A 72,089-nucleotide genomic window follows, 5' to 3' on the forward strand; every position below is an offset into this window, starting at 1 on the left:
TTCGTGGTATAAGCTAGAATTGATGGCGGCATTCACGAGAATCCGGAAAGTCTAAACCTTGTCTGTGGTATTCCGAGTAGGATTCAAGGATTGAATGACTGTGACGAGCTTCAAACTCCTGAAGGCTGGGCGTTAGTGACGAACGCAAAGGAATCAAGGGATTCTATTCCAACCGGATCGAGAACCAACCGGTGATTAGCCGTGCTGTGACAGAGCGCGTGAGCGTAGTTTTCACTGGAAGGATGGAAGGTAGCCATTGACAACGGTGATCCACCAACACACAGCTTGCCATAGGAGGACGTGCGTGCGTGAACAAGAAGACAGAGGAAGCAGAGATTCAGAAGACAAAGCATCTCCAAAACTCCAACATATTCTTCATTACTGCATAACAAGTAACCTTTAATCCATGCTCTCTTGTTTATTTGCAATTCAACTGATAAACATAATTGACTTCCTGACTAAGATTTACAAGATAACCATAGATTGCTTCAAACCAACAATCTCCGTGGGATTTGACCCTTACTCACGTGAGGTATTACTTGGACGACCCAGTGCACTTGCTGGTCAGTGGTACGAGTTGTGAAAAGTGTGATTCACAATTCGTGCACCAGTGACCCAGACCCAACCCGAAATATATACTGGGCCTATTTATTAGACCCGAATCCGGCCTTAGACCCGATGAAACTTATACACTTTCGGGCCACGATTATTCCGGGTAAAAACCGGGTGAAAACTGGGCCGTTAACATTACATTACCTTAATACCTTCTTATAAGCTAGCATGTGAAAATATCCAAATTTCCAAGACTCCAACCATTATTTGACATGGTAAAATTCACTTAGAAAAATATAACAAGAACCAACTCTTCTCTAAAATTAAAGCATAACCATAATCAATACTAATATTGTCTAATAACACCAAATATTTAAATCAATATAGATAACACAATATTATGTATTAATCTAAAATCTTATGCATTTTAAACATAAAACATTAACTTATAGTCTTATAATAACTAATAACACAAAATATTAAACTTTACAATATTTAAATTCCACATAAGAATAGCCATCATCCATCACTAATAACACAAAATATTAATTGTGTATGACGACCGGGCCACCAGGCCGACTTCGGGTGACCCGAGCCATGGCCCGGACCCGACCCGAAATAATGACCGGGTCTATTTTTGAGACCCTTACCTGGCCATAGACCCAGTGAAATCACACCAAAATAGCCCTTAAAGTGTTCAGGGCCAGGCCGAGTCTTCGGGTCGGGTCGGGCCATGCACACCCCTAATTTCATCATCCTCTATCAACATCAACAAACCTCATCATTCATTAACATTCACAAGCATCCAAATCCAATTATCACTACTCAATAGTATCATTATTGAACTTCAATCTCAATAATCAACAACAATATCACAATTCATTAAAATCATCACAAACACCAATAATTAAAATCCACTATCAACAATTCAAACCTATCCTATAGTCCACTAGCCTAAGTGTCCAGAAATATTACATATTACATAGAAAAAACTAAAGCCATACCTTGGTCGATTCCCAATATGTGCAAAACACCAAATTATGCCCAAATCAGGCTTTCAACCACAATCCAATGCTTCCAAATATCCAAACTAACTCCAACAAGCACCAATGCTCAAACTAACATCATATATTTCATAAAAATCAAAACCTAAAATTCACAATATAATTTACAAGGGTTCTTGAGAAACCTTACCTTATCCACTAAAATTTGGGATAGAACCCAACAATTCCTCACTAATGGTTAGTACCTAAACAACCAAAACACAAAAATCCACTCAAAACTCAAGCCTTAAATTTCGAATTTCTTAGGATAGAAGAAAGAAGAGGAAATTTCGAATTCTTACCTACACAAGTTAGATAAAACTAACAGGCTCAGCAAGAGCTTCGTGTAGCCGCTGACGACACACGAATCGGAGCACCGTAGCTCGAGTTATGGCCACCGGAAGTTAGTGGTGAATAGTGTTTTCTCTCTTCTCCTCTCTCTCACTTGCAGCTGCTATAGTTGTGTTTTAGGGTGTGTTATGAACTGAATGGGTTTATTTGAGTGTATTTATATGTTGGACTTGGGCACGACTTGGGTCCAGTCTAATCCATTAGCATTTTTGGCCCGTTTGGCCCAACTTTGGGCCAAACCTTTAAAATTAGTGTCCAGTTTACAACTTTAATTAATTTTCTAAGTTTTTCTACAATTTTTATCACTCTTGCACAGTACCAGACATATAAGCTGGTACTACCGGTTAATTTATCGGTTCGCATTTTTACGTAATTTTCTGAAGAAGATTACATTTTCCAACTCAGAAAAATCTACTGAGTCCAAAAATCATATTTAAATTTTCTAATTAACATTATATATTTTTGGATCCTATTTTGGGCGATTAATTTAATTAATTAAGAGGTTAATTAGTCACGGTTCTTATATTCTCCCCACCAAATAAGAAATTTTGTCCCCAAAATTTAGTGATTGCCTGATAATAGCTCTGGATAATTCTTCCGCATCTCAGACTCCAATTCCCAAGTATGCTCTTCCACTTCTGCTCTCTTCCAAGCAACTTTGACCAATTGAACTTCCTTTCCTCGCAGTTTCTTCACACTATTGTCGTCAATCTGCACCGGTGTTACTTGAAATGTTAAGTTCGCCTTTAGCTCAACCGACTCTGGCTCTAACACATGAGCTGCATCCGACGTATACTTACAGAGTTGTGACACGTGGAATACGTCACGTAAGTTGGACAAACGCAACAGTAAAGCTACTTGATATGCCACCAGCCCGATTTGCCTCAAAACCTCAAATGGTCCTATATACCTTGGATTCAACTTCTTCGTCTTAATCGCTCTTCCAATCCCAGTTGCAGGAGTAACCTTCGGAAATACATGCTCACCCACTTCAAACTCTAATGGTTTCCTCCTCTGATTCGCATAACTTTTTTGTCGGCTCTGTGCAGTTAAAATCCTAGCTCGAATCTTTTTAATATTCTCAGTAGTCTCGGCTACCAAATCAGGCCCCAACACACTTGATTCACCGGCTTCATATCAACACAGTGGAGAGAGGCATTTCCGTCCATACAAAGCCTCATACGGAGCCATCGCAATGCTCGCATGAAAACTGTTGTTGTACGCAAACTCCACCAATGGTATGTAACGGTCCCAACTCCCCAATTGATCCAAAACACACACCCTTAGCATATCTTCCAACGTCTGAATAGTCCGTTCTGACTGTCCATCTGTTTGTTGATGATATGCCATGCTGAGACACAGTCTCGTACCAAAAGCTCTTTGAAAAGATCCCCAAAACCTTGATGTGAATCAGGGATCACGGTCCGACACTATGCTCGATGGCTCTCCGTGCAACCTTACAATCTCCTTGATGTATAACCTCGCCAATTCCTCCATTGAATAGTTCACTCGAATAGGTAGAAAGTGAGCATATTAGGTTAAGCGATCCACGATCACCCAAGCCGCATCAAATCCCGACCTAGTCCTTGGTAAACCAGTCACAAAATCCATTGTAATTCCTTCCCACTTCCACTGAGGAATCTCAAGCGGCTTTAACATTCCCAACGGTCTCTGTTGTTCTATCTTCACCTTCTGACACGTCAGACACTTAGATACAACTGTAGCTACATCAACCTTCATCCCAAGCTACCAGAACATATTGTTTAGATCATAGTACATCTTTGTACTTCATGGATGGATAGAAAACCCGCTGTTATGAGCTTCCGACAATAACTCTTGTCTTAGACTTCTGACATTCGGCACACAAATTCTCCCTTTATACCTCCACAACCCTTCCTCATCCTTAGTAAACTCTCCATGCCTCTTCTTACCAATCAATTGGAACATCTTCTGAAGTTCTTGCTCATCTTGCTGAGCCCTCTGAATTTCTGACTTAAACGTACTCGAAACGCACAATTGGTTCAAACAGGCTTATCCGTCAACTTCACCAATATCCAACTTGAGTTCTGCAAACTTATCTACTAAATCCTCTTCTTTGATCCTCATCCAAGCAACAGTCAAAAACTTCCTACTCAAAGCGTCTGCTACCACATTAGCCTTCCCAGGGTGATGGCTCAATTCAAAATCATAATCTTTCAACAGCTTCATCCACCTCCTCTAACGCATATTGAGCTCTTTCTGATCAAAGATATAGTTAAGACTCTTGTGATCATAAAAGGCTATAAACCTCACCCCGTACAAATAATGCCTCCATATCTTCAACGCAAACACAATAGCCACCAATTCCAAGTCATGAGTTGGATGATTAACCTCATGTGGTTTCAGTTGACGCGATCTGTAAGCCACTATGTTTCGGTGTTGCATCAACACGCAATCCAAACCCTTCAACGAAGCATCACAGTATACTTCAAACGGATCATGCAATTCAAGTAGAATTAAAACTGGCGCTGAAGTCAACTTTTGCTTCAAAGTCTGAAAACTTTCCTCACACTCGGATATCCACATCCTTCCTTGTTAACTTGGTCATCGGTAGCGCAATTTGTGAGAACTCGTGAATGAACTTTCTATAATATCCAGCTAACCCCAAAAAGCTTCTGACCTCAGTCACTGTCGTCAGTCTTTCCTATTCCATCACCGCCTCTACTTTCGAAGGATCTACGGCTATTCCACCTTTACTTACCACGTGACCTAAGAACTTCACTTCCTCCTTCCAAAACTTGCATTTGGACAACTTAGCATACAATTTCCGCTCCTTCAGAACTTGCAGCACAATCCTCAGATGTTCTTCATGCTTCTTCACCGTCTTTGAGTAAACTAAGATGTCGTCTGTAAAAACCACCACAAATTTGTCCAAAAGGAGACAAAATACTCTGTTCATGTAATCCACGAACACAGCAGGTGCATTCGTCAACCCAAAGGACATCACTGCAAACTCGTAGTGTCCATAGTGCGTCCTAAATGCAGTTTCTGGAATGTCATCCTCCTTTACCCTTATCTGGTGGTAATCAGATCTTAAATCAATCTTTGAAAATAGTCAATCTCCTTGCAACTGATCCATCAAGTCATCTTGTAACAGTCCAGACCACCCGCTAGCATGATATTATCCACTTTGGCCCACAAGGCCTCACGGTTTTGCCTTTGACGATAGGGATGATAGCCGAAGCCCCACACACTCACTCGTCAAAATGCGTCATGCTAGGGAGAGGTATCCATACCCTTATAAGGCATGCTTTGTTCCCGTCCCCAACCGATATAGGACCTTACAATCCACCCTCCTAAGGGAGCCTAGCGCCCTCGCTGGCACATCGATCCGGGCTCCGGCTCTGATACCATGTGCAACAGCCCAAACGACTCGCTAGCACAATATTGTCCGCTTTGGCACACAAGGCCTCACGGTTTTGCCTTTGATGATAGGGATGATAGCCGAAGCCCCCCACACTCACTCGTCAAAACGCGTCATGCTAGGGAGAGGTATCCACACCCTTATAAGGCATGCTTCGTTCTCCTCCCTAACCGATTGTGCTTCGTTGCACATTCTGGGTCATTTTTCTTTCATGCTATTTAGCTTATCTACTTGATATGCATAGCATGCTTGTTTGTGAATGCCTTTGGGGATAATTGAAGCATTGAGCTTGAGATATTGAGATTGATCACCTTGATATCGATTGTTTGGTGTGGAAAAGAAACCCAAATGGCAACTCACGGATAAGGTCAATCACGTTAATGGAGAGGTAGTGAGGATGGCTATCCTAGTCTATGGGTTTCGATCTCAACATGTTTAAGAGGACCAGTTCATGGAGTTTGCAGCATATCAGTGGATGGGTGCGGCTCAGCACTAGTGGCAAGGGAGGTATTGACGGATGCTTTTGCGGTTTTCAATTCTAATTTTCAATTTCTAACTGGTATGGTCTTGAACCATGTTGAAAAAAATTTAAAGGTTAAAATGATTTTGAAATTTGGTTCAAAACTTTGGTTTAAATGATTTGGTTTTGAAAGATGGACGGAACTCTTGGTTTAAATGTTATGGTTTAAAAGAAGAGTGAGTCTCTGATTTTGTTCAATTGTGGATTTGGTTTCCGATTTATCTTATCAAGAAGGATTCAAATTAAAAGGTTTTTATTTAAGAAAATTGTGATTTAAAGTAATCTTCTTTTCAGTAAATGATTTTTGACCATTTTGAAAAAGCTTTCACAATGAGCTGGTTTAGAATAAACTTGTTTTAGAGGTTTTGGAAAATGTTCCAACAATCAGTATTTGTTTTAAGAAAAATTTTGGACTCTTGATGACGATAATCAGAGTGACGCAGTGGAAGGCGAGAGGAGACATCGACACAGTAGGGCGCTTCGAGGAGGATATATTGCGTGATTCGATTTTTGAGGGCGAAACTCTTTTAAGGAGGGGAGGATGTAAGAACCGGCAAAACTATTTTTATAAAAATAATAATTTTAAGTGCCTGAGATAGATTTAAAATTTAGAAGTTTTAATTTGAAAATAAAAAGATAAAATTTGGTTTCAGTGAATTTTTCTGAATCAAAAAAGGTATTTTCTACGAAAGACCGAGAACCGGCAGCCGAACCGGTTGAACCAATTTAAGCCTGTCTGGTACTGTGTTTTGGGAAAAATAATATTTTGAAAATGGATTTATTGTTTTGAAAAGGTAAAAATAATTTAGAAATAAAAACCGGACACTAATTTTAAAAGTTTTGGCCCAAAGTGGGCCAAGCGAACCAAAAATGCTACGCGGTTGGACCGGGCCCAAGTTGGGTCCAAGGCCCAACATATATAAGCTCATTAAATGAGCTCTTCAGCTTATTCCACCCTCATTTGAAGAAGGGGGCGCTGCTGAGTTGAGAGGAGAGGAAGAAGAAAGAACACTATTCACCCTCACCTTCTTTTGCTTGTAACTTGAGCTACGAAGCTTCGATTGACGAGACGTTTGCGGCCACGCGAAGCTCTTGTCAAGCTCTACGTTTCTATCTAAAGAAATCTGGTGATCTCTAGTAGTGGGTAATGTTGAATTTTACCCCTAATCTCGTTGGGAAAGATTGAGTTTTGGGTGTTTGTTGGAGTTGGTTGAGGCTTTGGATCAAGCTTGGTGGCTTCGTTTTGATGTTTGGTGCGTTTGAGAATCGGCCAAGGTATGGTTTCGATTTTCTTTATGTAATATGTAATGTTTATGGACACTTAGGCTAGTGGCCCATAGGATAGGATTGAATTGGATATGTGGTTGTTTGTGGTATATGTATGATGATGGTGATTGTTGAGGATTATTGGTGCTAATGATGTATTATGATGTTGGTTAATGTTAGCTATTATTTGGTGATAAATTGTTGGAATTGATGAGGATTTGTAATGGTTGTTGATGTTGGTTGGTTGATGATACTTGTCGAATTGATTTTGTAAATGTTGTTAAATAATGATGTTGAGGTATGATGTATATTGAATTTGAATGAATGTATATTGTTGATTATTGGTATAAAGCATGAATGAGGTTGTTGATGAAGATGGATAGTGAAAGAATGATTATTGGTGAATGTGGTTGGTGGATGAATGATTATAGTATTATATATTTGATATTGAGGATGAGGATATTGAAGGGTGAATGAAAAATTTGGTATGAATGGTAGATTGTGACACAAAGGATGAGTTATGAGGTAAATTGGAGTTGGTATGATTTTGGTTGAAATATTTTGAAAGTTGAGGTTTGGCAAAATTTTGCATAATCTATTTTCTAGCAGTAGTTTCGGAAGCTTTTTGGGAACGATCTAACCATCACAATTACATGGAATTAATTTTTCCTGAATCTTTGTGATGTGTAGAAAAATCCTGAAAAATTTGGTTAAAGTTTAACGGTTGGATTAGGAGATATAAATTTTTGAAGTTTGTTACTTTAAAACTGATTTTCTGCTGCTACATAATCAAACCAGCAACTTTCCAAGCCTATATCTCCCAATCCTGACCATAATTTTGAGTGAGACCAATAGGACAGGCATTTATCATATGCATTTCTTATGTGCTTGTTTGCTTTGATTACTTGAGTTTGCCTAATTGTATAACATGCCTACTTGCTTCTTGAATTACTTGCTGTATATGAAAACTATCTGTGTTTTACTTGCTTGCATTATCTTGTGTTTGTCTGGTACTGAGGAAGTTAGGTAAGTGGTGGTGATGGGATCGCACGGAGGTTAGGTTGGCAAAGGTTGTGGGATACAACGGTGTGACTAGTACTAGTTAGAAATCCTTTAAATTTAGAAAACCCTGTTTATTGTTTATAGTTTACGTTAATTATAATTGTTCTAAGCTTGATTATCGATTTGGTGTGAAGTTCTAGGATTGCCTTCGGCATCCCGGAGCCTTACGTCTTACATTATTGGGCACTGTTACCATACTGAGAACCTCCGGTTCTCATAGCATATGTTGTTGTTATTTTTCAGACGCAGGTTGCAAATCCACCTCGGTGAGATTGCGGGTATGGTGACAGAGCGTAGTATGGTTCCTCCTTGGTTTATTTCTATTTTCTTGTGGTAGTTACTCTCACATCTTTTGTATATTTATCTTTATGACCTTAGAAGCTTATTTGAGAGAATAGTTGTATAAGCTATTTTTAACTCCAAAACTCTGTATGTCTGTATATACTAGTCAGCTTAAACTCCGCAAGCTACGCCTAGTTCCCTATGATTATTATACTTTTATATCTATATATATGTTCCATTCTTTTACATCTATACCTTGTGTCTTGTGCGTTAGCTTCGTGTGAACGTTTCGTGCTTTTGTAATCCTGTTTTTGAGCTTAATCCTTCATCGGGCTTCTAGAATATATTATTTCCTTCTATATAAATATGTATAAGCCTTAGAATGTCATAACCTTTGATTAACCTTTGCCTTACGGCTAGAGGTAAGGCTTAGAGTAATTGGGGTGTTACACATCTATCCTCGGCAACGGATACTTGTTCTTCACAGTCACTTTGTTCAACTGCCGATAGTCCACGCAAAGTCGCATTCTCCATCTTTCTTCTTTACCAACAAAACTGGCGCTCCCCACGGAGATACACTCGGTCGAATGAACCTCTTGTTCAGAAGATCTTCCAACTGAGTTTTAAGTTCAGCCAGCTCTATTGGAGCCATTCAGTACAGCACAATCAACACTGGTCCGGCTCCCGGTACCAAGTCAATTGCAAACTCAATTTCCCTTTGAGGTGGAAATTCAAGAATATCTTCCGAGAACACTTCTGGAAACTCCCTAACTACCGGAATTTGATCTAACCTCTGTTCATCACCTAACACATTCGTAGCCAACAATATATAACCCTGATACTCATATCCACTATAGTTCACCATCACAGAGTTCAGGTAATAACCCACAGCTATCACTGCTCCCCCTTCTCCTTCCGGCATAAACCGAATCGATCACTCAAATTAATCCAACAATACCGGTTCTTTGACAACCAATCAAACCCCAAAATTATCTCCAACCCAACCATTGGCAAATAGATTAAATCATGAACAAACTCTCTATCCTCAAGCTTGAAAGATACTTGCCTACAACCTAACTTTGTCACAAGTGTCTGATATGGGGTATGCACATGCAAATCAAAAGCTAATTCTGACATTTTCAACCCTAGTTCCTCAACCTTATCAATTACAATGAAAGAATGCGAAGCTCCAGTATCATACAATGCAACCAATATTTTAGCACCAAATAAACAGTTACCACTCATTAGAGGGTCCGCCTTAGCAGCATCATTGGCGTTCGCAGCAAACACTTGCCCTTGGTGTTGATTCCGACCCTCATTCAGGTTCCTCCCATGAGTACAATCCCTTACCATATGACCAGGCAATCCGCAATTGAAGCAACCACCTATACCCAACTTGCACGAGTCATTCAGATGAAAACATCCACAACAATCACAAGTTAAATCCGGAGAAGCCTTACTCTGATTACCTCTCCGTTTGGCATGCTGGTACTGGTCATAGTTATTCTTCCTAAAGCCTCCTTGACCTTGAGGTATATGTCCTCTTCACTTGAAGTTTTGAGCTCTTGGTTGAAGGTATTTTCCTCGCCCACTGTTGTTGTTTCCTCCACGAGTGTCTCTTGATGATGCCACTTTCTTCACACACTCTTCAACAACTCTTGCCTTGTTCACAAGCTCAAAAAAGATCCGAATCTCCAAAGGAGCCACAGTAGTTATAATATTATCCTTCAAGCCTCCTTGATATTTATTGCACTTCCAACTCTCATAGGACTCCGGGGCACCCTGACACACCTTAGAGAACCTACAGAATTCCTCAAACCTACTAGTGTATTCGGCCACAGACAACAAGCCTTGCTTCAGCTACATAAGCTCTAACTCCTTTGCTTCTCTCACTAACTCTGGGAAATACTTCCTATAAAATGCTGTTTGAAACACGTCCCAAGGAATCTCTGCATTCGGAAGTCGTAGCATATTTTTACTCTTAAGCACATTTTAGGAAGAATTTATAAAACCATGCTATTTTAGTGAATAAATGTAGGAAAATGTGATAAAATCTACCTAATTAAAGCAAATAAATACCATGAAATATGGATTAATCAGACATGTCTTGAAAAAGTAACGAACTAGTCAATTTTCCTCTTTTTGTCACTTATTCTAACCTTTATTGATGAAGAACAAAACTCAATCTTGAAAAAGTAAAGAATCATGAATTAAAAAAAAAAAACACTTACATTATTTATCCTAAAACCAAACAGAGCTTCTAACCTTCATTGGAAGAGGTTTTGTGACTCATGAAAGAAACTAATCCGATGGATGATTGATACGCTCTCTGTGAACAAGGTTCACTTATTTACAACCTAAGTTCTAGAATTTAAATTCAAAACTAACCCTAGTATCTTTATCTTTTGAAAAGATAAGATAGCTAACTTCCTACTTCAAATTCAAATCAAAACAATAATTCAAATCTATTCTAGAAATAGATCTTAACAACCAAATCTTTATATTTCTAGAAGGAATTAATGATAACTAATCTTCTTGAATCTTGAATCTTCAATCTTCGGACGTGAGTTAGGCTTCTAATGATTTGATAACTGAATTTGAGCCTTGTCAAGTGTTAAAGTATTGCATCCTGGGAGTTAAGACTTGAGGCACGTTGGGCTTGAATCCTTAAATGTGGGCATAGGCCCAATTTGGCCTTGTAAGGGAGCTGGTCTGTCGGGCTTATGGTTGGTACGCCAGGCTGGTGTGCTAAAATTAGAGGGATGTCGGGCTTGTGATTAGAGATGCTGGGCTCGTGGAATTTAATTGGAGGTGACGCCGGGCTTGTGGAATGAGCCGCTGGATGTGTTTGTGCTTGGAGGGGGAGTGTCATGCATCTGTGCTTGAAGGCTAGGCATCCAGTTTGATGGCTTTTGGTCCTAGTTGAACCGTCTTTGAACTAGTTTTGTGTTTTCTTACTAAAAAGACTGTAATCCTTGATTATTTTGAAACAAAAACACCTAAAAACACAATGATACTAATACAACTCCAAATATTGGATTATTTATGAAATTTCATTAGATAACATAAGAAAATTGATTAAAAATCTAAGAAAACCTCAGAAAATAAATGAAATGGAATCCTAAAAACTGCTTAAGATGACATGTCATCAGTGTTGTAGCTCTTCTTGATTGTTGAGCGACTCAAAGATTTTTTTTCTTGATGGGTTGGCTTGCTAAGCACTATAGTTAGTGAGGATACCTAAGACCGTTAACCACTCAAGGAAAAACACTTGAAGTTTGCATTACTTCGAGTTCTTAGAGATGGAATTTCTAAGAGGAGTGACTTAATCGAAGTGATGATCACATACTGTGAGGTGTTTAATCAAGTGCTCTATCTTGTAGTGGTTTATCAAGTACCCTATAAGCTTGGTGATATGGTGAAAATCTCCGCACCTTGATGTGGAAGACTGGAGGTAGGTGAAGAGGTTACACCAAATTAGAATATATCGTACTTGCACATCTTTATAACTCTTAAACTCTTTATATTTCTTGCTATTTACATTTCTAAAGTGATGTGAAAAGTTGGCTCCTTAGTGCTTGAAAACGTGTTCAAGCCATTCGAAAAGTTCTAGTACAAAACCACTCGCATTTACCTTTTCATTTATTTTATACAAATGGTATGAAAAATATTATGTATGTGATTAAATTCTTGAAGTTCGCTTATAAGCCCATGAAAAATAGAAACATATCGCCTTTGTTTGCAGGTTTATATTTCTGCAATTTAAGTTTTCATCTATATTTCACAAAATTTTAATTTGTCATTAATACTCAATTCACCCACCCTCCTATTGAGTATATTTATCTTGTACTTATTAACTAACAATCAAGCCCATCTCTGACATTTCAAAATGCTTTATCATAGTGTCCTTGATTTATGTAATTATATTCAAATTGTTGTCAGTAAAGATCAAGGCATCAAGATAAAGGCACACGATCAAGATATTTCCAAGTTCAATGACAAAGCTTTCCTCAACCTTAAACTTTATCTTCTTCCCCAGGAATTTCAGATACTACAACTTGCTCAACATATACTTCTTCTAAAGTAACATTTAGAAATGCTAACTTAATATCCATCCGATGTATCTTCCACTTATTTTGAGCTAAGAGTGAAATAAGCATTTGAATAGTGTCTAATTTAACAATTGGAGCAAATACTTCAAAATATTAATACCTGATTTTTGTTTGTACCATTTTGCAATTAATCTTACCTTGAAATGACCACATTTACCATTGGGTTTGTGTTTAGTTTTGTAAACCCACTTTATTCTAATCGGCTTCTTATCTATACACAAATCAACAAGCTCCCATGTGTTATTCTTCTTAATGGTACGAATCTCCCCATCTATTGCTTTCTTCCAATTGTTGTCTCTAAAAGATTCTTCAAATTCCATTGGCTCGCAATCTGAAAATAATACAAAATCAATAATTTCTTCATCTGATGGATCATGATCATTTCCAACTCCATAGTCTGCGAATCTAGTAGGTAGTCTGCACTCTCTTTGAGGTTTTCTAGATGATTCTGCTTGATTGGTTATGTCTAGTCATTTTTTGTCTTCTTTAACACAAGTATTTAGAATTATGATCAACTAGTTTTCTGTCTTTGCATTCCAGTCCCACATGCCTTTCTCATCAACGTCACGTCTCTGCTGATGATCACTTTCTTTGTTTTTGGATTATACAGCTTATATGCTTCTGACTCTATGTTATAACTAATAAAGATACACCCCTGGCCTTTCTCATCTAACTTCTTTCTTAATTGATCTGGTACGTAGGCATAAATAATACACCCAATAACTATGAAATGATGAATAAAAGGACACTTTCCACTCCAAGTTTCTTCAGGAGTTTTATCACAAATACTTTTTTGTTGGACACCTATTCAAAATATGTAATTCAGCTACAACTACTTTTGTCCAAAATTCTTAGGCATTGGTTTTGACTTAAGCATGCATTTGATCATATTCATGTTGGTTTCTGTTCTTTCTTTTCACAACTCTATTTTGTTGAAGAGTGTATCAGGTTATTAGTTAGTGTTGAATTCCATGTTGATTAAAGTAATATAAGCAAGCAATATATTATACGTCCCTTTATCTATTTTGAGAATTTTGATTTTACAACCACTTTGTTTTTAACAAATGCCTTGAATATCTCAAAGGCATCACATGCTTTTGATTCTGACTTCAGAAAATGTATGCATATATATCTACTAAAATCATCAATAAAAGTGATAAAGTATCTGCTACCTCCATGGTTTGGGACTTCAACAGAACAAAGATTTGAGTGCACAATATCAAGTAACCTAACTTTCCATGACTTTTCTGTAGAAAATGAATCTTTGTTCTTCTATTTCAATTGACAAATTTCACATACACAATCAGATATGAACCTGTGGTAGACCAAAAATAAGTCTTTTTCTTGATAGGTATTCAGGCCAGAAAAGTGAAAATGCTCAAACCACATATTCCACAACAAGCTATCATCTCATAAAGTATTACAGAACTCATGCACAAAAAATTGACATGTTGAATTTTCAATGAAAATATTTTATTTGAAGTTATCTTTACCTTGTCAATTTGAACCTTCCTTTGTTATCAAATACAGTACAATATCCACGATATGTTATCATTTTATGTCCCTTCTTAGATAATTGTCCCATACTCAGTAAATTATAATCAGGCTTAGAATCCTAGAAATGTTAGAAATATAATTCAAAGAACTATGTTTCAATTTAATTGGTATTTGTCATTTTCCTTTAATATGGATTTTTGTACTATTATTAAATTTCAATAATAATTTAACTAAATCATCTTGTAAAGAAAATAATTCTTGTTTACCGAACATATTATTACTATAGACATTATCCAAGTACCATATATTTTCATTTTCATCACAAGAATTACTTGTAAAAAGTAAAGTCTTAGTACTCGGATTATCATTAGTATTTCAATGCTGATTTTCTACAATGTTCCCTTGATTATTATTTATTATTCTGAATCTGTAATATGCTGCTTTGTGTCCATATTTTTCACAATGAAAGCAGTTAAAATGGTTCTTTCTTGATATAAATGGCCTCCACCTCTTCCTTGATTAACAGGCCTACTGAAGTTTATTTCACCTCTTTTTTTTATTAAGTGGTCCAAAATTATGATCTCTTCTTTGGTTGCGATTACCACAACTTTCTCCTCTGAACCTCTTCTACATCTACTTTGATAATTGAAAGTACGATCTCGTCTTTCTTGTGTACGTCTTGATTCTGCAACATTATTTAAATTCACCCGACTCTTCAGGGCTTCTTTGATTGATTTTTCTTACTTCTTCAATATTCTATTGATGTGACTTTTCATAGTTTCTTACAACTTTACAATTGTCATGGAATCCATATTGTGAAATTCTAGTATTGTAGTCACCACATGGTCGAACTTCATGGGTATGGTGTGTAACACCCTGTTACCATAAGCCTTACCTCTAGTCGTAAAGCAAAGGATGACAAACTACCACGATAGCACTAAAACTTATAATATATAATATATGTCCAAGAATTCATATAACTAGAAGCCTGATGAAGGAATAAAGCTCAAATTTACGTAAAATGGAATTACGAAATGCGAAGCATTCACACACGATAACTAAACACGTAGGCACGAACAGAACAAGACATAATATATATAAAACCTTGTAGATAGCTCCAGGATACACAAGGTAGTACTTAAATTAAACAAGACATATATATAAGTATGATATACAAAAAGTGGACTAGTCACAGCCTGCGAAGTTTAGGTCGGCTAGTCAAACTGAATACAACAGAATTTTGAAGTTTAAAATAGCAACAACATATCTCTCAAAGTGTTCAGAAATAAAGCCTCTAAGGAAATAAGGTTATATAAATACAAAGGATGAGAGAGTGACTATATCAAAATAAAGTAGAATAAAATAAAGATGAAACCATACTCCGCTCTGTCACCATCTCGCAATTCACCGAGGTGGGTTACGACCTGCATCTGAAAAACAACAACAACATATGATATGAGAACCGGAGATTCTCAGTATGGTAATAATTCTCAATATATAATATGTAAGATTCTGGGATGCCAAAGGCAATCTTGGAACTTCACATCGATACAGATATTCAAGCTTAAAACAAATAATTAACTTAAACCGTAAATAGGGTATTCCAACTTAAGAGATTTCTAACTAACATAGCATCGTTATCCCATGGCCTTTGCCAGCCTAACCTCCATGCAATCCCATCGCCAGCACATACCGAACCTCCTCAATCCTAGTAGAAAATACAGGTAATACAGACAAGTAAAGCACAAGTAATATACAAATACCACAAGTAAACAAATAGCAAGTAGACATGTGATTCATTTAGGCATAATTGAAGTTAAGCAAAGCAAACAAGCATATAGAAGATGCATATGATGAATGCCTATCCTATTGGCTCGTGATATCACTTGTCGGTCTATAAATGCCAACCCAACACATCCTCTCGGATGTAGCCTTCCTGCCACGCCAGGGATATAGGCCCTGCACACTGAGAAACTCTAATTTTGTGGTTTATCTTGTGTTGAACTTAAGGGATTTTATCAACTTTTCTCACATTTATTCAATAAAATAGCATGGTTTTGTGAATTTCTCTTAATTTGTGCTTAAAAGTAAAAATATGTTTCTTAGGCCTTTAAATCGCTAATTTTAATTCACTTTAATTTCATTCGATGCCTTGATATGTTTGTTAAGTGATTTCAGGATTAGAAGGCAAATATTGGGTTGAAGGAATGAAGAAAAAACATGCAAAAATAGAAAATTCATGAAGAAATGAAGATTTACTGAACTCAAGGCCACGCGCACGCGTTATCCACGCGTATGCGTGAGAATGAGATTCGCTAGCGACGTGCACATGTCACCCATGCGCACGCGTGAAGAGAAATTTTGCAATGCGACGCGTACGCGTGACCCATGCGTATGCGTGACAAGCAGCACGTGACCAACTTAAGGGCAAAATGCTGGGGATGATTTTTGAGCTCAAGGAGGTCCAAATCCAACTCATTTCTGATGCTTTTGAATCCAAGGATTGCAAGGGAAGGGGAGGGAAGTAGTCATAGTTTAGTTTTTATCATGTTTTAGGGTAGAATTCTAGAGAGAGAGGCTCTCCCTTCTCTCTAGAATTTAGGGTAGTTTAGGTCAAATTTTCTTAGATTCAAGTTTTAATTCTTGTTTCATTTTAGTTTTCCTTTACTTTTATTTCTTATAGTACTTTGGTTTATCTACTTCTCTTGTTAATTTCTTATTTTGCTCTCTTTTATGTTGATGAACCCTTGTTGGATTTAGATTTCTTTTAATGAAATTTATGTTTTCATGTCTTTTTATGTTTATCTTAGTTGCTATTGTTGATTTCTTGTTTGGGTTAGTTATAGCTTTTATTAATTCTTACATTTTGTGATGTTTACTTTTATTGCACTCTAGGTGTTTGATAAAATATTTTTACTAGTTTTAGAGTAGTTTTCTTTACTCTTGGCCTAGGCTAAGAGAATTGGGTGACCTTGAGTCATTGGGTAGTTGGTAATTTGAGAACTCTTAGTGGTCAATTTGATACCCATTAACGTAAGCCTACTATTAAGTCAATTAGTAGCTAGGTTGGGACTTATGGGTTGATGTTGATCAAGCCTATTTGACGTACTTCAAGCATAGAAGTAGACTTGATGGGTTGGTTTCTCATAATTGTCAATACATGGTTTGTAGACATGGATGGTAATCTCAATTCCTATGCCTAGTCAAGAGTTCTTTTTCTTTCTTTTATTAGTTAATTTGTCATTTACTTTCTTGTTATTTACTTTTCTTGTCAATTCAACAAATCAAACCCCCTTGCCCCTTCATAGCCAATAATTGATCACTTCATTGCAATTCCTTGTGAGACGACCCGAGGTTTGAATACTTTGGTTAATTTTCATTGGGGTTTGTACTTGTGACAACCAATATTAAAATTTGATTGAGAGTTATTAGTTGGTTTGGAACTAAGCTTACAACGAAGTTCTTTTTCTATTGAGAAATTCTAGACCAATGATAATTCTCACTTATCACACACTCATGCAGCAGAGAAGGAAACAACAACAACTGTCTCACCATAATTCATTCCAAGGATATAGTGCATGGCACACTCTTGCAGTAGAAAAACTGCCACGCCAGGGATATAGGCCCTGCACACTCTTGCTGCAAAAAAACTACCACGCCAAGGATATAGGCCATGCACACTCTCATATAATCCAATAATTTCATCATTCATTTCCAAGTTCTCAACTCATCATAACCATCACTGGTTTTCAATTTCTCAAATTCATCAGAAGCATTCCCATTTCTCAAAAATCTCTTCAACCATATACTTCACAACTCAACATTCACCAATTCAAGCTAGAAATTGCACAGACCTTCCAAAACCTATATCACCGACTCTAAATTCATAACTAAGATACCCTTTTTTATTCACTTATTATTTTCTCCCCTGATTCAAAGCCTAAAATACTAGCAAAAAGGTTTTAAATAAGTATTACGAAAGTTTGCAAGCTTGCCAAAAAGGTAAAACAGTTAAAAACAAGATTTTGGGTGAAAACAGGGCTTGTGCGTACGCACAGGGTTGTGTGCGTACGCACGCACCAGAAGGCTTTTCTGATTTGTGCGTACGCATGATGTTGTGCGTACGCACAACTTGAAACACCCACTCTGTTCTGTGCGTATGCACAGAGGTGTGTGTGGGCACACATGACAGATTTCCAAATTTTTTGCAACATTATAGAATTCAGATTTTTGACACCAACTTCCAACGATCATATATTTCTCTGCAAAATTCCGATTTTTACAAAATCTATACCATTTTAAAGCTCTTTAAATTATCTTTAATTTGATATAAAATTCAATCAATTTCAAAAACTGTAGCTCGAGATATGATCCACCAAAATTGGCCCAAAATCCGTTTTTACCAAAAATCTTTAAACCTCAAATTTACCAAATCCTCAACCCTAAACCAAGAGTTCATTACCCAAAATAGCATTCAAGCCATTCCACACATATCCACACACTTCCATTTATCTCAACAACATATCACCTCCCTACACCATCCAAGTATTCTACAATATAGTATCAAAATCCATAATCATCATCAACTAACAATAACATCAACAACCAATACAAATCCTCATCAACATCAATAATCATCACCAAATAATATCTAATATTAACCAAATCCATCATAATCTTTATTCCTCAAATTTATCCTTATAAAACTCACATCCTTCACCAATTGTCATCAACATCAATATTCATAGTTCTCATCCATTAACCTCAACATTTGTAATCATTATCAACATTCATATTACCACAATCATCATAAACACTCATCAACATCAACCAACATCATAATATATCATTAACACCAATAATCATTATACCCTTTATCAACATCACAATTATCATCAATTATCATCAATTCAATCATATCCTAAGGGGTCTACTAGCCTAAGTGTTTAGAAACATTACATATTACATAAAGGAAACCGAAACCATACCTTGGCCGATTCTCAAAATTCACCAAACACCAAAATGAAGCCACCAAACTCGATCCAAAAGCCTCAAACCAACTCCAACAAACACCAAAACTTAGTCTAACATCATACAACATACCAACATCAAACCTAGGGTTCACAAAAAAAACTAAACACAAGAGTTTAATGAGACCTTACCTTACCCAACGAGATTGGGGCAAAACTCAACAATATTCCAATACTAGATGACGAACTGAAGATTGATAGTTTAAAATTCACAATAAATTCTCGTTGCAAGTATAGCTTCTAAACCAAGCAATAATCCTTTCATACAAAAGTTTTGTTATCACAAGTAACAAAACCCAAATAATTTTATAATCGAAGTATTTAAACATCGGGTTGTATCTCAAGGAATTGCAGGGAAGTATGATTTATTATTGGTTATGAAATTGTATATTTTTGGGTTTTTAAAATAAAGAACAAGTAATTTAAATGGCAAGAAAAATAAATTAATAATTAGAAAAATCTCTTGCAAGGTATAAGAACTGGAAATCCCATCCTAGTTATCCTTATCAGGTGTGATGAGAATTGTTATTGCTCCCACTTAGTTAACCCTTACTAAATAAAGGAAAGTCAAGTGGACCAATCAATTTGATCCTCAAGTCCTAGTCAACTCCTGTGGAAAGACTAGCTTTAGAGCGATCCAAATCAATCAGCAATTCCCAATTTTCAATCAACTGCTGAGTCTGATAACTCAAGTGTTACCAATTACTTAACCAAAGCAAAAAGGGAATAAATCTTAAATTAAATTAAAAGCATCATAAATAGAATAAAATAATCATAAATCTGAAATACCTCAAATTGCATTAAATAGAATATTCAAATCTAACATGAAGAGTTCATAAGCCAATTTGGATAAGAAGAGAATCAATAAGAAAATAAATAAACCAGAGTACTAGAACAAATAAAAGTAGAAGAGAAGTAAAATTAAAGGAACATTGAACCTGGAATTTGGAGAAGCAATCCTAAAACTAAAAGAAATTCTAAATCCTAAATCCTAAGAGAGGGGAGAGAGCCTCTCTCTCTCTCTAAAACTACATCTAAAATCTAAAATTATGAATTATGAATGTTGTGTATGTTGTATGAATGCATTCCCCTACTTTATAGCCTCTAATCTGTATTTTCTGTACCGAAAACTGGGCCGGAAACAGCCCAGAAATCGCTGATTGCAAATTCTATCACGCTGATTTTCGCAGATGCAACGTGTGCGCGTGATGCACGCGTCCGCATCATCTATCATCAGGGAAACTATATTAAGTTATATATCATTTCGAAACCCCAGATGTTAGCTTTCCAACGCAACTGGAACCGCCTCATTTGGACCTCTGTAGCTCAAGTTATGGTCGATTGAGTGCGAAGAGGTCAAGCTGGACAGCTTAGCAACTCCTTCAACTTCTTGTATTCCTTCCACTTTTGCATGCTTTCTTTCCATCCTCTAAGCCATTCATGTCCTATAAACCCTGAAATCACTTAACACACATATCAAGGTATCGAATGGTAATAAGAAAGGATTAAACATAGCAAATTTAAGGCCAAAGAAACATGTTTTCAATCATAGCACAAAATCAGGAAGAAAAACGTAAAATCATGCAAATCATATGAATAAGTGAGTAAGGACTTGATAAAAACCACTCAAATGAGCACAAGATAAACCATAAAATAATGGTTTATCACTAGATCACCCCTAAACAAACAAAATCACAAAATCTACTCAAAAATCAAACGTAAAAATGCGAAATTACTTAGGGTAGAAAAATGGAGCAGGAGACGCGAGTTTTTACCAAAAAGGCTTAGTTAGAAATGACGGACTCGGCAACACCGACACGTGGCTACAAACGGCTCATCAATCGGAGTTCCGTAGCTCAAATTATAAGCGAATCAAGATGAATGTGAATAGTAAACCCTCTCCTCTCTTCTCTCAACTCAGCAGTACTCCTTTTCTTATTTGTGGGTGGAAATGAGCTGAATTGGCTTTTAAGTGAGGTATATATATGTTTGGGTGTGGGCCCAACTTGGGTCCAGTCCAACCCGTTAGCGTTTTAGGTTCATTTGGTCCACTTTGGGCCAAAACCTTAAAGATTAGTGTCCGGTTTTCAATTCTAAATTATTTTTGTCCTTTCAAAATAATAAATTCAATTTTCAAAATCTTATTTTTCTCAATACGCGGCTCCAGTTAGACTAGAGCCCATACTATTGGCTTAAGTGCCGGTACGCATTTTTACAAAAAATTTTCATAAAAGAACACTTTTCCACTTAAAAAGAATTCAAATTTCACCTTTATATTTAAAAAAAATATTTTTATATTTTTGAACCTATTTCGTACAATTAAATTATTATTTTATTAAAGCGTTTATTTCGGTTCTTACATGGTGTGATGAATTTTTTCCACCACTTTACTATTGGACATATCTTCTCCAAAGACTCTCATCTTATCAGTAAAATTTGTAACACGAATAAATTATTGCTCAACAGTTTTTAAGATAGACATCTCGTGCCTTTCATATTTTCTTTGAAAGGACTATACTTTGTCTTTTGGGCCTTATCTACACTTTTGTATGACAACTTCAATGTGTTCCAAGCTTCTTTCATATTTTTAGCATTTGCTATTTTGTCAAATATTATATAATTTGCACCTTGATAAATTTGAGATAGAGTTAATTGATCTTTCTTGTATTTAGTAGCATTAGCTCCTTGCAAATCAAGTTCAATGAAGTTCCATATATTTTGAGCCTTCAAATGAGTAGATATTAAAATTTTCTATAATCAAATTTTTCATCTAATTTGAGACTGGACCACATAACATTAAAAGTATGTGTCATACTATCTCTATGAATAAATAATTTTGTAAGAATTTTTTCACATCTCATAAGCTCAAACACTTGACATTGAATTAAACTAACTATAATACTAAATATAAGTATAAATTTCATATTTAATCAACTCTAAGATCACTCACTTACATAAATAACACTATTAATTTTTTTTTCTCTCAAACTCACCAACAACACGCTAATAAAAAAAAATTAACAACTTAATATATTTTCATCGAAGAGAACCACTTATTTATACAATTAATAAACTAACATTAATCATTGGCGACAGAAACATATGGAATTACTAACTTGAATTAACACTTGGTTGATGGCATCATCTTCGTGTCTTCAAAACCTTGTGACTTGGTGAAAGCAATATACCATGGCTATTTAATAACTTTGACTTTTAAAATTATGCAACTATATAGGAATATTTCTTAACAAAAGCCAACAACATCTTTGTCTACTTGAAATTTCTTTAAACTTCCGATATCTTTTGGTAAAGGGCGAAAAGTTTGCAAGTTGATTTAATAATTATTACCAACACATTTATATATGTATCTTATTTGGACGACTCTGTTTTAATTCCAAGGAATGAGGCTGAGAGATCTTGGGACTTTGGTAAGAGTTTGAGTCTTACCACCTGATTCGATAGTTATAATTCGGGTTAGCTATGTCTATAAATTAGAATTTAAATACAATAATAAACATATTTATTTTCAATTAGTGAAAATTTCGTTAATAATAACCTACTTATAAATAAATTAAGATAGTTATTGAAAGATCAGGCAAATATTTTAACTTTTTTGAAGAGGATAACATTTTATAAATACTAAATTCTAATTACGTAAACTATTCATTTTTGAGTAATATTATGTTATTTTTTACTCTTATTAACTTGGGTGTTAGAATATCTTTGCAAGTGTCTATCATTATCGTTTTTTTTCTTAAAATCAGCATATACCTCTTCACTTTAGACAAAGAAAAATTCAATCTCTAAATAGGACGAATTATACCTCTACAAAGCTTAGCCCCAGGAACATCACCGATAATGATGATGAAATAATTAAGGCTTTGGCAATTACAAGTATCATGGCTTTACCACCGACGGTACAGAGCTTTTTTTAGTAGTGTAATTTGAATCTATAAAGATCATGGAGCATCTCATTTTATTCTCTGAGTGTTATTAGTATAAGGGCGTTGAGAAGTTTTAAAAGTTATTTTTTTTGAGCTTTTAACTTATGAAAAATAATAATATTAATGTCTGGGGCAATTTTAAAAATTAAATTGTAACTTTTTAAAAAGTTATTTAAGTATTTATAGAAAAATTAAAAAAAAAATAGTTTTTCTCGTAATAAAAAAAAATTTTATTATATTTTTATTAAAACTAAAAAAATAAATACAAAATAACTTATTTATAATCTATTTTAATATTTTATTGTTTAAATAATTTTTTCAAAATGAGCTTAATTAAACTGTTTACCTAAACTAAGTTTAAGTCTTATTGTTGGTTTAGATTTTGCTTTAACACTACAAAAAAAAAAGGCCTATGGTCACGGTAAAAAACCGTGACCATAGCTAGTGAAAAGGGTGACCATAGATCTATGGTCACGGTTTTGAACCTATGGTCATGGTTTTTTACCATGGCCTATTTCTCCGTGGCCATAGGTCTATGGTCACGGTTTTTTTATCTATGGTCACGGTTTCTATGGTCACGGTTACAATTTTCAAATTCTGGCACTTTAGGCCACGGTTTTTAACCGTGACCATAGGGTAATCTATGGTCACGCATAAAAACCATGACCATAGCCTCTATGGTCACCCTTCCTTAAAACTGTGACCATAGCCTTATCTATGGTCACGGTTTTTATCGTGACCATAGCTCTATGGTCACCCCACCTTAAAACCGTGACCATAGCCTCTATGGTCACCTCACTTAAAACCGTGACCATAGCCCCTCCTTAAAACCGTGATCATAGCCCTATCTATGGTCATGGTTTTTCACCGCGACCATAGCCTCTATGCTTATAGGTTTTGGAAGTTTGATGTAGTATACCCTGCAAATGACACAATTACCCGAATAATAATTGATGAAACCAAACGTTGATAATATATATAGACTTTAGATTCATGACTAGTCAAACCTAACCTTATTAATTTTATGTTGGAGATAAGTGTGTATGTCCAACAAAATACTACTGTGAATTATTATTATTATTATTTCTTTTTATAAGAATAAACTTTTATAATTTATAATAGTGTCCTTAATTAAAATTAGAAACGAATAATTACGATAGGGATCGTAATAATAAGATATACGTTTTTTGAGTACTTTTAATTTAAATTGTTCTTAATCGTAGAATCACTAAAAATGGGACATTAGTGATTCGGATAGATTAATATATATATATATATATATAATAGTCTTCATTAGATGAAGATTAATAGATCTCATTTATTAAATTATATATATAAATGGTATATATAGAGATATAACTATTGAACTGACTCACTCTAAGAATTCCTAATGGTTATAGTTACCGTATATTTGTCAATAGGATATTCTTATGATGAACATAATATTAGAATTTTCCTTTGACCTGCGACTATCATAGTAATTGATAATGTATTTGTTATACTTTGATTCCGGACACCTAACACCCTACGGTGTTAGTTGAATGGACATTGGGTATGATTTAAACACTTGTAGAATTAATGATTAGTCAAAATGGAATCCATCAACTATGGTAATGAGTTTGACCTCTACGATTATAATGAATGAAATAAACAATGCCTTGGCCAAGGGGTTTGAATGAATTAAGAAATGAGTTTCTTAAGTCATTCATAATTCATTATAATAATGGTAACAAGTTAGAGTTTGACAATTAAACCGTACTCTAAAAGTTAGCCAAGAGCTGAAAAGATGGAAGGAGTTGTATTTTTTGTTCATCTTAGGTTCTTAGTAAAAATATTATTACTTCATACTATCGGGTCGTCAAGGAGCGTTGCTAGACGCCAACCTTGATTAGTAAATTTAGTATGACTAATTTACTACCCGCTTAGTATTGAACCTATGGGGTCACACACTAACGAGTGTTCTAATCCTTGGTAAATAATCATTTAATTATTATTTTGATTAGATCAAATAAATAATTATATTAATTCAAATGGAATATTATTATATTCTTTGCTAGCACCATGAATATAATAATATGATAATTGAGAATATTAAATAATTAATTATTTATTATATGATGAGTTTTAATTATGGATAAGATCCCAACTGATTCTGTTTCAAATTAAATTGTAATTTGATTCACAAATCAGTCACCAATCTCATACTATATATATATATGTGTATATGATAAAAGAAAGAACCAACAAGTTTTTCTTTTACCTCCACATACACAAATATTCCAATTCTTAGTGAAGAATTGCTGGTGCAAGGAGTTGCAAGAAATTTCTCAATTAAATCCATTGGTCAAGGAGTTGACAACAAGGATCAGTCTCGGTGTGGATACACATAGTACCTTCGTACTATCGAAGGAGAAAATTTTTCATTCACTAGGGTACTCAGGTATTGGCATCTAACCCATCTTATTTCAATAAAGTTTTAAACACAAAATAGATCAATAGGATTACTTTATTACTTCCGCTGCGTGTTATGAACACTTGTAATCCTACAGTGCTATCAGAGCTATGGCCCTTTTGTGTTTAAAATTTTATTACAAAAATTTACAGAATTAATAGGATTAATTTAAATTTTGTTATTATAGTGAATGTGATTCCTAATAATGGCATGGAATGCTATTATTAAAATTATAAATTTATATGGGATAAAATTATATGTATGTTAGGAACATACTGTTATTATTATTTTTATTTATTTATTTATGAAATAAAACTGAAAGAAAAAAAAAGATAAATAAATTTTATATTTTGTTTACGATGAGTTACCTGATAACCAGGAGATTCGTACTCAAGGATAAAATTTATATATATGTATTTGATACATGGAATGAATTAATTTTTACTTGAACCTAGACAACCTAGGGGTATAAAATATAATTCAATTAAATAATAACCTGACAACCAGGTAATTATTTGGGATTAAAATTGTATGTGATACATTTAATCATCTGTTTAAAAATGTATGAGTAATGACTTGACAACCAAGATACTCATTCATGATTTTAAATATTTTTTTTAACACTTAATTTAAGAAATAAAGATTTCTTAATTTTCTATAATAATAATTATTGTAGAAAGTGTTATTTGTATGTGTGAATACGTACTTATATTTGTTTTTTTCCTTTTAGATTCATGAATAATATGTCTACTCTATCACTGCGTGGCATACTTGAAAATAACAAATTGGCTGGAGCCAATTATGATGATTGGTATCGCAATTTGAGAATTGTTCTCATGCATGAAAGGCTAATTGATATAATCGATAAGCCTGCTGTAACGGCCCCAGTTCCTAAAGAGGATGGAAGTATTGATAATGAGGCAACCAAGGCTTATGAGAAGTACTTGGAAAATTGTCTTACTGCCAAATGCATCATTCTGGCATCCATGGGTTCTGATCTTCAAAGGCAACATCAGGATATGGATCCACCAACTATTGTTGAACATCTTAAGAAGATGTATGGTGCACAAAGTAAGACGGCCCGATATCAATTGTCCAAAACTTTGTTTAGATCTACACTTGATGTGGACTCTCCTGTTGGACCCCATATTCTTAATATGATTGATCTTATTGAACAACTTGAGAAGTTGGGATGCAAATTGGGCAAAGAACTTTCACAAAATTTGATCTTGCAATCTCTTCCAGAAACCTTTTCACAATTCATTGTTAGCTTTAATATGATTAAAGTAAGTTGTGATCTTCATGAAATGCTCAACATGCTAATTGATTATGAGAATCAAATTGCATCTGAGAAAAAGAAAGGAGTTGCTATGGTAGTTGGCAGCTCTTCTAAGAAGAAAGGAAAGTGGAAAGCAAAAGGAAATGGAAAGAATAATTTTAAAAGAGAACCCATGGCACCTAAAGGTGGTGTGACCAAACCCAAGGGCAAACAAGAAAAGGTTGACAAAAATGATGCTGAATGCTTTTATTGTAAAGGCAAAGGTCATTGGAAAAGAAACTGCAAAGAGTACCTTGCTTCTTTGAAAACCAAAGAGAAAGGTAAGACATGCTTGAAAACAGTTTTCATGATTTCTTTAGCTACTATTAATTCTTCTATATGGATATTAGATACCGAAAATGCTCATAATATTTGCAATTCATTGCAGGGACTACGAGTAAGTAGATGGCTGAAGAAGGGAGAAACTTACCTTCAAGTCGGGAACAGAGCAAATGTTGCTGCTGTAGCTATAGGATCTATTTCTTTAGCAATGCCTACGGGCAAGACATTAATATTGGATAATTGTCATTATGTTCCTAATTTTGTTGCAAATGTTATTTCTGTTTCTATGTTGGACAAACATGGTTTTTATTTTAATATTAAAAATGACATTTGTTCTACTTATTATGGTGATGACTTATACGTAAATGGCTATCTCCAATATGGCATTTATATTCTTCCCGATTTAAATGGTAATTCTGTCATGCATGTTTCTACTCTCAAAAGAGAGAGGAATAATCAAGTAAATGAATCATATCTTTGGCATTGTAGACTTGGTCATATAGGGGAAAAAAAGATTTCTAAGTTACATAAAGAAGGTTACCTTAACAAATATGATTATGAATCATATGTAACTTGTGAATCCTGTCTCAAAGGAAAAATGACCAAAACTCCATTTATGGGACATGGAAAAAGGGCTACAGAATTATTGGGACTAATACATACAGATGTTTGTGGACCAATGAAAATTCAAGCCAAAGGAGGATATTCCTATTTTATCACTTTCACTGATGATATGTCTAGATATGGCTTTGTGTATCTTATGAAATACAAATCTGAGTCATTTGAAATGTTCAAAATTTTTCGCAGTGAAGTTGAAAATCAAACAGGTAAAAGCATTAAGGTGCTTAGATCTGATAGAGGAAGAGAATATCTAAATGATAATTTTCTTGAGTACTTAAAGAAAAATGGGATTCTTTCTCAATGGACACCTCCTGGTACTCCACAACACAATGGTGTTTCAGAGAGGAGGAATCGAACTTTATTAGATATGGTTCGATCCATGATGGGTTTTACTGATCTTCCATTGAATTTATGGGGCTATGCTTTAGAAACAGCAGCATATCTGCTAAATAAAGTACCCACTAAAGCAGTTTCTTCAACACCATATGAGATATGGAAAGGACGAAAACCAAATCTCAAGCACATTAGAGTTTGGGGATGTCCAGCATATGTTAAGAAATTGCAAAGTAATAAACTTGATGCTAGGTCCGATAAATGTAGATTCATTGGTTACCCTAAAGAAGCAATGGGTTATTATTTCTATCACCCTTCTGATCACAAAGTGTTTGTGGCAAGAGGTGGAACCTTTTTAGAAAAGGAATTTCTTTCCGAAGGAAGACAAGGTGAAGAAATAGAACTTGATGAAGTTCAAGAAACCAATGAAATAGTACAAGCTCAAGAACATGAAATTCAAGTTGAGCAACCAACTTTGGATGTACTCAAACTAACACCAAATTTATCATCTTCAAGAGTTGAGGATAACGAACCAATAGTAGTTCAAAGAGAGATTAATGAACCAATCCTTGAACTACCTTTGGTACAAGAACTACCTCTTCGACGGTCCACAAGAGAACATCGTCCACCACTAAGGCTAAACCTAATGGTGCAAGATGATGTGGAAAATGGGATCGATTATGATGATAATGATCCTAAGACTTATGAAGAGGCAATGCAAAGTTCTGAAAGTCTAAAATGGCAGAGTGCCATTGAATCCGAAATAGAATCTGTGAGGATCAACAATGTTTGGACTTTTGTTGAACCCTCAAAAGACATAAAACCTATTGGTTGCAAATGGGTTTACAAGAAAAAGATTGGAGCAGATGGTAAGGTAGAGACCTATAAAGCCCGTCTAGTTGCCAAGGGATACCGTCAAAAGGAGGGAATAGACTATGAAGAAACATTTTCTCCTGTGGCAATGCTCAAATCTATTCGGATTCTACTTGCTATAGCAGCTTACTATGATTATGAAATATGGCAAATGGATGTGAAAACAGCTTTTCTCAATGGAGAACTCAAAGAGGAAGTGTACATGACACAACCTGAAGGTTTCACACTTCAGTCTGATCATAGTAAAGTTTGTAAGCTGCAACGCGCCATTTATGGGTTAAAGCAAGCTTCTAGAAGTTGGAACATTTGCTTTAATAAGACAATCGAAAAGTTTGATTTTATCCGGTGTGAAGAGGATCCTTGCATATACAAAAAATTTAGTGGGAGTACAGTCATTTTCTTAGTACTCTATGTTGATGACATATTACTAATAGGAAATGATGTACCAGCATTGCAAAATACCAAAACTTGGCTATCTCAACAATTCTCCATGAAAGATTTGGGAGAAGCAGCCTATATTCTAGGAGTAAAGATCTATAGAGATAGATCTAAAAGGTTGCTCGGACTCTCACAATCTATGTACATTGATACCATATTAAAAAGGTATAACATGGAAAACTCCAAAAATGGCTATTTACCAATAGGCACTGGAATTACTCTCAGTAGAAAGGATTGTCCTAAAACTTCTGAAGAGAGAGTACGCATGAGTAGAATACCATATGCTAGTGCAGTGGGAGCTATCATGTATACCATGACATGTACACGTCCTGATGTCGCATATGCGCTAGGAGTAGCCAGTCGATATCAGGCAAATCCAGGTGAGGAACATTGGAAGGTGGTTAAATCCATTCTTAAATATTTAAGAAGAACCAAAGACCAATTCCTCATCTATGGAGATTCTGAACTTATACCAAAAGGATTCATTGACGCAAGTTTTGCCTCAGACAAAGATGATAGCAAATCTACTTCAGGTTATATTTTCACCTTAAACGGTGGTGCAGTGAGTTGGAAAAGTTCCAAACAAGCTACTGTAGCTGATTCAACAACTAAAGCTGAGTACATAGCAGCAAGTGAAGCTGCTAAAGAAGCTGTGTGGATGAAGAAGTTCATAAACGAGCTTGATGTGGTGCCTTCAATTAAAGAACCACTTCCATTACTGTGCGACAATAATGGAGCCATTGCACAAGCAAAAGAGCCAAGATCACATAAAAAATCTAAGCATATCTTGAGAAGATATCATTTGATAAGAGAGATCGTTGAACGTGGAGACGTTGAAATTCAAAAGGTTGCTGGGAAGGATAATGCAGCAAACCCATTCACTAAGGCACTTGGATCAAAAGAGTTTGATAAGCACATGTGGGAATTGGGATTGAAATATATGACTGATTGGCTCTAGTGCAAGTGGAAGATTTTGTTGGAAATACATGTATGCCCTAGACCCAATCTGTCATTGGCTCTAGTGCAAGTGGGAGATTGTTGGAGATAAGTGTGTATGTCCAACAAAATACTATTATGAATTATTATTATTATTATTTCTTTTTATAAGAATAAACTTTTATAATTTATGATAGTGTCCTTAATTAAAATTAGAAACGAATAATTACGATAGGGATCGTAATAATGAGATATACGTTTTTTGAGTACTTTTAATTTAAATTGTTCTTAATCGTAGAATCACTAAAAATGGGACATTAGTGATTCGGATAGATTAATAGTCTTCATTGGATGAAGATTAATAGATCTCATTTATTAAATTATATATATAAATGGTATATATAGAGATATAACCATTGAACTAACTCACTCTAAGAATTCCTAATGATTATAGTTACCGTATATTTGTCAATAGGATATTCTTATGATGAACATAATATTAGAATTTTCCTTTGACCTGCGACTATCATAGTAATTGACAATGTATTTGTTATACTTTGATTCCGGACACCTAACACCCTACGGTGTTAGTTGAATGGACATTGGGTATGATTTAAATACTTGTAGAATTAATGATTAGTCAAAATGGAATCCATCAACTATGGTAATGAGTTTGAGCTCTACGATTATAATGAATGAAATAAACAATGCCTTGGCCAAGGGGTTTGAATGAATTAAGAAATGAGTTTCTTAAGTCATTCATAATTCATTATAATAATGGTAACAAGTTAGAGTTTGACAATTAAACCGTACTCTAAAAGTTAGCCAAGAGCTGAAAAGATGGAAGAAGTTGTATTTTTTGTTCATCTTGGGTTCTTAGTAAAAATATTATTACTTCATACTATCAGGTCGTCAAGGAGCGTTGCTAGACGCCAACCTTGATTAGTAAATTTAGTATGACTAATTTACTACCCGCTTAGTATTGAACCTATGGGGTCACACACTAACGAGTGTTCTAATCCTTGGTAAATAATCATTTAATTATTATTTTGATTAGATCAAATAAATAATTATATTAATTCAAATGGAATATTGTTATATTCTTTGCTAGCACCATGAATATAATAATATGATAATTGAGAATATTAAATAATTAATTATTTATTCTATGATGAGTTTTAATTATGGATAAGATCCCAACTGATTCTGTTTCAAATTAAATTGTAATTTGATTCACAAATCAGTCACCAATCTCATACTATATATATATATATATATATATATATGTGTGTGTATATGATAAAAGAAAGAACCAACAAGTTTTTCTTTTACCTCCACATACACAAATATTCCAATTCTTAGTGAAGAATTGCTGGTGCAAGGAGTTGCAAGAAATTTCTCAATTAAATCCATTGGTCAAGGAGTTGACAACAAGGATCAGTCTCGGTGTGGATACACATAGTACCTTCGTACTATCGAAGGAGAAAGTTTTTCATTCACTAGGGTACTCAGGTATTGACATCTAACCCATCTTATTTTAATAAAGTTTTAAGCACAAAATAGATCAATAGGATTACTTTATTACTTCCGCTGCGTGTTATGAACACTTGTAATCCTACATTTTACATTTCTTATGGACACCGATGAAGATCAGATAGCATGGCACTATAGTGTGTGCATAACTCTAACAACGTATTCATTTTAGATCAATTTTGTTAGTTTGGAACAATAAAATGATGAACATTCTATATGCACATTGCAGAATTAACATAAAACACTAACTTAGCTTGAAGAGACAATTAACAAGTACAACGGAAAGGGCGCATGTGTTGACGTAACATAAAGAACAGGGCAAGCTAAGCTAAACTTAATTTAATTGAGCTTACATGTACCAATTAAGCAACAACGCAAGCAAGCATGGATGCAATCCCTCAGTTCTCCTCTATCTATGTAATTCTAGAACTGAATTCCTTGAAGAGCATTCATGGTTCTTAACTTGTTATACACGGCATGCCACCCGGCCTGCGTGGGGTGCACCAGATCCCAAAAGAAGGCGGATTTGGGATCGTTGCAAACCCTATACATCTTCACGTTATTCTCATCCACACTCCCACATGAATACTTGCTGTTTACCCCAACGCAGCACGGCCGCAACTGGTTCTGGATGTTGTGCGTTGTAGGGTGGTTTAGGACGGACATGAAGCTGTCGTAGAGATTGAGAACCGCGAAGGACGACGACCACGATTGGTTCAAATTGGTAACTGCTTGGTTCAAGAGGTTGTTGTGGAAAGCCACCAAGGTGTTGGAAGAGGCGTTGCATTGTTGGAAGGACGAGAAGGCTGTGACCTGAGGTAGGCATCCAAGGGGTTGGAGGCTGCCAACTATGATCTTCTTTATCCCCAATGCTTTGATCCGCATCAGATTCCTTGTTGTTTGATTCACCACTGACGCCACGAAATATGGTAGACCCTGGAACAAGTGCCAATGTCCCCTAATCAGATTATGTTAACCAAAAAGTCTTAAACAATAATAAAAAATATATACTTAATAATACTCTCACTTAAAAAATAAATAGTGTAAATTACTTTCTTGACTTAATTAATACAATTAATTCCTTTCACGCAAAGATGAATCAAATCCCACAAAATTTTCTATTGTTATATCTATAATTATATAATCTTTTCTCTAAATAAAAATTTTAAATTCTTATATCATTAACTCTAAAATTAGTCCCAAATCAGCATAGCATATTTTATAAAAGAAATCTAATAATCTCAAATTCAATCGATCTCAATTTATTAAAAATAAAAAATTCAAAAATTATTAGTCTCAATTTGTTACGTCTGTTATAGACATTATATATTTTAAATAATAGATATTATACATATAAAATTTTAAATGTTAAGTTAGAGATATTTTAATAATTTTTATACAATTCATTTTTTCAAGTGGAAAGAATTTTTGATAGCCAAAAGTTAGATGGAAAGCTCGTGAAGATCTATAGCAATTCTAAGAAGATTTGGAGCACTATCAAAAACAAAATGTGACGAGAACGTTGCGCAATAGGTGGGAGAGAATGTCACGATAAATTTTAGAATGTTAGATTTAATTGTGTTTGTATAATTTTTTGGAGTGTTTGAGAATGCTATAAATGGTTTTGGAATATTCTAAAATACCCTAGAAGGTCGCAAAATATCCTAGAAGGTTCTAGAAGACTCTAAAAGGTTATAGAGTATTTTAGAAGAGTGTGAATGTATATAGAAGTATAAAGAGTATGTAGTATGGAATAATTACAAGTATTTAGAAAAATGTGATAGGATATATATTTGTAGTGAAGGTTATGCATGATCAATATGGACCGTTAATTAAATTTAATCCCAACCATCCATTGAGGAGGTAGATTGCTATAAATAAGGAGTGAGAATTAGATTTTGGAATGTGATTCATTCTAACAAATACTTGAGTAATAATAAAGTATTCTTTCTACCAAATCTTCATTTCTCGTGTTTTTAGCTCTCTTACTAAATATTAAAGGTTAGGTTTAATTTAATATTAACTCAAGAGATTAAGTAAGTTCGAGTGTCGATACTGTAAGGTTGGAGTGTGTCAAAGTCGTGACAATGTAAAACATAATCATTAAATTGGGTTCAATCAAATAAATAATATCAAAAACAAAAAATTTTAATTATTTTAGATTAAATTTTATTAATTACCAAATATTACTATAGAGAAACTTACAAGGCAGAATATGTAAAAGGTATTCACATATCAATTGAATGGAGCATTTCTTGAGGGTTGAATTTTATTTCTTAGTTATTTTTTGAATAATTATTCATATAAAAATATTTTTATTAAAAATAATAACTTAAAGATATATGTATTATGTCAAATAATTTAACTAAATATATTAAATTATTTTTTGGTTGATAACTATTGTCTTTACGAAAAATACTTTTATGTAAAGAGTAGCTATGTGATTAAAAATTAAATGAGCTTTTATTATATTTATGTTGTAACTTATAATACATCAATAGTGTTGAAAAAAGAAAGGATTAGTAATGTCTTAGAGATAATAATATAAAAATATTTTATTTAATTTAATATTTATAATTTTATATATGTAAGATTTATAATTATATATTTATTATATTTAATATTATTTAATTATATTAACATTAATTAAAAAATAAAATAAATAGTAATTAGGGAATGTAAAATAAGACAACTATTTTCTGTTGATGTTCAATTATCTTCAAATGTTTTTTATTATAAAAATAAAATGGGTTTTTTAAATTAATTAATTATGGCAATATCTATTAGGTGTTTTTGAAAACTTAATGTACAAAATAGGTAATACTATATTTATTGTTTTTGACGAAATATTAACTAATAATATTTAAAAATATTAGCTAAGAATATATTATTGAACTATGAAGCTAAATATATTAGATTATTGACTAAAAATTAATAGTCAATATAAAATAAAATTACTAGTTCTTGAACTTTTTTGTAAAAAATAATAATCTATTAATATATCGCAATATAAATAAAAAAAAGATTAGGGAGTCATTAAAATTTATTAATTTTTGTCATTAATTGTTAAAAGTGTGAATTGAAGTATGTTATTAAATTATTAGACTAAAAATGATGATCAAAAAGAATAAATTCTAACAATATTTAATATTTTTTTAAATAAAATAGAATAAAAATTTCTCATTTGTTTTCTAAAAATATTTTTATAAAGATGAGAAAGTCTAGAGAATTGACACTTTTATTAAAATTTAGCCAATAGCAAAAAAAAAAAAATAATCCCACATTATTGAATGAAATCTCACATTATTAAAAACATCAATGATAATTAATTAATGGCTAAAAATTACAAAACTCATTAACTTCTTAACACTCCTCTTATAAAGATAATTTGTTATGTGGCGGAGGCTTTGAAGCTAATGTCCCCAAGAGAGAGTAAGTTTACCTGAGGAGAGGCATGAGTGGCGAGGTAGTGACTATAGTCGTTACCAGCAACAGAGACAAGAGCGATGGAGTTGGTGAGATCAGAAGCTATGTAGAGTCCGTCGTGGATGAGTTGCTCCAACAATTGGATCTGCGTGGTCATGTTGGGCCCTGGAGTAGACGTGTCAAATACGCCAGTTCCACCCACTGCAAAGTTCATGCCGTACTTCAGCTGCTGCGCCATTTGCTTCCGAAATCTGTATGGCACAGGTGTTTTCACTCCCAGGTACTTAGCTGCACCGCAACCATGCATGTCCATCACAAAAACACAGTAACACACACAAAATTAAAGATAGGATAAAAATAGGATACATATTATAAAATCAAATAATATATGAATTAAAAATTAATCATTAAATTTAATAATTAGTTATTATATATTTGTATATCTAGATATATTTTTAATTTATTTTTAATATGTATTTCGTATTTTAATATATACTTGATGTGATTGTTATAAAACTGAAGAAGTAAGGTTTGTTTCTGGAAGCTCATTTTAATACATATTAAAAAAAAGTGGATATTATAATGAAAATTTTATAATTGTCTTTATATAAATATTTTTTTTTTATCTTTAAACGATAAATTGTATGGTTAAATTTTGATATTTATAAAAATATTATTTTTGTTTAAAGTATAGCTAAATAAATAAAGAAAAATTATAGCGTAAAGATGTATTGTGTACAGAGTTGAAGAAATTTCTTTTTATTAAAGACTGTGGTGACAAGTGGCATAATATCATAGCAGGGGAGCAGCTCGTCAGAGGTGTCAGAGGCGTTGTCACGGCTGGACGTAGTTGGAGCCGTGCTAAGCAATAAGAGGGAGGGAAGCCCGTAATGGGCTTTGGATGTGGGTTCCCGTAACCATTATTGTACACGGAATGGAGGAAACAATTTGGACCAAGTGTGTATGAATTGTTAGTGGGTTTAAGGAATTAGAGTTTTACCTAACAAAAAAAAAAAAGAATTAGAGTTTCAGGATTGGTAGAACAGGAAAAAAAATGTCTCAAGAAAAACATGACCCTACCGACGGATATCGCATGAGAATGATAAGATTGGGTAATATTTAAATGTGTTCTTCTCCTTATGATTTTTGCAACAAAAACTTATTTAAAATTAATTAGATATAAATTATAAATTATTTGTTGATAAGTGCTTTAATAATCTTTAACAGGAAGTAAATGAATGAGGAAAAATAGGATCATTGTAGCTTAAATTAATAATGGGTATCTAAAAAAATAAAGAATAAAATAGCGTAAATTAAGTATATTTAAAAATCAATACATTTTATACCTAAAAAAAAAATTAATACATTGTTGCTGGCTGTGATAAAATGAAGATGAAATTATACATATCCATGGATAAATGTTATTAGTTTTATTTATTTTGTAAATGGTATTTAATTTGAAGTCAATATGAAAAATTATAAACCAAAAACTTTTTATGATTATGACTAATTTTGATAGATGAAAAATTATTCCTTTAGATTTCATATTTACGAAATTAAGCTATCTTTTCATTAATTTTGTAAATTGATTAATGTTTAGGTTTGTTATATTTTATGTTAAGTAATATTTTACTTTTTATATTATCATTGGTTGAAATACAAATTTTACTATATCTAAAAATTAACGTATCATTTATTATTCTATTACCACATAAGGTTTTTCTGTATGTTGTAATTTGTCTAAATTTTTAAATTATTTTTAATTGTCTCTATTCAATGAAGAGTTTTCACTAACGTTACCCTCTAATTAATATTATGAGTTTGATTAATAACCTCTGTTCTGGGTTATAGCTGGACTCAGCAATATATTTCATCGACACCGAAAATGGGTGCTTGCAATGCCTGTTTCCTGTGTGTCGTGCTATGGTTTTCGTTAGTCCAACTAGTGCGTGAAACCTGTGTTTCTATTTATTGCAGGACTGTACGTCATATGATGGACATTTGGGTCCCGGGGTCAAAGTTAAGAAGACTGGGCCCATAGGTTGGACCGATAAACAAGTAACAACGCGATGTCATTAGCTCTCAGGTGTTATGAAGCTTGAGAACTGGCAAAAACCGGTGAAATTATGGGGAAACAGGGTGAAAGAAAGTGGACAGTTTAAGAGGCTCAAAGGTGATGATAGCAAATGTGGTCCGTAACCCGACTCGTTCAAGTTACTGCATGTTCACGTTGGGACCGTAGTTGTTGTTAATGAGCCCTAAATTAAACCGGTCAGGTAATTGGTTCATTTGTTTATGCATTGAATCGCTGAGTAACTGATTGCCGAGAATGTTGGTTCGACGTAAGTACAAAATATGAGATACTAAGAAAAAAAAGATAAATTTTAAGACATACATATATCTTCGCTAATGTTTTAAAAACAATGAAATTTCAATATATTATAGTGAACAACTGTTAATTTGGTTATTATGAACTTAGTATCTGAAACATTAGTTTTTTTTTTAACATTACGGCTGTTACAATTTGATATTTATATCGAAGGTAATAAATTTATTTTAGAAACTAAATAGTTAGTTTATGTGGTTATAATGTTACATATAGTATGTTTTTTATTGGAGAATAATATCAATAAAAAAATCATCGTGTTTATCTGTGGGGATCTATAAATCTTATAAAGAGGGGTTGAAAATAAAAAATTAAAAATATCATATTAAAATTAAAAGTTTAAAAAAATCATTTATATCAAAGTTTTTTTCATAAAATTCTAATTTTTATCTTTATTATAAAAAATATAATATAAATAATATAAATTTGTTTCTCTAATACTTTTAATATATGTATTTAAAATAAATTAATGAATATAATATATAAGATATATTCATATTAATAAATAATTCACTTAATATATTTTAATTTTAGTATCATAAAAATAAAATTTGATTTAATTTATTTTTTATGTATATATTTTCTTATTACATTCAATTAAAAATTATTGTAAAAACTAAAGTGTTTTTATATAATAATAGATAGAAGAATTATAAAAAAAAATGAAAGAACAAAAGAAATCATAAAATTCTAATTTTTATCTTTATTATAAAAAATATAATATAAATAATATAAATTTGTTTCTCTAATACTTTTAATATATGTATTTAAAATAAATTAATGAATATAATATATAAAATATATTCATATTAATAAATAATTCACTTAATATATTTTAATTTTAGTATCATAAAAAATAAAATTTGATTTAATTTATTTTTTATGTATATATTTTCTTATTACATTCAATTAAAAATTATTGTAAAAACTAAAGTGTTTTTATATAATAATAGATAGAAGAATTATAAAAAAAAATGAAAGAACAAAAGAAATCATAAAATTCTAATTTTTATCTTTATTATAAAAAATATAATATAAATAATATAAATTTGTTTCTCTAATACTTTTAATATATGTATTTAAAATAAATTAATGAATATAATATATAAGATATATTCATATTAATAAATAATTCACTTAATATATTTTAATTTTAGTATCATAAAAAATAAAATTTGATTTAATTTATTTTTTATGTATATATTTTCTTATTACATTCAATTAAAAATTATTGTAAAAACTAAAGTGTTTTTATATAATAATAGATAGAAGAATTATAAAAAAAATGAAAGAACAAAAGAAAATAAATTTAAAATGTATGAAATGGGGTTTGAACCCATGTCTTAGAGTATAAAATGTCTCTCTTTAATTATTGAAGTAGAAGGTATATTGTTAAAAGTTTTAGACATTATATTAGATATATTTTAGGTTTTGAAAATTTAGGGGGGTCATGGCCCATGCTGGTCCCCCCTAAATCCACCTCTGGTGTTAATGATGAGTGGATATTTTATACGTTTTTTAACATCATTTTCATATAGTTTTCATTATGTTTTGTTTAAGTTTTATTATATTTTCATAGGTTTTAATGCAAATTCATATTTTTGGATTCTACTGTGAATTATTGTGTTTTACGATGATTTCAGGATTTTCTGGCTGAAATTGAGGAGTTTTGGCAAAGTCTAATTCAGAGATAGAGAAAGGACTGTAGATGCTGTCAGATTATGACCTCCATGCACTCGAAAGAGCATTTCTGGAGTTACAGAAGTCCAAATGGCGCGCTCTCAACGGCTATGGAAAGCTAACATTCAGGGCTTTTCAGAAATATATAATAGTCTATACTTTGTTTTGGAAATGAACGCCTAAAACTGGCGTTCAACGCCAACCACTAACCTCATTCCTGGCGTCCAACGCCCAAAAGGAGGAAGTAGACAATGAAGTAGAGGAGACTAATGACCACTGACCTGGCGTTAGTCATTTACAGCCTGCCATGGAATGAATCATCAGAATTTAAAGTAGACAGTGAAAAAAGTTGATCCAGAAGGAGGAAGCATCTCTGAAGCCTCAACCATTCTCCTATCATTGATTTCACACTGCTTAAGTAATTCTATATTTATCCTTTTTTATGCATTTTCCACGACAACTATATTTTTTATCCACCTAACTAAGATCTATAAGATATTCATTGCTTGTTCAAACCAACAATTTTCGTGGAATCGACCCTCACTCACCTGAGGTATTACTTGGACGACCTGATGCACTTATCGGTCTATCTGTGTGAATATTGCAGAGTCAATTTCGTGCACCAGTTAACAATTAGGGGGATGCTGGAGAGTAAAATTATAAATATAATATAAAAATAATCACATATGACCACATTATGTGGTTCGAATTGGTTGGATCGGTTTTCATACATATATCCGAACTCCCTTCTGACCCATGCAGCTTATAAAAAAATAAACCTCAATCAAATCTAATTTAGGTTCAGTTTGGGTAAACAGCTTAATTAAGTTCTTTTTGAAAAAATAGTTTAAACAATAAATAACTATATTAAAAGTAGCTTATAAATAAGTTATTTTGTGTTTAGATTTTTAGTTCTAAAAATGCTTATTTTATAGAAATGTGATAAAAAGTAGTAGTATTATGACAAAAGTCATTTTTTTAACTTCTCTATAAGCTCTTAAATAGCTTCCTATGATGCACGGACACTGACACGGACACGACACGACACGGGACATGCCGACACGCACATTTTAAAATCTTATAAGACACGGGGACACGCATACATATAAAATATAAAGTATTTTTTTAGATAAATCGTAATGATATTTTAATATTTTATTGATATTAAAATATAAATTAATTTTTTAATGATTTTTAATGTCTTATTTTAATTATATCAAGTATTTAAAATATCTTTTTATTTTAATAAATAATAATATATACTATATCTAAATTTATTTCAAGAATATATGTTAAGAAAAAGACTAGACATACTGACACGTGATGGTATTTAGGTGTATCCAAGTGTGTCCGGAGAAGAATTTTTTATTTTTTATTAAGACACAATTGGACACAGCAGACACGCGTGTCGGATGAGTGTCAGTGAGTGTCATGTCCGAAATGTGTCCGACACGCGGACACGGTAATTCAGTGAAGTGTCCGTGCTTTATAGATAGCTTCTTAGAAAGCTCAAATTTAGTTTTAAAAATTGCACCAGAAATTAATACTATTATTTTTCATAAGTTAAAAGTTCAAAAAATTTTTTTTTAAAGCTTCCCAAACGGGCTCTTAGTGCGACTATAATCGATTTTCATTTTGGATTAAATTGGCTAAACAATTTAATTTTGATCGGTTTTAATTTAAACCCTCAAACTATCCCTTCATAAACAGATAAACCGAACCGCTCATAAACGAATAAACCGAACCGCTAAACAATCAACGGTTTCCTATGGGCTGCCCCTTTTTCATAATCCTGTTGGAATGTGGAAATAATGCATCCCTTCCCACATACTTACACAACCTTTTTTTTTCAAAGCCCAAACCTAAAATGGCCCGCCCACCCATCCACCCCTGTCTCAACAACTCACACTAGTTAATTGTATCGGCTAGGCTCACTCTATCTAAGCCTATGCGGAAGCTCAACGCTGACACCCTGCTACGTTATGAAAATCGAACGTCACACGCGTCCTTTTTTAAGCAAAAAAAAACAAATTTTTTTTACATTTTTTTCAACTTGTATCTATACACTAGAGTGTCCCACAAATAAATCATACTTTTAAACAAAACATTTTTATAGAAAGATATTTTTGCCATCTTCATTTGAATAGTTGCCTTAAAAAAAAAGTTATACAAAACATTTAACATGGTTGGAACTTAACTACACGTCGGTTAAACAGTGTTTGAGAATGTAAACTTATGAATTAAAAAATTTAGCTTTCTCTGTGAATATGTTTTAAACATAAAATATTTAGAAATCGTTATAAAAACTAATTTTTTAATCCTCTTAATACGTAAAGATTATCCCAAAACTTATGAAATTTAGGGCCTGTGTCAGACCTTTCACCCCTTAAAATATGTGAACCAACTGTCTATGGTTTTTGTAACTAAAAAATACTAATGGAGAGATTGATATCGTTAATGGGCGCTGATTAATGGGTACGTCAGCGCCATTCCTTAGAATGCTTTAGTTTAGAAATTGATGTTGTAAAGCCTGTAAAGGACGACTGATAATAAAAGCTAAAGGTACCTTGGGATATGAAAAAATAAAGAAGGATATCCCAAGAGCCAAAGGTGTATCACTAGTGCTAAGAAATATATTTGCAAGTTAGTGCAGAATCATATATTCGTAACAATCATTAATGTCATTTAACAATTACTGTACCATATATTAATCTCCCCATAGGAACAATCCGCACTCTAATTAAAACCTACGGCACATTTTAAACAGCAATTTATTTGTCAATCATCATGTCAGTATGGGTAAAATACGATCAGAGGACATATGGTGTGTTTGGCAAACACGTTGGGGAGGAGAGAAGCCCGTTTGAATTTCTTGAAAGTTTTACTTTGATGTTTGGCAATTTTTATTCTTGTGAACGCAGAATTGATTCTGCCTCTGAACCCACGTTTAGGAGAAGCTCAAATTTGTAGCTTCTGCATTTCACGTTTCACGTTTAGGAGAAGCTAAAATATTTCTTTTTTACCAACCCTACCCTTCATTTTCTTTTATAAGAATGATACTAGTAACTATTATCTTCACAGTCATTCTTTGTAGTTCTTCCTACTTCTTCATAATTTTTTAGTTCCATTTTTTTTTATCAAAATCGTTCAGATTTATTTCAATCACTGACAAATTGAAATTTTTTTATTTTTATTTGATTTTATTCATATGAATTTTATTTACGTTTTATGGTATTTTTTTGTTCATATGATATATGTTATTGGTTTTATGGAATTTTTATTATTTCTTATCTGTATAATTTTTTTCTATTCTTGGATGTACTCTATTTTTGTTTTGTATTAATTTTTTTTATTTTTTATTCTGAATTTATAAAATTTGTAATTGTAATTATTATATACTATGTTTATTATCAAAATTTTGAATAATATAAATTATGATCCTATAAAAAAAAGACAAAATAAATAAAAAATTAATTATAAATAACAATAGAGTCGTAAATAATAAAAATTTATAGTGTAAAATAATACTAAATTAAAGAGTACTGACGATACTAAAAAAAATTATAGAATATTTTCTTTTTGTGTGACATTATAAAATTTATAGTACTCTCTTTTATATTTTTATTTTTTATTGTATTTATTTTATTTATATGATAAATATTTTTTATATTATTTTTTATAGTATTCTGATTTTGCATGTATATAAAATTGATGTCTATTTTAGTAATTTTTCATCTAAAAGTAATTTTGAGTAGTATAATCCAAACAACATTTATTTTACTATAATTAATTTTGATATAAAGATTACCAAACATAAATCACATTAACCCAAACTAACTTATCATCAAAATCAATTTTATGAAAACTCTGATTTGCAAACTGGAATCGAAACACACACATAGTAATTCGAAAACACAATGACTAATAAAGACCTGGAAAGGGGACCGCCGAATGGGAAAAAGAGCGATGACTAATTGATTTCCAATAGAAACGAGAAGACAAAAGCGTTCTGGGTCCAATAGCTTGGTGTCACGCGAGAAAGCAAAGAAAGAAAACGTACATGCTTCTAATAATTCATTATGATTATGGAAAAGGAGAGATATAGGTAACGCAGAAAAGAATGTGCTAGGTAAACCATCAAAACAGAGTTAAAATAACAAATATATAAAAATAAAAAGGGAAAAATAAAAGTTGACACAAAGAACCACAATAATATAATGGGGTAATTTTTTTTTTCATAGCAAAAGAAAGAACAGCACGACGTTGGAATAGAGTGGAGACTGAACGAGAAAAGGAAAAGTGGGAAGCCAGCAGAGAAAGAACCCCACCATCACACAGCTTCCAAGTTCTAATATCGATAATAAAGAGTACTAATATATGCTAGCATTAGCAAATTAAAGCGCCATTTAGTATACTATATATTTACTTTATATGAAATGATGCTAAGCAGACCAAAAAGCAAAACTTTTGTTGGGAAAGAAAGCTAAAGATAAAATAATAAGCAACAATCATATATATGTTGAAAAAGAAGTAAGCACCACTTGTAGTTATCACTTTATTATCCTAAAATAATGTTATGTGAGTTTAAGTCGTACATTAATTATATTATAAAGATAAAGTAATAAGCACAACATACCAATGTAGTCGGTGAGGACCCTTCCATCGGAGAATCGACCGGCTGGCTTGCCGGGAAAGGTGATGCCGTAGGGGTCTTTCCATGAATTGGAGAGACTTTTTCTGATGTTGCCGGTGTCAGCATATGAGTCTCCAAAAACGAAGAGTTTCTTGGTTGGTTCACTGAGTTGGGGATTTTGAAGGCTATTAGCATCTGCTTGCATCCTTTGTCCTAAAGAATAATAACAAGTTAAGAAAAAAGGAACCAGTATATAGCGACATATATAAATGCTTTGTATATTTGTTCTTATTTGCTTACCTGAGAGAAATAGAATTAAGAGAAGAGAGAGGAGGGGGAAGAGTTGCTTGTGTAGTGATAAGTCCATCATAGTATGGAGGTAGTGATGAAGTAAAGTCAAATATGTTTTGAGGAGCAGAGGAAGAAGTGAGGGAGGTACGTGCTATGTATACTTGAAAGATGAAAGTTAGTAGGTGCTAGCTGAGACTGGGAGATGGAAATAAACCCATGGACATGCCTTTTATAGTGAGTGGCAAATGTGAGTCTCCATATTTGAAGTATAGTGACCAGTGAGGGAAATCAACTTTAGTATGGATAAAACATAAAGGGCTATACATTATTTTTGTTTAAATAGAAAAAATATGTGTAAATTCAAAAATATATTTATCAATTTTCATTGGGATAGATATACGTTGGTATTGACTATAATTCTATAAGGCAAAATTAATAGCGCAATTAGTTAGTTTTTGTTTTTAGAGACTTAAATTAGAATAAAAAGATTAGAATTTAACATTGTATTTGATAGTTAAAGACTGAAATTAAAATTTCAGTTTCGAGATATAAAATTTTAATGCTTTCATTATTTTTAGAAAGTAGAGTCACAAGAAATTGAAATTTCTAAAATTGAGCACAACTTTAATAATACCTTTTTAATAACTAAGAATAATTTAATAAATATTCTCATTTTATATTTATATTTATCTTAAATCAAATAAGATATTAAGACCAAACTTAATTATATACATTTTATACCAAATATAATACAGGGACTTAATTTAGTCTCAATCTCTCTCTTTCAATTTCTTTCTTTCAGTCTAAGTTTCTCTTTCAAACATAATATTAATGTCTGCACCCCAACTATTTCATAACAAATAATGTCCTCATTTATCTCTTATTATACATTAACTTTAAAATATAAATATAAATAAAAAGATATTTTTATTTAATTCAAATAAATTATAAAAAAACAAAGATAAGATTAAAAATCTTAATTTTATATGTTAGTTCAAATTTAAATAAATCTTCTCTTTTTTATCTAAGAAAAATATATAAAATTGTGAAAATTTTAGAGAAATTATACTCATGAGGATAGAATAAAATTTGAGATAGGAAATATGAGTATTAGACAATAACCATTTTGTTTTTATTCCGAGTAGATCCACCACTTAAACTATATATTTATTGAGAAAAATGATAGAAAAGTATTAGAATAACAAAAAGAATTTAGATATAGTATTTTTCGATCAGGAAAAAAACATATGATGGGGTACCAAAAGAAGTTTTGTGAAAGATTTTAGAAACTAAGAGTAAGAATTGCATATATTTGTGCAATTAAGAATATGTACGATGGGATTACAACTAGGATAAAGACTAAAGGTGGTGTGATAGAAGAGCTTTTTTCTATAGGACTACACCAAAGATTATTTATCTCTAAATTTACATCTTTTCACATTGATTTAAGAAGTACTTACTGAGTATATTCAGGAACTCGTACCATGTTGCATGCTTTTGTTAATGATATCGTCCTTATGGAAGAATCCAGAGAGGATTCAAATAAAAAGTTAGATTTGTGAAGAGATACTTTCTCGGTATATAGTTTGTTCATCATAAATCGCAATAAGATGGAATATATGAATATAAATTTAGTCCACTGAGAAAAAATACTAATACATAAGTAAAAATTAAAAAAAGTATTCTACCACAATAAAGCGTTTCAAGTATATTAGGTATATTATATAGGAAATGGAAAAAATGAAGAGGATATAAAACATACAATCTAAGTAGACTGGTCAAAATAAAGGAGTGTGTTTGGTTTTATATGTGACAAAAGGGTGGGTACCTCTTCAACTTAAAGGTAGAGTTTATCGCATTGTTATTTAACCAGCTATATTATATAGACACAGGACGGCAAATGATGAGTATGAACATAAGTTAAGTAGTGTGGTAAAGATGAGAATGTTGATATGAATGAGCGACTACACATATATGGAGAAAATAAGAAATGAAGATATATATAATGGAGAAATTTCAATAAGAGCCTATTATTTAAATGGTATATAATAGAAACTTGTCTAAAGTGGTTTAAGTATGCGAAAAGAACATATAATCTTATCTATGTAGTCGATTTTATCCAGCAAAATAAAATTTTGTTGTTGTTTGACTTATCAATTTAAAACAAAGTCGTTAATGATCTTATAAAATTTATTACAAATCTCACATTAATTCGTTAACATCTAAGAACTTACCATCGAATTTGTTTATTTTTATAAAGTGTGTCTAATAGATAGTTTTCCAAAAAGCATATGAAACCTATAAGCATGGAGATTTTGCTGAATTGTTGTGTTCGCATATCGGACACGGCACTCATCGATATTCGTTCGACATGCATACCTGTTATGTCTAACCGTGTTCTAATAAAAAATAAAAAATTTTTCTTCAAACACGTCTATACACACCTAAATACCATTACGTATTAGTGTGTTCAATCTTATTTTTAACATGTATTCTTAAAATGAATTTAGAAACAATATATATTATTATCTATTAAAACAAAAATATTTTAACTACTGTATAAAATTAAAAGAAGACATTTAAAATATTATTGTAATTTATCTAAAAAATACTTTATATTTTATATATATATATCGTGTCTTTTTATTTTATAAAATTTTAAAATTCGTGTATCCTATATCATGTCGTATCATATTTCATATCGATGTCAATATCTATAAATCATAGATTCATACTAGAAGACCAAACATGAAATTTTCAGAATTTAAAATATCAAATTATAATGATATAACACTTGAAAATTTGAAGTAAAATAATAAATGTATCATAGCCTAATAATTTGGTGTTATACCCTAAATCTCTAATAATTCGTTATTTCAAGCATGCTTCTAGACATGTTTATAAGCATTAATTAAAAAATAAAAAACAGAAAAACAAGCGTTAAAAATAAGAGAAAAGAAATATAAAGTTTGTCCCAAAAAAATTTTAGCCACATTGGATCTATCAAATAAGCGGATTGAATTTGCAAATTTTGTTTCCAAATCTATTAATCGATCCTATTTTCTATATGATCCTATCGAATATATATTTTTTTTTTTTGGGTGTCTGATCCTATCGAATATGTTATCCAATAAAACTGACGAAATTTAGATACGAATCTAATTCACAAATTGAACGCGTCCCATCAATTTTCGGACACCGTAATTTTCAAGTGTACGAGGGCGTGGACTGCTTCATTTCATTATTTGACATAAAATGAAATCCTTTTGATTAAGAGTTGCGAATTAAGAGAAAAATTTAAGTATTGGCAGAAGGTATTGCTTTTGTTTTCAGTATTTTTAGCTAATTAATAATATATTTTTAATTTATATTTTTAAATATTATTAATTAATTATTAATTAAAAATAATAAATTTTATTAATTTTTTAGTATTTTTTGTGAATTAACTCTAACGGAGCCAAAATCATTTAGATGTAATTCTTATTTTTAAAATTTAATTTTAATGTATTATTAAATGTAAAGCAATTTTATACTGTTGGGTTTGATAAAGTTTTTGTTTTTTAAATAAAAATTAATTTTCAAAAGATAAATTTTTAAAAGTTATACTATTTATGGTTGATAAATTAAATTAAAAATAATTTTTAATAAGTACGAACAAATAATAATTATGTTTGATAAAATAATTTTTAAAATTTAAAAATATTATAATAAACATAAATATAAGAGTTAAATTTAGAAGTTAGTTAATGTATAAAATTATACAGTCCTGTTACATATTTAATTTTTTTTGGTAACTAAATCCAACCAAATTGATTTAAATTTAACAAAAATCAGTTTCATTAGTGAGAGCGTGTAGACACGCTCCAACTCCCAGCGGCATCGCGACTTTTCACAACTAGAAAATTGCTTAATACAGACAGATTTACAGACAGATTTAGTTTTTATTACAGACGGATTTTTCGTTACCGACGGATTTTGTTCCTCTGTAAAAACCTCGTCGAAAATTATTTACCGACGGATTTTTTTCCGTCGTAAAATTTCCGACGGATTTTTCATCTGTAATTACAGACGGATTTTTCGACGGATTTTCTGTCGGTAATTGGCAACAGATTTTTCGACAGATTTTTCGTCTGTAATTGGAACTTTGGAAAATCATCCTAAACTTTGAATACAGACAGAAAATCCGTCGGTAAAGTAAAATAATTTTTTTTAGATTTTTCTATTGCAAAATAAACTTATTTTCATACAAAATAAATATATATTTAATACAAATTTTTATCTAATTTGTATTCAAATATTTATAATATTTCAAAAAATAAACAAATTTATCGTATTATCAAGCTAAAAGAAAAGTACTATAAACAAGCAAGTCAATATAATTCAAAACATAAACAAAGTGTATTGATCATCAACTATAATTTCCAGTATATTGTTCAACCATATTAAAACTATCAGTTATAATCTTCAGTGTCATCTTCATCCTCATCATCATCATAGTCTTCACACTACTAGAAAACTAGTTATTACAGACGAATATTTCCGATGGATTTTATCCGACGGAAATACAAACAGAATTTCAGAGGGATTTTTTGTCGAAAAATGAAAAAATGAATTAGCATAAATTACAGACAGAAAAGAGAATTTGTCGATAATTCTGTCGGAAAAATTAATTTTTTTCATGGGAAATAATTACATACGGAAAATTTGTCTGTAATTAAATTGACAAAAACATTGCGTTTTATTAAATTATTATAGACAGAAAATCCATCTGTAATTTAAAATTTTTCGTCTGAAATATTGAATTAAACCTAAATGAAACACGAGCTTCTTCCAAATGAAACACGAGCTTCTTCTTCTCTCCGTAGCACGAGCTACTTTTCTCTCCGTGGCTACTTCTGCTTCTTCCGCCGCTGCCGCCGTTGCGTCGCCCAATCTCTCTCTGTCATCCCTTGCGTCGCACGAGATCCCTCCGCCGCCGCTCTCATCGCTTCTACTCCATCGTCGCAGAGCTCTCTCTGTTGCCGCTCTCATCGCATCTGCTCCCTCTGGCGCCTCTTCCATCTAATCTCAACTCGCTCTTTCAGTTCTTCTCGTAACCATCTCAAATTTCAGGTATATATATATATATATATATCCTAATTTTGTGATTCTGTTCTTCGTGATAAATCTTAGGGCTCAATTTTTCTGCGCCAATTTTAGGTTTATCGTTCTTTGCTTTTGTGCTTCATTTGAATCTGCGGGTTTACTCTGATTTTGATGAATTATATTCTGCAATCGAAGCTTTTTTGACGTAAAATTCATGGTAGGCCATTGCTTTCTATAGTTTTAACTTTCATAGTTTGATATTGATTTTGATGAATTTTGCAGGTTTTCTCTGAAGAAAGGTGGAAGGGATGGTGATGATGGTACTGAAGAAGTGACTGTTTTAATGTTGGTAGAGAAGTCCACGCTTCAAAGGGCTTCATTGGTAGAGAAGTCCAGGCAGAAGCCACCAGAGAGGATGAGGGTTTTATCTGATGTACGTTGTTATTCTAAATTTTAAGTGATGTGGTTACACTGCTTATGCCTTGGTTAAGGAAGCTTATTAAATATTGTTTTGTTAGGCACTAAAAACCAGTAACTATGGTTCTGAACCTATGCTTCAAAATTGTGGAATTTCTATAAGCACCGGCTTTACTCAAGTGGATGGTCATGTTCTGCCTTCACCAAGGGTATTTAATATTTTTTTTGTCATTGTGCTCTTGAAACTTGTTTATTGTGTGTTGCCTTGTTGTTCTATTTGAACTTGGTGACATGAGGTTTTCTTAATTATGACTTGGAAGGTCCCTGAAGAATATAGTACTAAATTTGATAGATCTTCTATTTTGAAGGTATAAAATTCTAATTCTTCCTCATATTAATCATCTAAATGTTAGTAGTTATTAACACATAAATTTTCTTGTTGAACTGGTGGCAGAGATGTAGTTCTAATGCAAACTTCTGGAACAACAAATGGGAGAGGGGGGGGGGGGGCACGGTTTGGTTCGAGTTGGTTAGAGCGATGGATGAAAGAAAGAGAAAACAGAGATGACGATGAGGAGAAGACGAGTGACACGATTTTGGAAGTAGACACATGGAAACCGCCACTAAGGTCATTGAAAGGAAAAGAAGAAGTGTGTTCAAGAACTGCCGATAACAGCCTGCAAACATTATTGTCTTCGTCATCATCTAGGAGGCACGGTGCTCCTTCCATGGCTATGCAAGGCACCCCAACTACATGTCCAACACGCACTCTTCTAGAGCTAAGGTTAGATCGCAGAGTGCACCAAGATAGAGACTTGATTATGATAGATATGGATACGCTTGTTCCAATAATACTCTTCTTCATTATCATTCACATTTGAGGAGTAAGGTGTCAAGTAGTCGTTTCAATAGAATTGGGGTTACCAATTTAAGGTGACATTGCTTGCATGCATGTCTTTGAATATATCTTTATGCACACTAAATAATAATATTCATTATCAATGCTTTTGTAATTTCTCATCAAGCTATATATAGTAACGGACTAAGCTGTCTTGTCTACAACTATTCCTCTTAGCAAAAAGGTACATTGCTAGCTACTCTCAAATTTCATGTATAAATTCTTGCCTATATTGTAACACCCTAATTAGCTTAAGCTTTACCTCGCGTCGTAAAGCAAAGGTTAGAGAGAGAGAGAGAGAGAGAGAGAGAGAGAGAGAGAGAGAGAGAGAGAGAGAGAGAGAGAGAGAGAGTAGTATAATCTAGAAGCCCGATGAAAGATATAGCTCCAAAAACAGGATTTAAAAAGCGCAAAACGTACTAACGAAGCTGCTAACTTAAGGCACAAGAAATAATTACAATATAACAAAATATTATAGTCTAATGTCATAAGAATCTAGCCACGGCTCGCGGAGTTTAAGTCGACTAGCCATATACAGACCATACTTAGAAATAGACAGTAAAAACAGCTTATACAAGTTTTGTTTTCTCAGACACAAGTCTCTAGGCAAAACAAAATGCAAAAGTGAGAGACATATATAAAATAACCCAAAATGACTCAAAAGAAGTATCCGGATCCTCTGCTTCTGTCACCAACCAGACAACTCACCAAGGTGGGTTGCGACCTGCATCTGAAAAACACAACAGAAATATGGTATGAGAATCGAAGGTTCTCAGTATGGTAATAGTGCCCAGTGATGTAAGATATAAGACCCTGGGATGCCAAAGGCAATCCTAGACTTCATATCCATCACAAGATTCAATCTTAAAGCATACTAAAACCAGAAAGCATACTGACGAACAAGAGTTTTGCCAGTAAAGAATTTTATAAAAATAGTCGCGTTGTAGATATAGTCTCTAAACCAACAAAAATCTCTTCGTACAAACGTTTTGGTTGTCACAAGTAACAAACCCCTTTTAAAATTGATAACCGAGTATTTAAACCTCGGGTCGTCTTCTCAAGGAACTGCAGGGAAGTATGTTCTTATTATTGGTTATGAAGATTGTAGAATTGGGGTTTCAAGAATGAGGAACAAGTAATTTAATGACGAGTAAATTAAATGGCAATTAAAAATAGATAAATAACTGTAAAGCAAACTTTTGGTAAGGTATGAGAAATTAGAGGTCCTATCCTGGCTATCCTTATCAACGATGATAATAATTGAATCGTAATTCCACTTTGTTAGCCTTTACTAATATAAAGGAAGGTCAAGGAATTAATTGGTTTGATCTTCGGATCCTATTTATTTCCTAAGAAAAGATTGGGATTATTGAAGTTCAATTCAATTAACAAGATAACAATTATCAATCATGTTTGAGTTTGACAACTCCTGAGTTACTGATTTTTTAACCAAAACCAAAAGGGGGAAAGTAAATCTACTGGAATAAAAATATCTTCAGAGTAAAAGCAACAATAGCATAAATAAAAGAAATCAATATTAAACTGAAATACCTCAAATAACATTAATAAAAGAGTAATCTGTAACATGAAAGGATTCATAAAGTGACTTGCAAAAGTAAATAAAAGGAATATTGAACCTGATCAAAAGAGATAATCCTGAAAGTGAACAAAAAATCCTAAATCTAAATCCTAATCCTAAAGAGAGAGGAGAGAACCTCTCTCACAACTAAATCTAAATCATGGAAAGTAAAAATTGGTGAGCTCCCTTTTAATGTATGCATTCCTCCACTTTATAATCTCCAATCTGTGTTTTCTGCACTTGGATCTGGGCCAAAAGGGCTTCAGAAATTGCTGGGGGCGTATCCTGTAATTTCTGGTGCGTGGCCTCTGTCACGCGGTCGCGTCGGTCACGCGTCCGCGTCGTATGCGATTTGCTTAAGTCGCGCGGTCGCGTCAGTCATGCGGCCGCGTCGCTGCTTCTTTGCTCTTGGCACGCGATCGCGTCGTCCATGCGATCGCGTGGATGCCAGTTTCTTCAAGGACTCCATTTTGTGCTTTCCTTCCATTTTTGTATTTTTCCTTTTCTATCCTTTAAGTCATTCCTGCCTTAGAAGATCTGAAACTACTCAACACACTAATCACGGCATCGAATGGAAATAAAGATAATTAAAAATAATTAATTTTAAAGCATAGGAAACATGTTTTTCACATACATCACATAATAAGGAAGGAGAAGTAAAACCATGCAATTAATATGAATAAGTGGGTGAAGGATTGAATAAATCACTCAAATTAAGCACAAAATATATCATAAAATATGGGTTTATCAACCTCCCCACACTTAAACAATAGCATGTCCTCATGCTAAATCCAAGGTAAAGAGTAAGGTAAGGTTAAAGTGGTGGAATTTTATGCAATGCAACCTATTCTAAATGCAACTACCTAAATGAGTCATGCAATTCTAATTTATTCACTCATATATAAAGCTTACATGTAGTTAAATTAATTCACATTCTCAAGGAATCATATATATACATAGCCAACCCTTAAATAATAAAGCACTTTTGCAAATGAGATGGGAAAGAAAAAAATATTTTACAAACTTGCATAACAATTAGTAAATTAAGCATAGATATATGTTGATGAGTTATTGAACCCTCACTGGATTTTGTGTTTACTCTCTAGTCACTCAGTGTTTATTGGGTTAATCACTCTATTCTTCTTTTTATTCTTACTTTCTATAACTTTGTTCTTCATCTAACCAATCAACAATTATAGAATATAGTCATACCAAAAATCATGAGGTCTTAAATAAGGTTGTAATGGGGCCAAGGTAAGGTAAGGGTATATGTATAAGGTTAAGTGAGCTAATTAAGTGAATCCTTGATTAGTCTAAGATTTTACCTAACATACATACTTTCTAAATTAGAGCTTCTTCACCTCTTTTCCCTTTTTTTTTTCACTTTTGATGTTACATGCTCATGTCTTGATCTTTATTTTTATCCCATGTGCATTGTTTTTATTTTGCATTTTGGAGAATTCTTTTGTATCCCCCTTTATTCAAATGCTGAAAATTAAAATATTATAATATATATATATATATATATATATATATATTTTAATGCACATGGTAATTTAATTATTTTAATCTCACATGAGCATGTTTCCCAAAAATTTTATTTTGATTAATTTTATTTCTTTCAACTTCCTACCCTTTCTTTTTATCATCTATATTCCCAATAGGTTTCCCCACACTTAAACAATAAACAATTTCTATCTTAAGCTAGCCAAGGATTCAACTTGGGATTTTTATTTTGTTTTTCTACTTAAGGCTAGTAATGTGGTTATTAAAAAAAAGGGGGATTTAAAGGCTCAAGGGGGCTAACAAAGGTGATGTAAAAGGTAGGCTATTTTTGGGACAAGTGGGTTAAAATCAAATAATGGCCTCAATCACTTTCTTGGTATGTATCTATATTCTACAACTGGACATATAGATTAAAACAAAGTAAAGAACATCAGAATAAAAAGAAGCAAAACACACAGGGATGAAATTATGGTTTGAATGCAACCATACAATTAAGATCAAGACTCACAGGCTGTGTGTTCTCTAACTCAAACATCATATATCATTCATATATTTTATACAGGTTTAGTTAAAAATTCCCATTATTCTCATAAAAAAAATTATTTAGGGTGGCCTTTAAGGTTTTAATGTTTCTCCTTGATGAAATGTTGTTAGTTTAACTACATGATGTAATGCTACATATACAAGGTTCATGGATTTGATTCTGTTATGTTCAAGTTCCTAGCTTACTTCCTTTTTATATTTTCCAATTTAAACTAAGCTATCTTATGCTAAAAAGGGTAAACTATACTAATTAATCCACTAATAAGTTAGAATTGCAAACTAAACTAAATAACTAAAATATGAGCTAAAGATGCAAAATGCAGAAATAGAGTATAAATACATAAAAGTAGCAATGTGTAAATACTCAGAAAATAAAAATAAAAATAGAGAAAAAATACAGAAAAATATCCAAAATAAAAGAAAAAGGGTCTGTAGTGGTTCACCAAAATAATACGCCAGAGATGGCGACCTCCCCACACTTAAAATGAAGCATCGTCCTTGATGCTCAATCAAGCAGGGTGTGAAGGGGTGTCATCACTGGAAAGGATGGTAGCTGGAGTCTCTGTGGTGGTGGGCTGAGGATATGGCTGCTGTAGAGGAGGTGCTGACTGGATAGGAAGCTCAGGATCTGCAGCCTGGATCTGATGTGGGATCTCTGCCTGTGGTGTAGCCTGCGCTGTGCCTGCCTGCTCTGTCTCTCTCTGGGGATGGGTCTCAGCCTCGGGATCATCCGCCTCCTCCTCAGATGCCTCGGATGGTGTGTCAGGCTCGGAGGGGATGTCGCCAGAGCGTATCATCAGCTTCAGGTGCTCATAGCGTCGCTTGTTGCGACGCTCCATCTGGTCAAGCCGTCGAAACAGGCGGTGCACTAGATGATAGATGGGCTCTGGGGCAGGTGGAGGTGCAGTGGTGGTGGAAGGTGTAGCTGTAGAGGAAGAGGAAGAGGGAAGAAGAAGAAAGAGGGGAAGAATGGGGGAGGGGGTGGTGCGGCGGCGGAGTCTGGGTGGTTAACGGGGGACGGCGGTGGTCAGAGATGGTGGTTGGGTGGTGGTTGGGATCGGAGAGGAAGAGAGGGAGGAGAAGAGGTTTGGGGGGGGGGGCTGTGCGAATGTAGGGTTCGCGTGGCTGGGGGGTTTAGTATTTTTAAATCCACGCGATCACGTGGAGCACGCGGTCGCGTGGTTGGGGTGAAATGGGGCTGACGCAATCGCGTGGGTTGCGCGATCGCATGGAATGGGTAGAAGGAGGGGATGACGCGATCGCATGGGGCATGCGATCGCATCGCTGGAAATTGTGCTAAACGCACGACTCCAGCGTCGTTTCAGCGCAACTCTCTGTCTCCTTTTGGGATTTGTGCAATCCATGCGACGCGATCGCGTCGCTCACGCAGTCGCGTGGGATTGGTTGTGTGCAAGTAATGCGATCGCATGGGGCATGCAATCGCGTGGGTCATTTGTGTGAAACGCACAATGGCCGTACGATTCCAGCCCAACTTTCTGGACGTTGGATCCTTACGCCGATTTCCATGTCACACGGTCGCGTGGATGACGCGGTCGCGTGGATAATGTTTTACGCCATTCAACGTGATTGCATGGATGATGCGGTCGTGCGAATCTCTCTCTCTGTTTTTTTATGCAAAATGCAGAATGCAATATGCAGAATGCAGTGCTTAATGTGAATGCTATACATGATTCCAGGTTCAATAAAATAAAATAAAATTCAAAAACAAACAAAACTAAAAAAAAATTAAAATTGCAAAAGGAACGATCATACCATGGTGGGTTGTCTCCCACCTAGCACTTTTAGTTAAAGTCCTTAAGTTGGACATTGGAAGAGCTTCCTGCAATGGCGGCTTATGCTTAAATTCATCCAGAAATCTCCACCAATGCTTGGAATGCCAATAGCCTCCGGGGTCCCAAACTACGCATGTAAAGCTTCTGAGCAGCTTCAAACAGAGTCTCAGGCTCCCGGGGTGACGAATGTTAGAATAGAATCCATGATCCCAAGCCTTGTTTTTAAATCCGCCTCCATCTTGATCCATATTTTTCCATCCGGGCGGTTTAGAAAGTAGATTCTCACCATAGTGACCAAACATTTTCCGAGATCCATTCAATTGAGCTTGATACCAATCCGTGCACTTCAAGTTGAAGCGTGGAACCTTATTGAACCTTGTGCACCAGCTCTGAGCACGAGCCATTTCCCTCTTACTCTTAAAGCCGCAGAGAGCTATAAGCTGGCCATTTGTTTCAAACAAACCGTATTCAAGTGAAAAAGTGAAGTTAAAGGTTAAGGATTGTACCCACTTGAAGCTTGTATTGGGTGGTAATGGCCTTGGGGTAGGTTTTTCTGGTGGTTCTGTAAGTTTTACTCCCTTGTGCTCTTCTGTGAATTCCTCTACTTCTTTGCAAGAATCTTCAAATGCATCTGTGTCCTGGTCAAAGTCTTCTATGTCTTCCTAATCACTCGAGTCATAGATTGGAGGTTGAGAGAAATCTACCTCTGCATCATCTTCGTATTCATTTGGGGAAGATTCTTCGATCTCAGAGAATTCACTTGCGGATGCAAGTTCATTACTAAGAGAGCTTGACTTGTGACTATCATTATCAAGGGAATTTGTGTCCTGGGTTATTCCGTCTAGTTCTTCATAAACGACTTGCCTTGGGATTGTGAATTGTCCTCCTTAGCATCAACTGTAACGTCCTTGACGGAGTTCTCCTCAGCTCTGGATTCCCATGGAGGTTCAGCGTCTCCTAGATCTTCAACCAACTCTTCTTCTTGTACAATGATAGCTTCTTCTACTTGTTCTAGTACGAATTCATGCTCTGTCTTGTCCACTGGAGTTTCTAATATTTCCTTCATGCTACGCTCTTCATTAGATTGTCCACATGGGGCTGTGGTTGGTCCTTGAATGTTCGCGCGTCTAGAAGCTAATTGAATTACTGCTTGCTCCAGTTGCCGAATGGTTGTTTGAAGTTTATTTACTGTTTCCTTGAGGCGAACTTCTGATTCTCTGGGTGATGGATTTGGACATGAAACATAGGGAAGTGGTGGTGCTTGGGAGTGATTGGATTGGAATTGGGGTAGGAAAGGATCATACGGTGGTGAATGGTGAAAAGAAGCTTGTGAGTGTGGTGGTTCGAGGTTATGTTGAGAGGATGGTCTATAGGCATGGGGTAGGGCTTGTTGGTAGTTACAAGGTTGTCCACCATATCTATCAGCTGGGTATGCATTGTAGAATGGTCGTTGTCCATGATATCTTGGAGGGTGTTGTTGCCTGAAGGGTTGATTAGATCCTCTTGGCTCCATCCATCCTTGATTGGTTTGACCTTGATGCATATTCCTGCTGTAACTTCTATTTCCTTCAACAAAGTTAGAGCCAAACTCAAAGCGAGAGGGGTGAAAGTCCATAGTAGCAAATAAAATTAAAAAGGAAAAACAAAAATAAATAAACAAGTAAAAGAAAAAAAATATTTACAATAACCAATAATAAGGCACACGTTAGCAGTTCCCCGGCAACGGCGCCATTTTGACGAACAAGATTTTTGCCAGTAAAGAATTTTATAAAAATAGTCGCGTTGTAGATATAGTCTCTAAACCAACAAAAATCTCTTCGTACAAACGTTTTGGTTGTCACAAGTAACAAACCCCTTTTAAAATTGATAACCGAGTATTTAAACCTCGGGTCGTCTTCTCAAGGAACTGCAGGAAAGTATGTTCTTATTATTGGTTATGAAGATTGTAGAATTGGGGTTTCAAGAATGAGGAACAAGTAATTTAATGACGAGTAAATTAAATGGCAATTAAAAATAGATAAATAACTGTAAAGTAAACTTTTGGTAAGGTATGAGAAATTAGAGGTCCTATCCTGGCTATCCTTATCAACGATGATAATAATTGAATCGTAATTCCACTTCGTTAGCCTTTACTAATATAAAGGAAGGTCAAGGGATTAATTGGTTTGATCTTCGGATCCTATTTATTTCCTAAGAAAAGATTGGGATTATTGAAGTTCAATTCAATTAACAAGATAACAATTATCAATCATGTTTGAGTTTGACAACTCCTGAGTTACTGATTTTTTAACCAAAACCAAAAGGGGGAAAGTAAATCTACTGGAATAAAAATATCTTCAGAGTAAAAGCAACAATAGCATAAATAAAAGAAATCAATATTAAACTGAAATACCTCAAATAACATTAATAAAAGAGTAATCTGTAACATGAAAGGATTCATAAAGTGACTTGCAAAAGTAAATAAAAGGAATATTGAACCTGATCAAAAGAGATAATCCTGAAAGTGAACAAAAAATCCTAAATCTAAATCCTAATCCTAAAGAGAGAGGAGAGAACCTCTCTCACAACTAAATCTAAATCATGGAAAGTAAAAATTGGCGAGCTCCCTTTTAATGTATGCATTCCTCCATTTTATAACCTCCAATCTGTGTTTTCTGCACTTGGATCTGGGCCAAAAGGGCTTCAGAAATCGCTGGGGGCGTATCCTGTAATTTCTGGTGCGTGGCCTCTGTCACGCGTCCACGTGGGTCACGCGATCGCGTCATCTGGAGTTTTTCTTGTCACGCGGTCGCGTCGGTCACGCTCCCGCGTCATATGCGAGTTGCTCAAGTCACGCGGTTGCGTCAGTCATGCGGCCGCGTCGCTGCTTCTTTGCTCTTGGCACGCGATCGCGTCGTCCATGCGATCGCGTGGATGCCAGTTTCTTCAAGGACTCCGTTTTGTGCTTTCCTTCCATTTTTGTATGTTTCCTTTTCCATCCTTTAAGTCATTCCTGCCTTAGAAGATCTGAAACTACTCAACACACTAATCACGGCATCGAATGGAAATAAAGGTAATTAAAAATAATTAATTTTAAAGCATAGGAAACATGTTTTTCACATACATCACATAATAAGGAAGGAAAAGTAAAACCATGCAATTAATATGAATAAGTGGGTGAAGGATTGGATAAATCACTCAAATTAAGCACAAAATATATCATAAAATATGGGTTTATCACATACATATATAACTCTTATCATAAATAAATAGGGTATTCTATCTTAAGGGAGATCTATTCTAACCAAACACCGCTGTCCCACAGCCTTCACCAACCTATCCTCCATGCGATTCCATCGCCACCGCCTTCCGAACCTCCTCAATCCCAGTAGAAAACACAGTTAATATACAATGCAAGTAAAGCACAAGTATTGGCATGTAAGGCAAATAATTCAAATAGTAATTAGGCATATTATACAATTAGGCAATCCATCACAAGTAGTCAAAGCATACAAACAGATAAAAAATGCACATGATGAATGCCTGTCCTATTGGCTGTGATATCACATTGTCGGTTCAACTGCCAACCCGACACATTTCCATGGAGATGTCGCCCTTCGGGATCATCATATGGGAACCCCCGAAATATAGTTCTCGGATCACTGTCTAGGGTTTTGTGCTTGCACGCTCTATTGATCCGAAGGGATGCGAGCGGGATACTCTTGCCACCGACCTCGCATCTCAACGCAAGCGGGACGAACCACCGCCCTTACGCCACCGCCGCTACCTCGACAGGCGGGATCCAACCACACGTCCCTGCCAGGCACTTAGCGTCTCATAATCTCAATATAAAATAGTAGTACAATGGTTTTTCAGAAAAAATTTTCAATATATCAGTGATTCCTCATCACCCCTTCGAGTCCTCGACTCATCTCAACCACTGTCAATTCATATTCTTATTTTGAACTCAATAGTTCTGCAAATATCATCTCATACATCAACCATTCATCACATACCATCAAGCCATCCTTAGCGCACCCGAAACCTAGGCCTCCATCTTCTAATTTTTCCAAATAATATCATTTAAAGCCAATAAATTCTTTCCCATGTCTTAAATATTCAAAACTAGGTCCAATAGTCCTAAAATGGTGTTAGAGAAGCTTGCAACCTTGTTGGGAAGGTAGAATAGTTGAAAACAAACAAAAATTTGAGAAATAAGGCGTGTGCGTACGCACAGAGGTATGCGTGCGCACGCCCAGGAAGATTTTGAAGGTGTGTGTGCGCATAGGTACTAAAATTTGTAAAGTCTGTTCACTCGCACAGGGTGTGCTAGCGCCCCCAACAGACGAGCCTTCTCGACTTGTGCATGCGCACAGGGTTGTGCGTACGTATAGGTCGCAATTCTTCATTGATGTGTGCGCGCACAAGCTGTGCTAACGCTGAAGTAGAGAGCCTTTTCCTGCCTGTGCGTACGCACAGGTACGTGCATCCGCACAGAGTAAGATATTCACAGGATTGTACGTGCGCACATATCAGAAATCCTGAAATTTTGCAACTTTGCATAATTTCATATTTTTAACACCAACTTTGAATGATCATAACTTCCTCTACAAAATTCCAAATTTCACAAACTTTATATCGATTTGAAGGGTTTGCAAAGATATTTAATTCTAGATAAGTTTCATCAGATTTTGAAAACCGAGACAAAAGTTATGATCAGACAAAATTCACCAAAAATTCACTTTTACCAACTGTTCCCAAATTACCAATTTTTCCAACTTTCATATCTCAAACCAACCAAAACGATACCAAACCATTCCAAACTCTAATTTTTATCAAATATCACCCTTTATATCACAACACACCAAACTTATCATATTTCCATTCACACCTCATCATCTTCAACATCAACATCAATATATCACATCTTTACAACCACACTACCAAATCATCAATTTCAACATCACTTATATCATCACCATACCTTTTCAATTTACACAATCAATCATCATGATCATATTACCATCATTCATCATAATCAAACTCAACAATCATTAATTCATCATAAATCACCACATACAATCATTTAACAACTCAATAACCATTTAAATTCAAACCTATCCTATGGGTCACTAGCCTAAGTGTCCATGAATATTATATACTACATAGAGGAAACTGAAATCATACCTTGGCCGATTCCCTATATGCATCAAAACAAAAAATGAGCACAAGAAAGCTCTCAACTCCAAACCAAGCTTTCAATCCTACTTCAACAAGCACCAATATGCTCCAATAGCTCCCAAACTCACAATAATCAAGCTATATACATATAAATCACCACAAATCAACCTAGAGTTCAACATAAACATAATCTCATAAAGGTTCAAGAGCTCTTACCTTTCTCAATAGCTTTGGAAGCCAAAACCCAATGCTAAGCCGAAATTTTAAGGAGAAGAGCTGAGAGAATTTCGAGCTTTTCTTACCAGTTTCTCATATGAGTTTTGTAGAGCTCTTCACAAGAAACGCGTAGCCGCTGACGACATGCAAATCGGAGTACCGTAGCTCGAGATATCGCGAAGAGAAGAGAGGTGTGAATAGTGTTATCTTCTTCCTCTTCTTCCCTCCCTCAATTCTGATGTGTGTGTGTGTTTATGAGGTGAGGGTTCATTAATGAACCCTTATATATGTTGGACTTGGCCCAATTTGGGCTCGGTCTAATCCGTTAACATTTTTTGCCCGTTTGACCCAACTTCGGGCCAAACCTTTAAAATTAACGTCCGATTTTCCATTTCTAATGTTTTTCTAAGGTTTTTGACTGTTTCCACTTTTTCTCGCACAACACCGGGCAGACTTGAACAGGTTCAACCGGTTCAACTGTCGGTTTGCGGTTTTTCACGGTTTTTCGCAGAAACCACATTTTCTAACTCAGAAAGACCCACTGAGTCCAAAAATCACCTTTAAATCCTCAAATTCTCTCTCTAACTTTTCGGAATAAAATTTGGGCAATATAATCACTTAATTAGCTGGTTGATTAGTTGCGGTTCTTACATATATCATCTGTGCTTGACCTGATTCTTGGATGTGATTTTATTGAGAAGCATAAGTGCTTGAACTCCTATGTTAAAATTTTTTGAATGAACCTGTAGGTTTTCAGCTTTGCCATCTAGTTTGCAGTTCTGTATACTGTATTTCTTAGTGTTTTAAGCTTGTAGCTCAATCTGAAACATATCCATTATTTGATTTTTTTTCATTAGTTTCCCAAAAATTCAACCTTTTTTCTTTATGAAATCCTTTTTTCTCAGTCTCTCATTAGCGGTTACCAACCCCCCAAAAAAGAAAAAAAGAAAGTTGCTGAAGTTGCAATGATTTGAAGAAGGGTTATCAATCATAGATGGATAGTAGCAGTGGAATTGAGAGCAATGGGCGTGTGCCACTTTCAGGGGTTGCTGCAGATTATGTGAAATGGTGGTTTAGAGACACTCTGAAAGAAGCTAAAGCCGGGGACATAAACATGCAGGTCTTGGTAGGTCAGATGTATTACAGTGGTTATGGTGTTCCCAAAGATGACCAGAAGGTATGTTCTTTCTTTTATTTTGGCTATGGTTATTAGTTATTACAAATTAATAATGCTTTTCAATCAATTTTCGTTGTATTGGACTTTCTTGAGCTTGTTAAGAGTTTGAAGTTCTGTTGTATTATACTATTTGAGAATGTCCATGTTAATTGACAATAGAATCTTCAGGTGGTGACTATGAAAAATTAAAGAAAAATATTAACATTCTCTATTGGTCTTAATTTTAGTAATGAGATCAATTTTGATGTTGATAATGCATATACACTATTAGGCAATCAAATCTTGTATGTTATATAACTTTTAAGATAATGGGGATAAGATTTAAGAGTCAAATAATTTCAATGACCGAGTTATACATGAATGCACAGTTCTATGCCACTTTTGCAGAATGGCTTAAGTGCTTTTTTGTTTCATTTATTGTTTTCTCTTTTATTTAGTGCACTCTTTCTAACATGAAAGTGAAAGTGCATAAAATTTTTCCGCAATTGAATGGAAGGAAAAGTTTTCATGCAGAAAAAAAACGGTAAAGTGGCATCTTAGGATTTGTCTTTTATGAAACAATCCTGTGCATTTTAACCATACTAGACTACTTTGCTATCATTTTAGCCATACTAGACTACTTTGACAAAGTTGACTCTCAATCAGTTACACCTCTAATTATAATATATACCTTGATAGAGATAAAACCATCGAAGTGAAGGATAGGCCAAGGTTATCACGAATCCAAGCTACTTTAATGTTGACATACTTTTTTAAATGTAGCTATGAGTTAATTAACGAGTATAATATTTTAATTATAGAAAGCAACAAGCGGCATGAAAAGTAGCATCAGATGCATGGCTTTGGTAATTGGCATCACAAGCAAACGAAATTCTGAATTCATGCTTTGCTTGTAAGCCTTTTAAGGTGTCCCTCTTTCACAACTCATTCACCTCTTTTCTATGCCTCCAATATTCTTAAATTATCAGCCAAATTATATGGATTCTTCTGTTTTTTTTTTGCTTTTTCTTTTACAATAATATTTATTCTTCAATTTTTCTTTTTATCTTTTTTATTTCTCCCTGAGATTGGATATCCATTATCAAACATGACTAATCTTTTTTCAATTATACTATATCTACACAAAAAATTTGTTGTCAAGCCTATCCTTCACTTCGTCAAAGTAGTCTAGTATGGCTAAAATGACAGTACTTGAATCCTTTTTATGCAGGAAAGAATGACTCTGCTGAAGCTCCCAGCTGAGAAAAAGTATTCTCTCATGTAATCTATGGAAATATATAATTAGGAAGAATTTGCTTTTGTTTTTCTTGATTAAAATTGGGAACAGTAAAATAATTGAATGGACTAAAGCTGAGATGCAGATGTTAAGAGGCAGTGTTCAAAAACTGCAATTACAAAATTAGAATCTTGCTCAATCAAACACACACATGCTAGCGGTACATTTTACATCTTATACATTCATATTAATATCATTATTTTTACAGGGGTAATAATTTTATCTAGTTGCTCTTGCAGGAGCTTAATTTAGAAATGGAAAGGGTGAGTTTATATATATATATATATATATATATATATATATATATATATATATATATATATATATATATATATTTAGATTGCAAATTTAAATTTTATTATCTTGCAATGATATAAACCTTTTGATGAAACTCATTTTCAGATAAAAGCATCGCAACATGAACTTGTATGGAGGGCTGCTTTATTTAAAGGGACCAAGACCAACACTGAGGTTGTAGTGGTATGTTTCTAACATACAATTCTGAGCTTCATTTAGTTTTGTAGCTTAGAAAATGTTTCATGTTAGGAAAAGGTGGAGATGAAGAATGGAAACTTGGCGGATGATGGAGATGATGAAGCAGGAAAACCGTCCCTAGAAGCTAGCTATCACAAACAGAGGAACATGAATAATAGAAGAAGATCCATTAGGCGTAGATGTAAATGCTTGCACGGTTCTCATTCTCTCCTACAAATTTAAATCTATCAAATGTTTCTTTTCTTATACTTTTTATTTAATGGTTCTTGACTTGTTGTAATTTTTTAGCTACTCCTTCCCCATAATCCACCAAAAACTAGACAAAAGGACAAAGGGGAGCCTCTAGAAGAATTGTTTAAGATAATAGCAACTAAAGAAAGAAATAAACATTTACTGTGTTTAGCAAATAACAAATAATTAAGAAGAGGATGCATGCAAGTCTTATCTAATATTGATTTTGTTTTGAAATGTGACAGCTGAGCTTTTGGGATTCGATGATTACATACCACCCTTTACAACAGCCAGTGGTGATGATGTAATACCCGGTCTAACCGAAATTAATTAAATAATGAGTTAAATAGGAGCGAATATGGTTGGAAGATTTGGCAATTGGAATTTGATAATTTAAATATGATATTTAGATTCAGTGAATTTTTCCGAGTCGGAAAACATAGTTTTCTGCGTAAAAGCGCGCAGTAGAATTTTGACCGGCAGTACCGGCTAAAATCTGTCTGGTACTACAGTTGAGAAAATTGATTATGAGTAAATAATATTAAGGAATGAGGAATTATAATTAGGGGAGGTAGAAATTTTTAAAGTGCGATTTAGAGCGCTAATCTTAAAGGGTTTTGGCCCAAAATTGGGCCAACGGACAAAAATAAGTGAACTGGGCCTAAGTGGACCCAAGACCCAACATATATAAACATTAGTTATGAGCATTTCAGCTTATTTTACCCTAAAAGGAAGGGTTGGGGCGCTGATTTGGGAAGAGAGAAGAGAAGAGAGAAAACCTAACTCTCTTTGATCTTCAAACCACCATAACTTGAGCTACGGAGCTCCGATTGACGAGCCGTTTGCGGCCACGCATCGCTCTTCTCATCTTCTACAATTATATCTAAGTTTTGTGGTGAGTATTCCATTCATCTCTGCCCAGTTTTCGAAATTTCCTACTGTTACACGTTTTTGGGTAGTTAGTGTTGAAATCTTGTGATTTTGGGTGTTTAGGAATACTCCAACATGGATTCTAAGCGGGTTATATCCCTACTTCATATGGGCTGAGGTAAGAAGTGCTCAAACCCTTGTGATTTGTCATTTTTATGAGCCCTAGGTTGATGTATGTATGTGATATTGGTTATGTTAGTGTATTTGGTGATGTTGGTGCACAATTGGAAGATTGGTATTGCTTGAGGAGCTTTGGTGAGGCTTGGAGCTAAGGTTGGTGAAGACTTCCAAAGAAGAGGCTCAATTGGTTTGGCTACAAGAGGTACGGTTTAAGTTTCATTTAAGTACCGTGTGGTGTGATGAGAATTTCTAGGCTAGATGCCCCTAGGATTAAGTTTGGATTGTGTAAATGGTTGGTGCTAATATACATAGTTGGTATGTAATATGAATTTAATGATTGGGTTTTGAATTGTGTGGCCTTGTATGCTTGGTGTATTGAAAATTTGATGTATTGGGTAATGAGTATTGATTTGTGGTTTATGCATTTAAATTGTGAAATTGGGCCGGAGGCCGTGAATTTTGGGCCGGAGGCCAGAAAGAGGTAAGGAAGGTAAGTTGACGTGTGCATTATATGATGTCACAAGTGATTGGATAAATTTCAGATAATGAATATATGAATGATTGGGTTGGTTATTGAATAATAAGGTTTGGGGAGTTAGAGTGTGGAATTTGGTAATTTTGGGTGAAATTATGTAGATGAGGTATGTTTGGTTTTGGTTGAGATATATTATGTGGTCATATATGTGATTATGATTATTGATGCCTTAGCTTGATGGTATGATGATGCATTAGAGATACGTATGTTGTGATATATGCTTGAGGAATGATTAAGGTTGATTTGTGGGTGAAACCACGTGATAGTGAGTATGATATTGATTATGTATAATGATGGTTGATTGGAAATAGTGTTGTTGAAATTTGGCATGAGGAAGAGTATATGATATGTAAATGTGTTTGAGTTTGAGCCACTTGGGTGAAGTGGGTTAAAATGGTGGGATGATGTTTTGTGAATTGTGGTAAAGTGTTAATGTGTGAGTTGAGGAGGCTTAATGTTGATTTTGGTATATTTTGATTGATTTCAAAGAAAGGGATGAAATTGGCATGTTTTGGTTGATTTTGAAAAGAGTTGGAAATGGCTTGTTTTGAAAATGGCACTTTGTGATTTTGTGTGAAAACATGGTTTTTGGGCATACTTTGATGGGACATAACTTGGACTGCGAATTTCCGTTTTGTGCCAAACTTGTTTAAAAGTGAAATTGGATCCGCGATGTCCATGCCGTTCGAAGAACGGGCGAAAAACGATTTAAAATGAGAAAGTTATGTCCGTCGGAAGATTGGGGGTTGAATCTGTGAATTATGCAGCTTTTAACTTAGAAAATTTTTAGCAGAATGACCCTCCACGCGTAGGCGTACTTGGCGCGTACGCGTCGTTCTTCAAGAAGGCACCATCCACGCGTGCGCGTGGTGTGCGCGGGCGCGTCGATGCGCTGCACCAAATGGCCAGCCATTTTCCGAGAGTTGTGCCAGAATTGTGCCAGTTTTATGCCTGGGGCACAAGTGCACCCACGCGTACGCGTGGCTGACGCATACGCGCCGTTTGGCTATTTTTCAATCCGCGCGTCCGCGCGTATGACGCTTCTGCGTCGATGAGTTTTGTGGGCATCCACGCGTGCACGTGGAGTGCGTGTACGCGTGGCCCTGTTTTCATGCCAAAGTTGATTTTTGAGTTTTAAAAGCCAAATCTCATGCTTCTAAGCCTCTGATCTCACCCCTTATGTATTAAATCATTATGATATGCCTAGCAATGAGAAAGGAGCTAGGGGATGTGGTAATTTGCTAGTGAAGCAAGGGGAAAAGTTATGATCAATGATGATCAAAGATGATTATATGAGATATGAAGGATGACGGTGGAAGTACCGTGTATGCCATGAGCTGAAGGGCTATATTTATTGATAAATGGCTGGTTCTTGATTGAACCATGAGCCGGATAGCTGAGTTATTGCCGGGTTATGGCAAAGCCATTATTGGTTATGGCTGAGTATAAAAGCATATATGATTAACGAATGAATGTGTTAAATGGATAATAATGGAGAATGTTGAAATGTGAGGTGTGACCCCGGGTAGTAGGCAGTGGCGTTGTCCACTTGCTCCGGGTATGAGACGGGAAAGGATGTTTATGATAAATGAGTTAAATTATGGAGTTTTGAATAAATGAGTATATGTGATATCTGGGTAGTAGTAAGAGTGGTGGTTCATCACGCTTGCTCCAAGTTAATGTTTGAGATCCTGGGCAGTAGCAAGGGTTGTGGTTCATCCCACTTGCTCTAGGTCAGAGATTGTGACGCCTGGGTAGTAGCGGCAGTAGTGGTGAATCCACTCGCTCCAGGTTGAGCTTTTAGACACCCGCCTGGGTAGTAGCCGCAGTAGTGATTATTTCACTGGCTCTGGGTTCAGCGGGCAGTAGCAAGGGGGTTGTAGCTCAAACCTACTTGCTCCGCAAGGGGTGTTTTTGTCCAATGGTTAGCTACCAGGATATGTCGGGTTGGCTATATAACCGACAGATAATATCATCAGCCATAGGACAGGCATTCATCATTTGCATATGTTTGAATTGTTTGGGTTTGCCTGTTTGTTTTGGATTTCTACATCATATATGCCATGTTACTTGACTATGTGCTACTTGTTCTACTTGTACCATATTTGTGTATTACTTGCCTGTATTGCTTGTGTTTGTACAATTGAGAGGCCCCTCATGCTTGTGTCGGTGGATGTTGAGGGCTGTTCTTGATGAGATGAATTGATGATGCGATTGCATCATGATGATGATTATTGAATGAGATAATTTGAACTCCCTGGGTAGACGCAGTGATGTGGTTTCACTAGCTCCAGGTGAAGGTATGATGTATTGATATAGAATTGTTGAGATAGAACAACTGGTGATAGTTTTGCTTATGATTCTGAGTCTGATTCGTGGAAGAGTCAGCGAGTTGGGAAACATGTGAAACATGAATTAGATTTCGCACTCCCTTATGACAGTTGCCTATTCATGAATTAGCGAGAACCTAGGATGGATAATTGGTGAAGAAGTTTAGGATGCTTAGTGAGTTTTTATTGCAGTGCATTGTATTTATTTGACACTTTTACCGTATTGGGAACCCATGGGCCCGGGGTTCTCATTCCGTATATATCTCTTGTTTTTTAGATACAGGTCCAGGTGCTCAGAAGTGAGTTGTGGGTCGTTTGAGAGACGACGAAGATCTTTATTTTCTCTCCTTTGTGTTTTGCTTAGAATCTCTCCACCTTTGTTTTGAAAAGATTATATTATGTATTGAACTCTTTTGAATTTGCCTATAGAGGCTCTCATGTTTCCTTCGGGAGAGATTAGAATATACTGTTGTCAACTACTTTCATACTGTATCCTAGCCGGCCTAAACTTCGCGGGTCGCGACTAGTGGCTATTTACTTATGTTATATATATCTATCTGTTATTTACCTCTTAATCTCCTCTACGCCTTATCCGTATATCGCTTTCGGCTTCACGGTTTATCTTTTGTTGTCGATACGTGAGTGACACGTCTTCGCGATTTTATTTCTACTCTTTTCAGGCTTCTCAATTAATACTCCTTTCGAAATTACCTACTTTTATATATTAAAAATCCACCTGAGAGTCGTACCACCGTAATATCATTGACTTATGACTCGAGCATAAGGATTTTAATATTAGGGTGTTACAGATGACATTCTCAAAGGTGTCAATTATGCTTCTGCTGCTGCTGGAATTAGAGAGGAGACTGGCCAGCAACTGGTTCGTAGTACCCTTCATTATTATTAGTTTTTTGATGAAAGAAGAGTATTATGTCTAAAAATTGTTCATATGAATGCAGGAAGGACGTATTAGTTTTAGTGGACAGGTGCAGAATTACCAAAACACAGTGTCCCAGGTGGTAAATATACTAGGAAGTGAGGACTCAGCTGCAAATTACTTGAGCAAGTGCATATACTCAATTGGGTTGGGGAGCAATGATTACCTTAACAACTATTTCATGCCTCAGTTCTATTCTAGAAGCAGGTAGTACTCTACAGAAGAGTATGCTGATGTTATTCTTCAAGATTATACCAAACAACTTCAAGTTAGTCTCTCTTTATATCATTTTCCATTAAAGTATAAACATAACCACAATAGTTAATATGATGATTTAATTCATTTATTCAGAGTCTGTATAACTATGGAGCAAGGAAAATGGTGCTGTTTGGGGTTGGTCAAATAGGGTGCAGCCCAAATGAGTTGGCCCAAAACAGCCCCGATGGTGTTACATACTTACATGTATTGAAAGAATCAATGATGCAAACCAAATATTCAACAACAAATTGAAATCTCTTGTTGATCAACTCAACACCCAACTCCCTGATGCAAGATTCATCTACATAAACTCCTATGGTATCTTCCAAGATATTATAAGCAACCTTTCAGCCTATGGTAAATTCTTATTCCAAATTAAACATGCTATATGTGATATGCTTCATGATATATGAATGAATTTGATTAAATGATCCAGGGTTCAGTGTTACAAATGCTGGATGTTGTGGTGTGGGAAGGAACAATGGTCAAATAACATGTTTGCCAATGCAAACACCATGTGAGAACAGAAGGGAGCATCTGTTTTGGGATGCATTTCATCCAACTGAGGCTGGGAATGCTTATTTTTCAAGGAATTTTGCATAATAAATAGCTGTCATGTCTAATTATTGGTAAGACTGCATGTTTAATATTTCAAGCATTCATGAATTTCATAGAATTTCTAGCTATTGTTGATACCAAAATAGACTATATTTTAGCAAGACATCTGATGACACATATATCATTTTTTGTTTAAAGGATGATGATGAGGATGAAGATGAGGATGAAGACTATAGCTGATAGTTTTAGTATAGTTGAACAATATACTGGGAATTATAGTTAATGATCAATACACTTTGTTTATGTTTTAAATTATATTGATTTGCTTGTTTATAGTACTTTTCTTTTAGTTTGATTTGCTTGTTTTGAATTATATTTGTTTTTTATTTTTGAAATATTACAAATATTCGAATACAAATTAGATAAAAATTTGTATTAAATTTATATTTATTTTGTATGAAAACAAGTTTATTTTGCAATGGAAAAATTTAAAAAAATTCTATTTTACCTTACTAACGGATTTACAGATGGATTTTCTGTCTGCATTCAGAGTGTGGGATGATTTTCCAAGGTTCAAATAACAAACGTAAAATCTGTCGGAAAATCTATTGCCAATTACCAATAGAAAATCCGTCGGAAAGTTCGACGTTTCTGGGAAATAGAGAGGAGAATTTACCGAGGAAAAATCTGTTGGTAACTGGTAAAAATCCGTCGGTAAATAATTTCCGATGAGGCTTTCACAGAGGGACAAAATCTATCGATAATTTCGTCGGTAACCAAAAATCCATCTATAATAAAGACTAAATTTGTCTATAAATCTGTCTGTATTAATCCATTTTCTAGTTGTGTCATCCGAACCATACTAAAACTATACCAAGTCCATTTTTGCCCTTGCTAGCTCCCTCTCCAATGTTTTCTTCTCCTCCAGCATGATGGTACAACTCCAAGTTACCACACATACTAACCAGTCAGATATTATATGAGCAAATGGGTTCAAGATATGCCTACTAGCAGCTCAAAAATCTGCCATTGGTAATCACGAATGGCATTAGCAGTGGCTCCGCTTTCTAAGATGGTTTCCTCGAGTTCTTGAATGGTTTGGCTAAGCTTTTCAACTTCCAAAATCTTTTGGCGGTGTATTTTCTCTGGGATTTTGTTTTCCTCCTATTTATGGCAGTTGTTAGTTAGCTGCATTTCAGTTCACAACAAGAAAGAAAAAATGTGAGAAAGGATAGAGATTCTTGCCTGACAAATCTCAATCTGTCTCTTCAAATCCATGTTCTAATTTTGAATTTCCTCAAAAATTAGAGCCCTCTCTAGTGCACTTCGCAAAATCCTCTCTGTTTCTAGCAGTGCTGACTCTTTTGACTTTGTGAGTCGTTCCAAAGCTTTCTTATCTTCCTGTAGTGCTGTGATCTATGAAGCCAAAAGCATGTTACATTATTATTGTTATTATTATTATTATTATTATTATTATTATTATTATTATTATTATTATTATTATTATCATCATCATCATCAGTAAGGAAAGTTCATACATTAAATTAATTATTTGACAAATGCATCCTTGCTGGGAGTTACATTATTTGTACCTCATTCTTTTATATTTTAATCTCAGCTTCAAATGGAGCAATGATGCTGTCAATTCGGAGAGAATCATCATCCTTTTGATTTGCATATACCCTTTTAAGAGTTGCTCCTGCCGCATATTGTGTAGCCAATGCACATTTCTTTTCATCTGTCAGTTTTTTGATTTCTAGATTCTGCATGGCAATAGATTT

General features: G+C 34.1%; 2 protein-coding genes and 4 pseudogenes across 4 annotated transcripts in view; 3 read left to right on the plus strand and 3 right to left on the minus strand.

The window, feature by feature from the left end:
• Window positions 1-2,507: 2,507 nt before the first annotated feature.
• On the minus strand, window positions 2,508-9,832 carry LOC148561882 (uncharacterized). Its single transcript, XM_088490796.1, has 7 exons — window positions 9,438-9,832; window positions 9,139-9,330; window positions 4,687-4,876; window positions 4,239-4,388; window positions 3,801-3,938; window positions 3,542-3,692; window positions 2,508-3,076 (listed from the first exon to the last, which is right to left on the minus strand). The coding sequence occupies exons 1-7, from the start codon at window positions 9,830-9,832 to the stop codon at window positions 2,508-2,510; spliced, it is 1,785 nt and encodes a 594-aa protein (XP_088346922.1).
• A 19,812-nt stretch (window positions 9,833-29,644) lies between these two features.
• On the plus strand, window positions 29,645-30,170 carry LOC148561883 (secreted RxLR effector protein 161 pseudogene; annotated as a pseudogene).
• A 1,909-nt stretch (window positions 30,171-32,079) lies between these two features.
• On the minus strand, window positions 32,080-44,532 carry LOC107648840 (GDSL esterase/lipase At5g03610). Its single transcript, XM_016352651.3, has 4 exons — window positions 44,274-44,532; window positions 43,977-44,186; window positions 35,291-35,562; window positions 32,080-32,784 (listed from the first exon to the last, which is right to left on the minus strand). The coding sequence occupies exons 1-4, from the start codon at window positions 44,341-44,343 to the stop codon at window positions 32,272-32,274; spliced, it is 1,065 nt and encodes a 354-aa protein (XP_016208137.1). The 5' UTR covers window positions 44,344-44,532; the 3' UTR covers window positions 32,080-32,271.
• A 4,560-nt stretch (window positions 44,533-49,092) lies between these two features.
• LOC110263380 (uncharacterized) lies at window positions 49,093-50,703 on the plus strand (annotated as a pseudogene). Its single transcript, XR_002348914.2, has 5 exons — window positions 49,093-49,376; window positions 49,632-49,782; window positions 49,868-50,134; window positions 50,221-50,295; window positions 50,476-50,703. The product of XR_002348914.2 is annotated as an uncharacterized LOC110263380 (transcript).
• An 11,752-nt stretch (window positions 50,704-62,455) lies between these two features.
• On the plus strand, window positions 62,456-70,353 carry LOC107647011 (GDSL esterase/lipase At5g45670-like; annotated as a pseudogene).
• Window positions 70,354-70,886: 533 nt separating this feature from the next.
• Window positions 70,887-72,089, minus strand: part of LOC107648261 (microtubule-associated protein 70-5-like) — a 1,706-nt pseudogene continuing 503 nt past the window's right edge. Inside the window, exons 3-5 of the transcript XR_015886140.1 lie at window positions 71,901-72,071; window positions 71,554-71,724; window positions 70,887-71,472 (exon numbers count right to left, since the gene is read on the minus strand). The product of XR_015886140.1 is annotated as a microtubule-associated protein 70-5-like (transcript). The remainder of the gene's footprint in view (window positions 71,473-71,553; window positions 71,725-71,900; window positions 72,072-72,089) is intronic.

This window comes from Arachis ipaensis, chromosome B6, assembly GCF_059453495.1.
Source record: "Arachis ipaensis isolate K30076 ecotype BB chromosome B6, ASM5945349v1, whole genome shotgun sequence".
In the NCBI taxonomy this organism is placed as follows: Eukaryota; Viridiplantae; Streptophyta; class Magnoliopsida; order Fabales; family Fabaceae; genus Arachis; species Arachis ipaensis.

Coding starts and splice junctions, on each gene's coding strand:
- LOC148561882 (XM_088490796.1), bottom strand. CDS start 9,832: ATGGTAAGGGATTGTACTCATGGGAGGAACCTGAATGAGGGTCGGAAT. Junction 4,877..9,138: donor GGACCAGTGTTGATTGTGCT/GTACTGAATGGC, acceptor TTACATGAACAG/AGTATTTTGTCTCCTTTTGG. Junction 3,693..3,800: donor GGAGAATTTGTGTGCCGAAT/GTCAGAAGTCTA, acceptor ATGTTCTGGTAG/CTTGGGATGAAGGTTGATGT.
- LOC107648840 (XM_016352651.3), bottom strand. CDS start 44,343: ATGATGGACTTATCACTACACAAGCAACTCTTCCCCCTCCTCTCTCTT. Junction 44,187..44,273: donor CTTAATTCTATTTCTCTCAG/GTAAGCAAATAA, acceptor ATTATTCTTTAG/GACAAAGGATGCAAGCAGAT. Junction 35,563..43,976: donor GGTCCTCACCGACTACATTG/GTATGTTGTGCT, acceptor GTTGCGGTGCAG/CTAAGTACCTGGGAGTGAAA.